The sequence below is a fragment of the Malurus melanocephalus genome, unplaced genomic scaffold (assembly GCF_030028575.1).
Source record: "Malurus melanocephalus ecotype Western Australia unplaced genomic scaffold, MMel_1.1 scaffold_1, whole genome shotgun sequence".
NCBI lineage: Eukaryota > Metazoa > Chordata > Aves > Passeriformes > Maluridae > Malurus > Malurus melanocephalus.
In genome coordinates this window covers 9,239,243-9,311,331 of record NW_026623233.1, presented here as the reverse complement: position 1 = coordinate 9,311,331, position 72,089 = coordinate 9,239,243, and positions in this window count along the sequence as shown.

The window sequence follows — 72,089 nt, the reverse complement described above, 5'->3', positions numbered from 1 at the left end:
GCTTCTTTTCCTTGTTTTGCAGCTAAGCTTAGTGCTGTAGCTTCATCAAAGCAGCTAACTCCTGYCTTCTTGACTTCCAGCATTACAGAAAGGGAAGTTTGTGTTTATTAGGTCAAGTACAATATGCCATGGTCTGGCTTGAAGTCCAGGCAGTGTTGTCTTGTGGGAGACAGGGTCTGCTTGTTACACCTGCAGTTTTCATTTTGGAGGGGCAGGGTCTTGCACCCTCACCAGGCTTTCATGACCATCCAACAAGAGGACAATTTCTGGTTATCAAATCTCTTAAGTCCTAGTCAAGCTTGCATGTTACAGAGGGATGCACATGTAAGGAAATGCCTGATGGAGAAAGATACATGGAAATTTTTAGGGAAATTGAATTTTTATTATTTTACCATAAATTGTCAGGCTTTTAAAAAGTTGCTTCCCTAGCCATTATTGAAGATATCATGTAGCAAATAAAAACACATTGCATTCTATCATTTTCTGGCTTCGATTGAATAGCAGTTTGGTGAGCATTGGCTGTTCYGTTGTCCATTTCTGTGAGGGTTGTTACCCATCTGAATTTGACAGACAGGAAAGTTACACGACCTGARAATCACATTTTGGCGGTTACACTTAACAACTGTAATTCTTTTCCTTTTGCTGGGGTTAATGGGTGATTCTGGGGCAGTGGGTCTGCTGGGACAGAGTGGGTCTGTGAAACTGTTTGCTTGGCCTTTTGACTGATGGCACAATTTTATCCTGGAAATCAATGCAATGTGCTTGATCCTTACAAGGTTCATTACAGTGAAAGAAAGTCTGAACTAATCTGCTTTTAAAAAAAGCAGCAGGGGAGAATAATCCTCCTTGGAGCTGCTGATACAGCTGATWGCTGAGCAGTCCTGGAGACAAGAGTGCAGAACCCCTCTCTCTATTAAACAATAGATGGTACAATCCAGGCTAGAATCAAGCTTTTTGAGGCTGATAGGGAAAAGCAGAATTACATCCCTTTCTCTCTTGTGTTGGTCTTTGACAGCTCAGCTGACTTGAAAAGAGTGGAAGTGATTTTTTGTTATATATATACATATTTCAGAAATTGTTGTAGATTTGCTGCCTGGGGCTTAAATGCAAATTACATTATTTTACTAATTATTACCTTTCATTTTAGATAATGCAGTATATAAAATAGGACATGCCATTATAGGCTCTTTGGAAGGAAACTGCTAATTGTGAAGTGTAATGGCAGACAGCCAAGGTCACTTCTATCAGACTTCAATCTTGCCCASATCCTTGGACCGATATGTTTGAATCACACCAGGGATCTGTTTCTGGGAGAGTTTTAATTAACCTTAGAAGGCAGAGCAGGGTCAGCCTCTGTTTTGTTATCATACCTGTATTTTGCTTCTGCACCTTATATTTTGGAGAAGTTTTCTTTGCAGAGATGCTATTTTCTAAAATGAACATGTTGTTTATCATGGGAATAACTCTGTGGGGTTTGTATTTATTGAGTCTTTGGTTTTTTTCCCATAGTTTGTTCCAGACTTACTCTGTACAGACTACTGAAAGCCAGTGTAAGAGGGGTTGAATGGGGGGTGAACCAGCGCTGGTGCCATTTCTAAAGTTATCCAAGACTGTTCTTCAGAAACACTCCTGATATACTGTAGATGTTTTGGGATGCGTGGTACATATCTTCAATATGAGAGATCTGGAAGTGGCATGTACCTACTAATGTATGCTTGAACAGTATTCGGGATTCTGTCAATTTGTAATGGTGTGTGACCTTTCATAAGGCAGTTAGTGACYGAATGCCTCTGTTTCAGCCTGTGAAAAACCAATAGTCTTGTCCTAAATGATATTGCATATTTTGAGATGTTCACATTAAAGCTGCTASGTAAATGCAGAGTATGGTATTAGAYATTATAAAAGKGTCCAACTGCTGAAAGAGCACACTGGAAGAATGAAGGAAAGGAAATCCAACAACTGTGTGCCCTCTCCAGGGAACAGACAGGAGGCTAAGAGTGGTTTATAATGGTAGGCGCATTATTCACAAGGTTATAATTTATTGGCTCCTCTGTTTCCATTACCAYTGTCGAATTGCTTGGGGAATTCAGATTCTGTCAAAGTAAATGGCTCCCTTAGATTGTTGAGGCATTATGGTAAATCTGCCTTCTTTACTAAGTATGCCTTCTTTACKTTAAGTATGGGATTTAGTTTTTTTTAACAATTATTGCCGTTTATCACTTAAATTTTTTTTCAGAATCTCTTAAGATCTAATAGCCAGCTAAGTACATGCAAGTCTTTAATAATTTCCTCCCAAAACAGGCATCTTCCACTCCAGGTGCGAGGCTTATTGCTTGCTTGCTCGTAATRCAAACTGAGAACAACATTTGCATGAAAAAGAAACAACCTAGAAAAACAAAACATGTCCCTCCTTTTTCCCAGAAGAGAGAACATGGCCAAAGTGATGGATAGGGATGTGTTGCGTTACCAGATGGGGTTGTAGGTAATGGTGGAGACTAAGATGTGCACATAAGGAAAATGATGTGTCAGCGTGCCTGAGTGAAGTGACGGATGGGCTGCACTCCCGTGTTGTACGGGGTGCATCTCACATGGATCAGCTTTGCAGAGCTATTTCACTGTTTCAGGAGGAAGGCTGCTGYTTGCTAGCCCTTGGCTTCATGCGAGTTTTGCAAGCAGAGGGAGCAACACTAATTTGCTGTATAATCTTTTCTCTTACTCCCTTTGTATAAATTCTCCAGAAGAGACATTCAGTTACATTTAAAGAGCTCTGCCTCATCCTACACTAGGTACAGTGGATTAAAAGAGTAGACCTCACAGCATTTCTCTGCTGCCCTGTTTCTTTCCTTTTTGGATACGCTGCCTATCAGGTGAAGATCCCACCCTGGGTTACACAAGAGGAAGTGGATAGAGTCTGGCATCTGTATGCATTTATATATGTTACAGCAGCAGAGCATTGTGTAGGGGACACACTCTGTCTTGGGCAGAGGATACTCTTCAACTTGCCTTTTTAATGGTCAGAYGTGCACAGACTGGAGTGCTGTTCAGCAGTGGGCCATGTACATAAGCCCGGGGACTTACCTTACTTTTGTTCATTCTCTTTGATTTATTTGCTTCTGATGCTGTAGTTTCRCTGATCAGCACTTGAACTTTGTCATAAAGCTATCCAGAAAGGAGTGATGTTCCATGTGTCAAAGGCTCTGATCTTGAGGATTTTCTTTTTTTCTGGCAGATGGCTAAAAATGTGTTTTGACACAGGAGATTAACTACCATACTAAAGGGTATTGTGAAAAATACAGCCAGGAGTATTTAAAACYTCAGCAATCGAAGCTGCCCTCACAGAAATGAGTGAACATCAGAGAGGGGATTGCTGAGGGGCTGTGTCAGAAAAATTCATCATTCACTGAGCTTTTATGCTTTCAGAAAATATGCCATTTCCAGGTGCTTTCTTCATGTCCATTATGTTTTTCAGAAATTGAGTATTTTTACTCATGATTTTTACTATGTGATGATGTTATTTGASTTGCATGCTAGAAAAATGTGTGATGGATCTGATGTGACCAGTGCTGACAGTGGGCTTTTTCTTCTGAATTGGGATGGCCAGCAGTARCTCAGTCACACCTAAGAAAGTCGTGGGACAGTGGAGAGGGCTTTTGTGCCTCCAGCCGCAAACTCTCCCTGTTAAGTTTGTGTCAGTATGACATGCCTCTGTAGGAGCCTGCTTGATGTCAAATGTGAATGCTAAGTTTAATCCTTAACGTCATCCTTCTGAATGATTCATGATGAATGCTGGTAACATTTAGCATATGACAGCGTTCCATGTTCAGTAGCTGGTAACTCAAAGACAGATGGATAGGCTTGCTCGACTCAGCCATTAACATCTTGTTGCAACCCTGGAAATTTTTGCCCAGCTGCCCTAAAGCTCTGCTGTGGTTTCAAGGCACATGCAGATCGTGGTCATCACTGATGTCTAGTGAGCTGCATGACCTTTGTGAGCTTTGCATTTCCCAGCTGAAAACCTGCCCCAGTGGCACTAGCCCACTCTCACGCACTTCTTAATCTTCCAAAGGAAGCTGCTCTACAAACACAGAGTTATCACTAGAGGGGCTGGGATTTGGGAATATTTTGGGAATGTTAGGAAGTCCTGGCTGCATACAGTGGAGCCACAACAGTTGTGTTCTACCGTTGGGGGGGGGGGCTGGCAGAGATGCTTTGTTTGTGGGGAGCGTCAGTGCTGGGATGCAGCGATGTGTGCTGCGTATGGGCTGAAACAGTACACTGTATTCCTTGTTCTAATCTTATCAATTCATGTTCAGGCAGACTCCTGGTTCTGGCTGGGTGCCCAACAGGTCAGACAGGCTGCAAGCACTGGCTGTTAATGCTGGGTGCCTGTACTTGCAGGTCAGAGGGAGGCTACACATGCCCTTCCTGGATGAAGCTGTGTCCATACGATCAATAAGCTGCCACATAAAGTGCTACAACAATATTTTATTTATGTCATGGAAGATTTCTGTCTCTGAGAAGGTATATTCTTACACTGCAGAGTTATTCATGTCTGCTGTCTCATAATTTTAGTTTAATAATCCCATTACAATTTCAATTTGAAAAGACTGTYTGGGTACTTCTTGAGTTTGTTTGCACTCTTGCATTTATATTGTCCCCTCTAATTTCACTATTCTGTTCAATATTTCATGCTGTTTCTGTTAAGAAACGATGCTTAAACTTCAGATAAAAAATAGTTTCCTCTTCAGTGACCCACCTGAAATATCTAACTGTGGGAYGCCACTTTCTTTTGAAGTTGTAGATCATTCTTTTATAGAAGCCWTTCCTTAAGCTTCAGAAGGCATTATAACTAATACTTCATTCTGATTCATGTCTTTAATCATTGCAACATTGTAATTGATGACCTCTAGAGCACTGGATTAGTTCGGTGTTCAGGGACTTTGTGACTTTTGCAGACCAAAACCGCTGAGATGCACGCGGTTCCAGCTTTCCAGCATTCACTCGTCACGTGTCAAGCTGAATTTTTGCAAACGTTTTCCATGCAGTCTTGTTAAAATCTGATATTTTACAACAGGTTTTCCCAGTCTGCCATAAGCTGTCGTGGGAAGAACCCTAGATTAGTTCTAATAGGACATGAGAGCCTGGACAAAGATAAACTAYGGTATTTGAGAAAGTTGCATGACCTTGGCATTGCCCAGCTCCTACAGCAGCTGTGCTTCTGCAGCTGGGGAGGGAGTGACAAGGAAATAGAGTGCCAGTTGAAAGCTACCTATTCATCCCTAGTCTTGCACAAAACCACACTGCTCCTAATGACAGAAGTCTCTTGCATGGAGCWGCCTGGTACTTAGGCTTGAAAGTTACTGGACTGGCCATTATGCAAAAGAAAAAAAAAATTAAAAAATGAGAAAAATTTCTTTCTAGTGCATCATACACATGAGCCTGAGAACAGGTTATCTCCATATACCAGCCCAATATCCTCTTTTTTTTTTTCTGRTTTTGATTCCTCTGACAGCTTGAGCCATGCTTTTTCCTGACTGTACAGGGTGGCTGGGGAATTGCTGATGTGCTAGTTTTACTCACTTGGCTCCATTACCATCTTCCTCAGCAGTAATGTTAAACTTGTTACCTCCTCTTTGTGGGAAGTTTTGCTTATGTTGCTAGAGGATTGCTGAAAAACCTTTAAAATTGTTTGAATAGCTTTAAAAAAAACAACCCAGAACATGTGCATAGTAATTTAATTTAATTGTCTTTGTATGTAATTTGAACATTTTTATTCAGCTAGAAAGAACAAACATCAATTTAATGATACATGTACATGAGATGGCTCTTAGGTCAGGGGAAGAACAGAAAGAGGGAATATTACTTTTGGTATTAAAAAGACATTTTGTTTTCAAAAGCAGAGAGAAAAATGTAAAACATCTGGAACCAAGAGTACTTTCTGCCCTGTCTTGAACATAATTGCCATTGGTTCCACAGAACTTGCTGCTCAGTGGTCGCTGTTAGCTGGGGTCACCTGTGAGCTTGGGTGATGGGCAACTGAATATCTGCCCGAAGGAGCTCATGGAGTTTTTCAGGAGGTCAGTGGAAGACTTGGCATCTGCCACTGGGCTCAGTCTTCCACATCTTCAGGCCAGCTGTTGAAGGGTTAAATAGTGAAAATCTTGCTTGGGTTTGTCTTATAACTGATTTCTGGCACTTTCCAAGCATGGTTTGGCCCCTGCTGAAGTTTGGCTTCTGGTCCTGTCGGAGTGGTTGGGATTTTTGTTGCGACTGGTCTGTTTGCATGTGGTTGACCGAGGGCAGAGGTTTCAGAGGGATGCACATCCTCGTGAACACTTTAAAGCTGTTTCTGCAGCAGGTCTCCATCTTGTCCCATTTTGGAAATGGGAAGGCTTCACTGTCTGGCTCACAGCACTGGGTGCCAGGAGAGGGAAGGCTGTGGGATTCGCTAATTAARAAAAGGGAGAGATGGAACTGTTTTCTTTCAGCATGGTGTTTGCATAATATAATTTGACTCAGGAATGCTGAGGAATTTTTGTCCGCTTGCAGTGCCAGTGGGACAAAGGTGCAAAACCCTTTCCTGCTTTGCGGCATTTAGCCTCTTTTTTTTTTTCTATTTTTTTTTTTTTTTTTTTTTTTTTTTTTTTTTTTTTTTTTTTTTTTTTGAGATACCGTAAAGATTTGTGGTAGGGAGGAATTTGTCCCTCGTGTTAGCTGTCAGCAGGAATATGATTTATCAGACAAGTGAAACTAATGCTGTATATGGTTAAGGAGTGCCTTTCTGTGCACAAAAATGGTATTTATGAGAGGAGGTTGCTTCTTAGTCAATGCTTGGAGTGTCTTTCCACTGCTACAGCAACAARCACAAGAGTCTGATTATTCAGGCAAGTTAGCATTAATTTTTTTTCCAAGTTTTTTAAAATCTGATCCAAACCAATATGAATTTGCCATTGCTAATTTTAGAGTAGTGTGCTTGTATAAGATAATAAATCCCAGTTTTACTTTAAAGAGAAATTTTAACAGAAGGCTGGCAAGATTGTTATCAAAATGCTAATGATCATTTCTCCTGCAGTCTCAGTTATTTTCAGAGGGAGGACTAGAATAGACACRTAATCTGAATAATATTGATTTTAATATGTATTACTGTCTCATTAAGCTGTTACAGTCTTTCCCCTTCTGGACAAAGGTTCATTAATTGCTGCAGTTGATGTCATTAAATGGGTTTAGGTGCAAGATGAGTAGAGGGAGAGAGAGAGATCTAAAATGTTGACTGTGTAGTAGTGGATGGACTGTGGGTTAAGATATTACAGTCGTAACCAAACGAAAGGGACGCTGCTGTGTTTGATGTGCTGCCTCCTGATTGCTTTCCCTGTGACAGCCAAGCAGTCAGCCAGACACAGGCACTATGGTATTTACATCATTTCAGTAAATATTATTAAGCATGTTTATTTGTGGATTATTTTTAGGCCAATTCCAATAAAAAAAACTCCTCTGTGGCTTATTATAAAAATTCATAAAATGATTTTATGAATTTACTTTTTAATTTCTAAATTAATTTTGAAACAGCATTTAGCAGTCTGCCTCTTTACTGGCTGCCTTAGTATGTGTTTTGAAATGCTTTTCTTTCAGCTTGTACCAGATTTACGGTATTGTCATCCTTCTAAGGAAGGATGACAATACCTTCTAAGCGAATCAATATGTTTTCATTTCCAATAACAACAATAATTTATGAATTTGTAATTATTGTATTGCAGTGAAGTAGAAGGAATTAGAAGGAGGTAGAAGGAAGATTTTGTTTTGATAGCATTTTGATTGACTTCAACTAACATTTAGTTATCTGTAAATAWGATACACACAAATATAGGCGTGTATGCAACATATATAGATATATCCCTGAATGTATATTTTTGTGTCAGAAGGGCCTGTTCCATTCATTCTCATGTCCATATCCCATCCAGTAAACTGGACATTATTGTCAGACATGAATGGATGTTGTGTCACGGTGCAGTGGCTGGTCCTGCCACACCCTGGATGTATGCCTGTGGGAAACCCCTGTTGCAGAGTGTGTGTCCTTGAGGGCTCATAGTACTGCACACACTCAGCCTCCTGTTGCACCCCAAAAATACAGATCTGTGCTTGTTGTGTGAGGTAGAAGGGATGTTCAGCACAGGGTTGGCTGGAGAGGAGGCAGGCGAATGGGTCCCAGCATGCTGCAAGGTGCCTGTTCCTCAAGGATGCTGGGWTGTGTTGTGATGGGCTCTTCTGATGCTYKTTGCTGAGCCTGCTTGTGATTTCAYGCTAAAATGTCACGAGATGAGACCCAGAAATAGCARGAGTTTCCTGGCAGAAGTGTGATCTGCAGCATGTTGAGTGGGCACAGTGTATCAGTACCGGGGCTGCTGCTCCTTGGGCAGCTCTATGTGGGGGGGTGCAGTGCYGTGGAAGAGGCAGATGAGGACATCTTTGTGTTCAGTCCAGAGCATCCTGCATTTCAGCCAAGAGTTTTTTTTGTGGAGAGCCTCATTCTTTCGCATACACYCTTTCCAAAACAAATCATACTCCCCCCCACGAGAATAGAGTCATACACACACATCATAAAATACAGTAAAATAATAGTTGACAACCATGAGATGAAATTTTTTTGCTTATTCTCTTCTGCTGTGTAGGTAATTATGGTGTTAGATCTTAGTGGAAAACATTTGATTATTTGTATKTTACAGTCATGAAGAAATGTAAAATCTGAACCAATTACATCTTTTTAACAATTACTAAAATTTTTTGTAGAAGGAAAGCATAGTACTACTGATCTATATTGCAGAAGGAATCATTTTCTCCTAATTATCTGTTTTATCTGTTCTTTTGATAAACACTGGACTTCCTTTTATGTGCCCTCCTTTTGTGGCTTTGTCTGAGTGTAAACTTCCATGGTGGTCACTACTGTTAAAAATAATYCAGTGCATTTTGAAGATGGGGRTGTGGAGGTTTCAGCATCTGTTACAATATTGTTCAGCCAGGGAGTCGTCATTTTTGCTTCTTAATAAACAAGGATTCGATGGCCAGGGTTGAATGGCCATTTCCCCCTCATTCCYGGTCTCTAAAACCAGGAAACAAGTAGCTAAAAGGAAAGTTGATTCCTCCCTTTGTCGTGTCTCTGTACAAGAAGTACAGAGGTTCTCAAAGCCACAAGGTGTTCAAGGACCACATTTGATGCTCATTTCGCACAAATTTTTTTCTGTTGAAATCTCCATTGCTAAGAATTGGTTTTGCCTGTTGTATTAAAAAAATAAACAAATCAGCAAAGTATAGCATTGAATTTTCTGTCTTGTGCAGTGTGTAGAGCTGAGAGACAAGCCATGTCTACCCCCATGAATAGGTAGGTGCCTTGAATAGAAGGAAGTAGGTTTTTTGCCTTGAATGACTGTGATTGTATGTCTGGGGGACTCGGGGGAGTTTGTCATGCTGTTTAGTGTATCTCCTCTCCCAACTGTTCCACCCACCTTAAAAAAGTTACAARAAATAGGAATACCAGAAGCAAACTGCTTTGTTGGTAGTGGTAACAGAAGATTCAGCAAAGGATCTGTATCATTGTGCCCTTCATGCAGCACTACATCACCATTTGAAGACATCCAGCAGTCAGGAGTGATCAGGAACAGCCTGTCCAAGGACTGGCCTCTTGTTCTCCTGTCCTTTTTCTCTCTCCACCTGAATCGTCATTTTTCAGTGGGCCAGGGCACCTGCCTGTGCCTTCACTCCTGCTTGTTGAATTGTTAMCCTCCCAAATTAACATATCCTCTCTAGCCTGTATTGCAGAACCAGCTTTCAGGATGAGCATTATCACTTTTTTTTTCTGTGTGATGAGCTCAGAGAAGGACCCAGAAGACGAGCGCCTTCCACGTGGATGATTAAATGCTTCGTGAGTCACTGGTGATTCTAGTGGTCAGGGACCCTGGGAGAGGAGGATGCTTGGTGGTAGCTAATGACAGGATGACTGTACCATGTAGAGTCATACTGAAAAACTGGGCAGAAAATGAGAGAGGATCATTTTGGATGTTTGGTTTCCTGTGGGAGTAGGGCTTGTGTGATGATAGTCTAATCTTAAAAATATGAGGGGAATTTTTAGGGAGAATTTGCCCTGACAGGATTGTAGATTGGTAATCAAGTGCAGTCAATAATAACACTAAGAAGATTTGGAGACCACATTGAACTTTCTATTTTTTAAGTCTTTGTTCCCATTCTCTGAGCYCAGAAACCTCTGCTGCACCAGGAACATGATCAGCTGTAGCTGATGAGCATCTGCCTCATTGCTACAGCAGGAAAGGAATTGGTGGGCTTGTGCCATGACATATTTGTCATCGAATTAAACTCCCTAGACTCAGCCTGCTTTGACCACCCTTCACAYAGGCCACCACCTCCTTAGAGGCAGGGGCAGCTGTCTCCAGCCAGCGAACACAGGACAAGAATTCAGGGTGCATAGAGGTGACAAGAAAAGGAACCCAGTACTAAGGAGGAGATGGGATGTTTCTGATGGCTGATGTTCTTTGCTTCTTTGTAGCTCTTTGTTTTTCATTAAACAAGGCTTAAGAATTGCAGGAGGTGTTCATTTGTTCCAGCCTCCTTCATGTGTTTTGACATTTTTTGAGTTAGATTTTATACAAAATAGAAGTTTAAATTCTGCCATTCTCAAGTGAAGGGATGAATGGAAATGACCTTAAGTTGCCCTAGGAGAGGTTCAGATCAGATATTAGAAAAAAAATCACTGGAAGGGTGATTAGACATTGGAGTAAATGTAGTCACTGTCTCTGAAAGTGTTCAAGAGGCATCTGAATGTGTCACCTGGGTATAAAGTTTAGGGGTGATTATGGTGGTGCTGGGTTGACAGTTGGAGTGGATAACCTTGAAGGTCTTGTCCAACCTTGATGATTTTGTGATTCCCTCAGCAATACCACTCATGTAGTGGGTAGTTTCTACCCACTAGAATGCTGCCCTGCCAGAGACAGCCTTTCCTATTTAAGTTGATCATTTGAGAATTAATTTATCTAGTTATGAATATTTTGGTGAAAGTGTGATGGGTTTTTTTAGGATCTTGGATGTAGGAGAASTGTRTTTCCTTTAATGCTCTCCACCGCTWTTGTTGGGGAGACTTTTTGTKGGTAYAGGGRCTGGGGTGAAAAGAGTCTGAGCTCAGTTAGAGACAGCAGGCAACAGGATAGAGTTGAGGTTCCTCAGCAGGTCTGATGCTTTTGTTGAACAAAGTTGGTCTGATGCTTCTTTGATTGAGTCAACTCATGAGTTAACCGTTTTGGATAGTGATACTGATTCCCTGAAGCACTGATTCCTTTTCAGTGCTGGTGAAATAAATAGAAATCAAACACTGGACAAAGACTGYGGTGAGTCTGAAGTTGTCTCATTGGTATGCAAACTCAGAGCAATTGCAGTGAGCAGATAAAGACGAGAATGAATCTCAGGTAAAATGGTTACTGCCGGGTTTTTTTTTTTTGGTGGTTTTTTTTTTTTTTTTTTTTTTTTTTTTTACTCCCCTGAAGAATTTGAAAGGGCATTGTAAGATGCCTCTATAACAGTATTTCATTTTTTGACATCATGTACCTGCAGTCTCAAGAAATTAATAGTATGAGCAGATCCTGATCCTTATAATAGTCTTAGCTGTTTAGTAGTTTTGAGTGAGCTTCAAATAAACACTCTTCTGGGTTTTGTGGCTTTTTTYGGTAATTAATGAAGGAATGTGAGTAATCTGCTACTTGGCAGATCTGCTCTTTAGGACTCTGACTCTGTTTGGTGGGAGGTGTGAGAAATCACTACCATAGTAAGTAGCAATATTGTAGCACCTCAGTAGAACGATTTTTGGGAGTATTGCTGGAAGGCAATAGCCTCCTTCCTAGGAAGAAAAGCTTGAGCAACATCATTCAAATAGCTTTGCTTCATTGACCTGGTGAAAATATTATTCAAGATAATGGTTTGCACAGATGGAGTTGCTGTATTACTTCACTGTAGGTCTGTGAGGTGTTACTATTTTCTGCTCTGCATGCCATGAATAGATTTGCTTTTTCCCTCTTATTTTRCGTATTCACTTTCTTTGCCCATGCAAGAAACAAAAGGAAACAATWTTGCTAGGAATAAAGGACTCACATGGAGGCTGTGTCCTCCTCACCATGTTCCCTATGGGTTCAGGCCGTGGAGGGGTTTGCTCCCTTTGGGATGTGGGAGGATGTGTTATGTTTTCACTCAGACTTGATGGGAGGTGCCCCTGTGGTGTCCCATGCTGCCATTGCCACTTACAGCTGCCAGGGCAGCAGCAGGTCTATGTCCCTCTTGCCATCTCCCCTTGACGTTGTCTCTGTCCCGTTGCAATCACTCCTTTGTCCCAGGATTCTCTGTGTGGAGCAGCAGACAGCCTGTGGAGCAGAGCTGTTTCTGAGCAACTCGTGACAGTCCCTATCCATTTTGCATGTGTGAAGCACTGCAAGCATTGCACTGAGTAGAGATGGACCAAATGACTGGCCAATGTCCAAGTGGAGTTTGGACACCATGTGGTGTTCCTTAGGGTTCTTTRCTGGGCCCAGTACTGTTCAGTATCTTTGTTAATAACATAAACAGTGGCACTGTGTGCACCCTCGGCAAAGTTGCTGATGATTGGTGCCAAGTGGTGCTGTTGATATGGTTGAGGGAAGGATGCCATCCAGAGGAACCATGACAGCTTTAAGGAGTGAATCTCGTGAAGTTCAGCTGGGCCAGCTGCAAGAGTCTGCATCTCTGGCGAACACAGACTGGGTTACAAATGGACTGAGAACCACTCTCCCAAGAAGGACTTTGGGATAYTGGTGCTTGGAAAGCTAGGCATGAGCTGACAACTTGTGCTTGCAGCCTGGAAATGCTGGCCTGCATCCAAAGCAGCATGGCCAGTAGGTTGAGGGAGGTCATTCTGGCCTTCTGCTTCTGGCCTTCTCCTKTGAGACCCCACCTTGAGTACTGTGTCYAGCTCTGGGGTGCCCAGTACAAGACAGATGTGGACCTGTTGGAGTGGATCCAAAGGAAGGCTGGAACACCTCTCCTGGGAAGACARGCTGAGAGACTTGGTATTGTTCACCAAGAAGCCTGGARAAGAGAAGGCTCTGAGGAGACCTTATTACAGCGCCTCAGTACCTAAAAGGGGCTTATAAGAAAGGTGTATAGAGATTTTTTTTTTCACCAGGGCCTGTAGTTACAGGGCAAGGGCTACCTGCTTTAAAGTGGAAGAGGGTGGATTTAGATTAGATACAAGAAACAAATTATCTACTGTGAGGGCTGACAAGGCACTGGAACAGGTTTCCCKGAGAAGYTGTGGATGCCCCMCCCCTGGAAGAGTTCAAAGCCAGGYTGGATGGGGCCTGAAGCAATCTGGTGAGTAGAAGGTGTCCCTGAYGATGGCAGGGGCATTGGGATGAGATGATCTTTAAGGTCCCTTCCATCCCAAACCATTCTGTGATTCTGTGACCAGAGAATAGACACAGAAAATGGGACGTGGCAGATGCAGCTACAGACAGTGAAAAATAAATACTTTAAAATGCATGTGTATGTGTTTCATGAGGTTACAGTAGTCACATCTCTACTGTTGATTCTTTAAACATCTTGATGCAGTATGAAGATGCTACAAGGAAAATTGTATTTTTGTGCTGAAAGGTTTCTTTGGGTATAATGCTTCCAAATTGAATATAGAATTGAATAAAAATKGAGTCATTCTGTTATCTTTATTCCATCACGGCTTTATTGGAGGAATTCTTTTGATTTGCAGAGAAGTTTATAGTAGAAAAACCATATAACATTCATAACAAATATAGTCTCATCTTTAATGGAATGTTTAAATTTTGCAACSGGTGTTCTGTTTCTGAACAATAGTAGTGAATTCTTGACCTTATGTTACAGTTTCCAGTCATTCAATAAAGGAATCTTTAGTTAATGTTTCTGAATTCCACAGAATCTGTCATAGAAAACAGTAAATATCAATGCTTCCTTTGTGGATGAGAAGGTGAAGCACGACCAGGGGGATCCACTACCAGCACAGCAGAACCAGGGAGTGATCACATGCCTCCAGACTTGAGCACTGTGCTGTTGTGGCACTTGATGCACTCAAGCTCTTGTCATCATCCTCATGTTTGGAAGGAGCGTGACAGACATTTCACACGAGTTCCACCTCCTTTGCTGTGTGCTACAGCTCCGTTTGGCTTATAGCCAAGTTTAGTTACTTTCGTTGCTGAAATTGTTTTCCTGTTCTATTTCCTAGTATTAAATTGCTGTAAAATTAACTGGAAAACTACTATTATGTACCCTGTTTCTTTCTTTTGTCTTCACATTCTGGGTCTTTTTTGTTTGCATGTGTTTATTTTTTCTTTGTTTTCTCTTCTATTGCGTCTGTGAAGCTTTCGTTCTCAATTTTCGTGTCATTACATATGAGAGAAGCCAAATGAAATATTTCACTTTTCTGTTTCAAGTTAAAAACCAGTTTTTATGCTGAACAATAACTATATTACAAGGAAGCCYGATGTGCCCTCCGTGCCATTACAATATGTTGAATAAAAGGTAATTTAATGGAAACAGCGGAGTATTTGAAAGTTCACTGCATGAAAATTGGATTTTTGCCTTTTATTATTTACATTGCACCTTATTCATATTTAAGGCCACAGGGATTATCGTCCTTCTTAATGGCTTTATTTAATAAAGACTTTGCATTTCACAGTATAGGATCTAGCAAAGGCTTCAATCTGTTATCAGGATTTCAATTAACTAGCTTTAGCTTCAGTTGACCTATAAATCCGATAAATATATCTAAATAATTAATTTGCTTTCACTGGCTGATAGTGGCTACTTTTAAGTACAGCTGCTATGTACTTAGCTGCTGAATGGTACAACCATCTCATAACTTGCTTTTATTCTTATTATTCTAAAGATTACATGTCTGTTAAAGTGACTGGCTAGGCCAGGACTCAATGTGRAAGACCTTGTAGAGGGGCTGTTGATATGACCAAGGACCACTGCAGCTGGGATGCAAGTGCAGCTTGAATTTTGGCTGGAGAGGTTAGGAACAGGTAGATGTTACAAATCAACACATCCCTTAACTGGACTGAATCATCCTTTTGGTTGTGGTTATGGCTATTGTAAACCAGAGGTTGGATGTAGTCAATTGCAGAGTGGAAAAGTGGTGATAAATGCAGGAGACTGAATGAAATTCCATTGCTTTTACATCTGGGTCTTCTCTTCACCGGTGCAGAATCACGCACCCATATATCTTTGCAATCAAGGTTGGGAGTTTTTTTGAGTGAMGTTTAAATGTTGCTAAGCACACAAAACAAGTAATGATGTTAAATTTTTGCTCTATCCTTTTTGGGTGTTGAGACTGAAATTTGATTTTAAGTGAACATTATAGACAGGCTTGAAAAGGTGTGCCTCAAATGTACAGAGATAGGGTCGAGCACTTCCAATATTTCCTTCCAATATGTAAATTCACTCTCTGCACACCAAAATACTGATACTGTGAAATAAGCAATCCATCTCATGCTAAGCTCTGGGGACGAAACACGTACCAAATAATTAGTTCTGTGGGACTCATTCAGCATGAACACAGAGCCAGCCTAGACACCCACTAAAGCTGCCACCCCTGCCCCAAAAGAAAAGAGCAGTCTGTACCCCCGAGTCATGGAGCAGCTGTGCTGGCTCCTTGGTGCTACACACTGGGGTGCTCAGCCATTCACCCAAGAGCAGCAGGATGACATCCAGACTGGCAGCTGTGCAAAAGCACTGTTGATCTGAGATTCCTGGTCTGTTCTTAGTTAGTCCTGCTGGCTCACGTCCTGAGGAGAGAAGATTTGAGACCTTCGGGGACCTGCAAAGACTGGGACACCAGTCAAATTTTAAATGCTTAAGTTACAATACCTAAAACTTTAAAGATGTTTTCTGCCTATCAATGCATGATTAACTGAGTGTATGTACTCAGAAGAGAAATGTAATATTTAYTAAACACAGTTAATTTAGACATTTTGGCATTTGGTATGCAAAGATTATGCATTTTTCCCAGGAGTTATGTTAATTATTTCAGCATGATAACTTTAATTTTAAAAGGGTTTTTCTTTGYTAAAGGGAGGGTTATATGTGCATGTGTACAAGGAGAACTTTAATTAAAAWTTCTGTTCTGCATTGTTTCAGGAGTTTAAAATGCACCTTCTCCTCTGTGAGTCAAAAAAGACTGCTTAAATTTACAGGGCTCACAGGGTTAATGTGTGARAATGAACACATTCAAGGTTATATTGCTGACAGCGCCATTGTGTTGGCAAAGGAAAAAGATGAAATACAGCCTCAATTTACTTCTCTTGTTAAACAATATTTTCTTCTGTATTGTTAGAAGAAATCATTCCATATCTGGAGAAGATGRAAAACATGGAAATCATGATGCTGCCTCTGCTGACCTTAATATAATTTTGTTTTTAACTATTTCTGTACCTGGCCTCTTGAAAGGCTTTAAATAGAAACAACTCTGTTTTTCCTAGGAAGGTCTGAGAATTTGAAATGTGATCCTCAKTTTTGGTGTGTACTGCAACTGATAAAATATGGGAAGTTCTCCTAATGTTTGTCTGTACATCTGGACACTGGGAAACTGATGCTCTTAGATACTTATGCCATGGGAAGATAGGATATGTTCAATAAGTTTTAAAAATATAAATAAYTTGGTGCCTTTAATTTAACCATGGTATAAGAGATTGTTGCCAATGTTAGAGAATTGATGAATAAACTGGGGCAGGGGTGGTGGCGGGGGAAGGCAAGGTAAGAGTTGGTGTCAAAGCTGTCTATTTCTTGTAGGTTCCTACAAGTTCTTCTGAAAACTATGAATTTGAATGGAAAATGATAAATCCTTAAAAAAAAAAACCTGCTTTATTCCTCTTAACAGATGTTGTTTATGGGACAGTTCTAGTAAAAATACAACTGCTGTAAGTCAGTACTTGTCCAGAGTAAATTCCAGCCATGGAGTACAACAGCCCTCCAGAGAACCCAGAAGGGACACCATGGTAGCTTCTCTCCTTGAAACCTATGATCAAGTTGCCCTAATCATTCACTGGGGGACATTCACTTGTGCCTGCACTGCCCTGTCCTGTTGAAATTCTCCCAGAAATGTCAGGAGGGAATAAATCCCTCAGCTGCTGCAGCTGTCTSAGGTTTCCTTGGGTGGTGCTCTTGATGGCATTGTCACCCGTCCCTCTGAAAGGGTCAGGATTTACCACTCAGATGTTGTTTGCTGAACCAGTAGCCCTTAAATATCATGTAYATCAGCAATACAGGTCAGAGTAGCACATCATCGAAAACTGCTCATCTTCTAACCGCCATCTGGAAAAGCAGCTCCTGTAACAGTGAGAAAAGCAAATGAAGAATATAAATGTTTTGATTCAGGAGCTGTATTTGSCCTTGAAGATTGATAGCAAGGGGTCAGGCTGTTAGGAAGGAAACTTTCATGTCACTTAACTCACTGCATCAGAGAACCTTAGCTTCCTTACTTTATTTCAATATAAATGTTGCTATTTTTGCCTTAAAAATAACAGACATTGCTRATAGAAAATAGTCTGCTAAGACAAACAGATTCCTCTGTAGGTAATAGTAGCACTCTATTGCTCCTTCTGTACTAGGCACACACATCTTTCTCTTGGGTGTTTGTGATCAATCTGTTTTCCTGCTATTTGCCAGTGGAAAGGCCCTGGCTCATTTCTTTCTAACATATTTTGATTGTCGCATTTCCTACTGAAGTGAGTAAAGTTGATTTGGCATACACAAACTGTAACTTCTGCACATACCTTTGCWAAGCTGCAATGCGTATTAGTAAAATTTCTAAAATTATCTTCTGCTATGAACTTAGTTAATGCACAAAAGCCTTCTAAATTAGTTCAGAATAAATTATAAGATTATTCARTACTTACCAGGTGCATTTGTATGAAGGATCAGAAGGAGGAGGCAACATGCCCTGGGTTTTTATCCCAGGTTTTGGGCTAGGGGACCAGGACTCCTGGGTGCATTGAGGAACATCTGGTAGGATGAAACAGCCCAAAGGGTCCTTAACAGGTACCTGTAAAGAAGTACTTAAACAGGCCTGACATGCCTCACAAGCTATGTAGAATAATCTGGATCTGAATATGAAGACTGTGTCCTTGCACATTGCTGATAGCTCACAGAGTTTTTGAGGTTGGCAGGGACCTCTGGAGGGCATCTAGTCCAGCCCCCCTGCTCCTGACCACTGGTGGGCAAGGAACATGAACAGAGGTACTGAACAGCACATGAATGCAACAGAGACTGTGCCAGTCATGGCAATGAAGATAGTGGATTCAGAAGTAAGCAGTCTTTTAAAAACGATAAGCCAGTTGTTCTTGCGTTGCTAGGATCCCTCTTTGTTAATCTTTAAAGGATGCTTTTGGCAAGTTTCTTGATTGGGTGTGTGTTCTAAAGTTCATATCTGTTCTATGAACAATTGGAAGCAGAGCTGGAAAGTGCAACTGCTTCAACCACTTAGCTGTAAGAGTCTTTCYTTCTTTCAGACTTTGGAAATTGTCACCTGTCCTGAAAATTTATAGCTTTTCTTTGCTTTGGGGCTACTGTGAGTTAGTCTGAAGTATTTATAGCTATTATAGTTGTTTGACAAACAGGTTCAGCCAAATAAGAGAGAAATCAGCAGAGCAGATTAATAGCAGGGAGTCCTTTGTTTAACTTGGCAAGGCTCATCACAAGCCATCAAAGCAAGCAGTCACTTTGTCAGTAGTATTGAATGGATGAATATTATAAACAAAGAGGTCACCAAATCTTACAGCCTAGTTTTCCTGAGAAACAGAAGGGCTTGCCAAACAACTTTAGGACTAGAATATAGGTGGTTTATGTATTCAAAGCATATGGGGTTCATAACTACTGTTCCCTTTGGAATTGGTGAGTTTTCTGAAAATACAGGAAGGAAACAGGTCTTGAAGGAGTCCAGACGTGACATGCAACCCATCTGTTTTTCTGAAACAYTCTCTAAATTAATTCCATTGCTTCTCAAGTAGAGTTGATAATAGGATGTTGAAAACAAGAGTATTTCAGAACTAATTTTGAAACGGATTCCCAGTGGCCCGTTAGAGATGCAGGTATTCTGATGATAATTCCCCATTCCCRAGTGAGGTATTCACTTAAGGCCCTAGTTCAACAAATGCTTTAAATGCATACTTGTGTTAAGCTCTGTTACAACAGTTTTGCCTGTGGTTAACTCTAGTAGTGTGTTCTCAATTAAACATGTTTCTGATGTGTCCTCTGCAGAAATAAAGGCCTGACTTGAGGTTAGAGATAATTTCCTCTGAGTAGCTACTGAACTGTGTTCAGCTGTACCTGTCTGCATCTATTCAGCATGAGGAAAGGCGGTGACTTATGTCCTCCTATCWGGAATTGTTTAAGATTACAGCTGAAGTCTTCCACTTGACTTCATAAGAGAGGAGCTGAAGGAGCTAGACAAAAAGCTGGACTATAAAATGTAGTTTTGAGGTTGCTACTCTTAGTCAGTGATTGCAGGGACCATAAGCATTGCAGGTGTCATAGGCATCTTTAATTATATATGGCCTACTTCCTGAAATATTCATAAGAAATGGAGATATGAAGTGACAGTGCTGTTTGGAAGATATAAAGGTTATTCTTAAATATCAACAAGGTGATTTCCCCTACCAGRTTCTCCATCTAGCAAAATAACTGGATTGCTGTGTTTACAGGAAAAAAAATGTCAAAGCTGTTCTTTCACCTATGCATCTTCTTTCACTCATGCCTTCCTTGCCATCCCATAGTAAGGATTGGTGTAGATGTGTCTTCAAGTCCTAAGCMCTGCAGGTGTGAAAAAATCCTGGCTCCTGATGAGGAGCCAGGGAGCGAAGACAGTGATTTATAGAACAACATAAGCATTGCAGAATTCAGAAGCAAGTGTAGTYTTCAGTTTTAGGTTTGATGAGTCCTGTGAGCCCTGCAGGACTGGTGAGCCCCATAAACCATATGGTTAGCAAGTTGTGCAAATTCCAGTCTGAAACAAATGTAAAAATAGAAAAACTGGTTTTAGCACTTTGTTTTTTACTGCTTGTACTTACATGAGGATTGTGTTAGAAATAGGAACACTAAACTTTTACAGCTGGCAACCGGTGAAGGAGGATGAACAGAAGGACTGTGTTCTGGATGTGCAAGATGCAGATTATGGGACTTGAAGGTGCGGCTGTTTTAACGACATAACTCATTTGAGTGTGGCCYAGCAGTAACCCCCTACAGGCAGTCATAAGTCATTTCTGCACACTCAAGACTGCCAGCAGCTCAGCGTACGTCCCACTTCCAGCCTCTCACCGTGCTGGTCACACAGGGGTGCTGGAAAGGGAGGAAGGGTAAACCAAACAACTGCAGTGYCATCTTAATGCCCCCGTCTCTGGGGAGTGCCTTTCACTGAATTGAGTTCYTCATCTTCTGTGCAAGCAGGGAACAACCTTTCTGCATTACCAGCTTGCCCTACACACTAGCTATTCAGACATGGCAGCATTTACTTGAGCCACTGCTGCCCTGTCCCCTGCCTTCCCTGCTGGTTGATAATGTGTGTTTCTGTCCCTGACACTGRCTCAGCTGTGTGTCACCCTGCAGTGCTTCCTTCCTCCCTGTCTGCTCAGTTACACTGTTCACTGCAGGTGCCGCTATGCACAGACACATTTATCTGCAGACACACCAAGCCTCTTCTGGCYATTTTCTATGGTATTTCAAGCCAATTCATGGTCACTTTTAGGAATGGATCCCAACTAAAGCCTTGGTTTAACCAGATGAATTACTTGGAAATTTACTTGCAGGACACCTGGTGTTTAATAATTCTGCCTAGTRGTTGCTGTTGTCTTGCCAGGAAGTACCTTGGTGCACGTGGTGCTTTGGATGGACTTACAGACCACTCCTTCCTCAGGGGGTGACACACCATGACCCAGAAGGACCCTGATTTTGGTGCTTCCTTCTAATTCAGATGACTCTCCTAAAAGTGGGGTAAGGCAGTAGAGCACTCTTGGCCTATGCTTGCCAACACTGTATATGTGAATGGAGCCACGTGGACATTACTTTCTATGTTCTCTTATGGGAGACAGCTGCAACAAAAAAAAATTCTGGAAAGATCCACAAACCACCTGCCTCCCRATGACCTGACTCAGCCGAGGCTACAAGTCACTTACCAGCATATTTTTATTAAAKGTAAGATCAAAATTCAAAGAAATCAGTAGAAGCAGGATGAGCCCTGGTAGTGTTTATACATCTCTAGGACTGCAAGGAAAAATCCGGTACAATATACCCAGATATCCAGGAAAATGTCTCTCCCAGCTGGGATTCCATGTGAYGTAAGCTCATGGGAACAGAGTATGTCAGCCCAACATGTGAGGGGGTTTTAGTGCCAGGGTGTGCTGAGCTGTGCCCTGCCTAGCACCATCACTCTGCCTGTGGGAATCTGGACRCTGCAAAACCCATATTTTAAAATTATTGCAAGCTGGCATTTTGTGAGGTGCCTCCTCCCATGACTTTGAAGAGCAGCTGATTCCCAGCAAACCTCAGCACGTCACTAGACAAATTGCTGCTTTCTTACCCATTTGCAGCCCTTGGAATTCTGCATGAGGTCAAATTGCTCAACCAGATGCTTCCTCCTGCACCTCCCCCCTGCTTCATTTTAGGTAGGCTTTTGCTGGCATGAAGAGTCCAAAGTCAGAAAAAGAATGATCCTGTGCATGGGTCCTGCCTGCTGCCTGGGATGTAAGCACTTGGTTGCAGCTCTTCRTTAAAGCCTAATGGTGATGGACCAGATCTCTAATTTGTCCTTCATCACAGCAGGCTCCAGGTGTCTGGTAATGGAGTAGTCAACATATTAGGTGTTGCCTGACCRGCAAAATGTGAAGGAATGCTGATGGTTTATCCCAAATATCATTGCCTGCTTTATGTGGTTTTAAGTATTTATATGCATATATAAGGACAGTACAGTTTAAAAATTTCTGAAAGGTATGAATTCTCTTACTATGGAATTTCACCCTGGAGTCTGGCTGTTTCATTTGTACAGATACTTTTAGGAGGAGGGAGGCTGATGTTATTTTCAGCTAAATGGGGGGGGTTTGTTGCTGTTGGTACCAGGTAGKTTGACAAGGGATAAAGGGCTTTTAATTTTGTGACCATAGCTGTGCTTCATAGAGCAGTTGGGATGAGTTGTGGAGCTAAAAAATTGTGATCCTTCTATGTGCTTGTTCAGTGATGAGTGTTTAACATTTATGCTGGTAAGTAAATCTCTCTTATGAAAAGCAAGCTTTAAAGGAAAAAGGAAGTCCATCTTTTTGCAGCCCCCRAGCTGATAGCACTTTGATTTTCATTATTATTTATCTGCAGGCAACATGCTCTGTAAGAGATCCCAGTTTCTCTCACACCTGGCGACACATAACTCTGTCAGGAGTCTGTGGGATACGTGTGTTTTAAAAAATTAAAGCATTGAAGTTTTATAGTAAAAGCATCACGTGTAATATTTTAGATGTGTCGACCAAGGGGAAAAGCACTAAAAAGAAGGAAGGAAGAAAAAATTACATCAGAGCTGAATAATTTTGATACTCGATTGTTTCACAGTAAAATGTAGTACAGCGAGTGCATAATTTACCTCTTCTTGTTGACTCCCTTTACAGAACTGTATCTGAATCATTTCCTGTTAGTGAATAAAATCAAGAGGTTTGCAGGGTTGTTTAGTCTGGGCAACTGGGAGTTGGTGTAGCTAATGTGTTCCAGGAGGTTAACCACTCTGAACTCTCTTGTCTGAGCCGTTTCCCTTTTTTGGGTGGTTTCCTACCCATACTGTTGCCTTTCAGGTAGCAAGTTATCAGCTGTCTCGCCTGTAATGTGAAAGAAATGAATCTGTGGCAACATAAAATCTCAAAAACATGTATTATCTGTCTTTGCTATAGCCAGGGATGGGGTAAAGGAGAGAGACTCTTCTACAGCAGTGATTTTTACTCCCATAATAAAGACATTCATGCTTTATGTGCAGTAATTTTTGAAAACCTCATTTTGTATTCACATAAAATCATGGTAACAGGCAGAGTATTTATCTGTGATTCACATCTTTAACTCATGGGAATGTATTGCTTCTGAGACATTTTAATGGAAATTTTTATTTGCAGATAGAATCCAAAAATAAGTAGGAATTTTAGGTGATGCTGACAATGGGGAGTAATTAATACAGGCTTCTCCTGACCTGTGGTGCTCTTGCAGTGGAGAACTGGGTGCAAGSAGTGTGGCTTTATGCTTGCAGAGCCATCTGGAACAGGTGATTGCACGGTTTGCATTTGGCTCCTGGTGTCAAGATCCTCAGGTCAGAGGGTTTCTTCAACAGAGCGGTTTCTGTGGCATCGAGTCACTAATCACGCACGGAGTGCCTGCAGGCGATTGCTGCTGGCAGTGCTTTCTTCTGCATTTAACCTGGGCGGTTTGGAACACCAGTGCTTCTTGTACTTTTTCTATTAGCTACATTTGGGAGCTTTTCATTGATTTCCAGACCCCCTCCTTCTTTTTTTTTTTTCCTTTTAACAGCAACTGATGTATTTGTAATTAATTATTTAGTGGGCATAGTATGACATAAAAGGGAATATTTTACAAATGATATATTTTTCTCCTTTTGTGGCTTTTCTCCCTGCTCTCTTGTGATCTCCCCACAGATGATCTCAAGGATGACAGTAACTGCTAATGGGCTTTCATTTGTCCGCAGTTGTAGGTGTGCTACATTTCATGCATTGAGAGTAAATTCTCAGATTCCTTAATGGATATTTGGAGAGTATTTTTCATAGAAACATGCTAATGGATAGCAAAAGCCAAGTCCTTTCTTGGGTTTCAAATTAATTTGTATAAAAGCTCTGTKTTTAATTCAGTTCAGAATGTACTCTTAAATCAGAAATAGAGGAAGAATGGTGAATATGGTGAATACTAGAAAGCTGATGCTCATTATATTAATGTTTAGGAAAGAAATACGTTCTTACTTGTTATACAGTTCACATTAATTCAATGGCGCAAACCATGGAACTCCATTGTAAATGGTACCTCGCGAACAATTTCTTTACAAATTTCTGTTTGACTTGAAACAGTAATCAACCCTTTTGAAGCATTTTAAAAATGCTAGGTAAACCTCTCCATTATTTTGTATTAGGCAGTTTTAATTAGGCTTATAGTGGACCCCATACCTGTAGAATTAAATGAAGGTGAAAGCCTCTTAACAAAATTTTTTATTTGTATGTTTTACTAATACTGTACCAGATCTTACTAGCCTAAGGGTCCAAAAGAAACACCAACTGAATCATTTTATTTCAAAAACATGTACCTTGACAATGGCAGTTTCTAATGGCAGAGTTTCATTCTGTATGCAGGCATAAGATAAGAATGTTTCAGTTAGCATAACAAAAGTGAAAGAAAATATGCTGACACTGATCTGTGTGGTGTTTACRGAAACTTTCAGTTAGCTTCTGTACTTAATTTCACCCTATAAAGTCAGTGTGGTCACTGGACTTGAATAATACATTGGGTTTTATTAACAGTTCATTTATGAAGTTACTCTCATGTTTCACATGWAGGTTTTATGTCCATCCAACAGGAAAAAGAAACCATAGGAAGTTGTGTGGCAAATGGCTGTCTCTCATCATTGCTTAGGGGTGGATGGTCTCRGTGGGTGGGTGAAAATGCGAGCTGGGACCATGCTGTTCAGCACAGGGGGCTGTAGCCATACCTGTTCCTGGGACCCCAGCCATTTCTGTTTGCTTCTCCCCACTTTAGGATATGAATTGAAAGTGAATGCCTACAGCTTCAGACAGAGGCAAAATTTAAAGCAGRAATTGAGCCTAGACAGAGGMAAAATTTAAAGCAGGAATTGAGCAGGTTGTCAGACAGGAAGAGTGAGAAGAGACCACAATGCTGCCTGGTACAACTACCTTCTGTTTATCTTCTAAAATTCTGATTAGGCTGAGAACAATAAGAGCTCCATAGTCTTACTTCAGCTTTGAGGACCCTACCTGAATGTTTATTACTTAGGGCTCCTCTAATACCTTCTATTTTCTCTGAGAATCTTTGAGGAGTAGTAAGGGGGATGCATCTTCACTCAGAAATTTGTTGTCTTCTGTGCTGTTTCTAAAAGTTGGCTTTAGCTGCCTCATTTGGGCTCTTGCAAAAAAAAAAAAAAACCCAAATGAAGAACACTTCAATTATGTGAAGTGTATTTCTGAGAAAAAGGTTAAAATTGGCCCATTTGAATGATTAAGAAATGCACCTAGTGATGGTGCTTCAGAGCCAGAATATGGTGCCTCCTTTGCTGGCTATGCTGAGGGCTCTGCTCAACAGCTTTCCAGTGTTTACAGCACACATTCCATTTTTTCATGCAACTTAGACCATAAACTCYTGAAAGCCAGGTTCCCGATTTTACCTGCAAAATCCCCTGTTAGAAGGCTGTTTGCAAAAGATTATTGCTAGTAACAATAAACAGCTGTCATGCAGTATCGAGGCTAAGCTGTTTTCCAGTTCTGCCAGCTCACTCGTGACCTCCCCTTACCTTACTTTCTCTGGCTGTGAAGTTAATGTTACTTCACTTTCTTATCAAGAGGAGGTTCTCCGAAGATTCCTTCATGTTTGCCACTTTCCATATCTTATGTCCCTATGGTCTRGCTACCTGTGGATTGGTCTTTTTGAGAAGTGAAGTACAGGGAAGATTGTAAAAAGAAGTGGGCATATAGTTCTAAATTAGATTTTCCTGCAATACTATTTGGGTTTTTTTGSTTTTTGTTTTGCTTTGGTTTTGTTTGTTTATTTGGGTTTTTTTAGTGGTGTGTTTTTTTTGGTTTTTTTTTTGCTTTAGGTAAATTTGTTGATCAGAAATTGGCTTAAAAAGCAGGAAAACAGCAGACATGGGGATGAGMGGTTTTTTCCTTTTATTTATGCAGCCACTGGTTTCCAGAAACCTGTCACAGGAAGTTTCTCAGAAGCGGTAAGGACTTCTGATCTTCACTCTTTTGCCATGTTTATTTTCTATAGGTTGCCTTGGATTCCCTGGGAATAGCTGCAAATTCTGGTGTGAAGCAGGCTATATTATTGAAAACAGGCAGACTGTGTTCACACAGTCTCCAGGGAGCAGGCCTGCCTGCTCTATTTGAGGTGCACAGTGCACTTCAGCAGTTTTGCAGCAAACTGATGACATTTTGGGTAAGGCTAATGGAATTGCTCTTGTACGAGCACCAGACATGCTTCAGGTGTGCCAGAGGTTATGGAATAAGGTGTCTTACAAGGATACATCAACAGGATTCCATAGAATAGAAAAATAYGATTTTTCAAATGCTAATTCTTACGTTTGTAAGATGAGATTTTATTCTTCCAGCCATGACATACTATTGAGTTCCTACAATCTTACAAAGGATATGACAAGTGGAAGTGTACTGAATACTGCCAAGTCCTACCAACTTGTTCTTTTCCAGCTTGTTGTTTAGCCCTCTTCATTTTCTCTGATACTTTAACACCGCTTTTAATTTCTGGTACCTATGAATCTGGGAAGCGGAGGAGCTTGAATTAGAGCTTTAAAGATGAGCAGCATTTGTTTAATGTCTACCATAAATGCTCAGCAATTTAATGATGAGGACACTACCCTTCATGGACTTACGGGTGTGCTGCATTATCTGGAGCTAAATCTTTCTGTAACCTAYGGAAAACACATAATATTGCTAACACTCAAGGAATGTCGTGCATTTAGCTGTACAGGGGAGCTTGGTGCTCAGCACRCTTGCAGGCTGTGGTCAGAAACAACAAGTTTCCATGTGTGTCACCACAGAAGGGTGTGCTGTTGTGTACTGGGGTGCCGCAGCCTTTGGGGGTGTSATCTGACTGCAGCTCACCTCTGCTTGGATCCATCATTCCCACAACCTTCTGTGGTGGGAGTGGGCATGCCATGATTAAAGACATGCAGGAATAGGTCTTCATGTCCCTAGGACCTGGCTCTTAGTTCTTTGGCACCAAATTCCCAGGTAGCCAAGAAGGCCAGTGGCATCCTGGCTTGTGTCAGATGTAGTGTGACCAGCAGGACAACAGAAGTGATTATTCCCTTGTACTCTGCTCTGGTGGGGCCACACCTCAAATACCTGGTTCAGTTCAGGGTCCTTCTTTACAAGAAAGGCATTGTCGTGCTGGAGCGTGTCCAGAGAAGGGCAATGGAGCTGCAGGAGGGTCTGGAGCACAAGTCTGATGAGGGGCAGCTGAGGGGGCTGGGATTGTCTAGCCTGGAGAAAAAGAGGTTTGGGGGAGACTTTATTGGTCTCTACAACTGCCTGAAAGGAGGCTGTAGGAAGGTGGAGGTTGGTCTCTTCTCTCAGATAACAAGTGATAGGATGAGAGGAAACAGCCTCAAGCTGTGCCAGGGAAGATTTGTATTAGATGTTAGGAAAAACTTCTTCACCGGAAGGTTGCCAGCCATTGTAACCAGGGAAGTGATGGAGTCACCCTTCCAGGAAGTGTTCCAAAAATGTGTGGCTATGGCACTTGAGGACACAGATTAATGGTGGTGGTGCTAGGCTAACAGTTGGACTGATGACCTTGAAGGTCTTTTCCAATCTTAATGATTCTATGATTCAATGATCTGTCCCTCCTGCCTGGGCAGTGACAACAGCACTTAAACCATGTACTAGAAACCATTACTTTGGATTGCGTTGCAGTGTTAGAAGACATGGGTTTTGTTTTCTGCTCTGCAGCAAACTGTGGTAAGGACCATGGTTTTTGTTTTGTGTCATGGTCTTTGTTAATCCTAAGGTGCAGTTTCAAGGAAAAAAACATGTATGAGATGTCAGGAGTTTCACTAGAAAAACATACAAGAAGTGTATCAGCAGAATGATCAGAGAATCTCAGAATGATTTGATGGGGACTTTGGGAGGGGCCTTAAAGATCATCTAATTCCATCTTCCCTGGTACCCATACCATTAGACCTTCCATTAAATCACATTTCTCAAAGACTCATTCAGCCTGACCTCGAACACTTCTCTGTGACCATTCATTACGCTGATCAAGGTCAATGCAGCCATGGTTTTAATTCCAAGTCAGAGGTGTAGGCGGGTTTTTTTCATGTTGTCATTGGGAATTGTAACCACTGTGCTGCCATATGGGAAAGTAACTCAGCTGTTACTTTTATTTTGTTGACCATCTGCTCAGCTGCTGCTGGGGACCTCAAGCCTTGCTAGGGTACATTGAGGTACCTTCCATTTCAAACCATATTGTTGAAACTTGAAGCAGTGAGATCCTTAATGACCAGAGCATTCAAACCACTTCAGCAATTACAGACTGCGAATAGAATGTCTAAGCGACTGCTCTGTTAGTAGGAGCAGACGTTTGCAAAGTGTTATTTTGGTCCGGGAAACTTGAATTGCTTTCTTAGAGAACAAACTGGCCAGGCTTTCGTGCACTGCAGGCTGGGATAAATTGTAGAAGTTTACTCAAAGGTTACTCATTACCTTGTAATATTACAYGATGGTGGAAAATATTTTAAGGGTTAGATAAAATTGTCCTGTGGTCTTGCAGGCTGCAAGAACTATGGAAGAAAGAAGCAAAGCAAAGGAAATTCGATATAATTTTTGTGTGTTTAGTGTAGAAGGCATTTTCAGTGTGAGGTAAATTGTTGTAGCATTCATCTTCTCAGAAGTAAAGATGGCACTCCTATAGAGAGGATAATGTTAGTGCCAACAACATGTACATTCACTAACACTTGTACTGTGATCCTTGTTAAATAAGCCTGAGGAACAGCGGGAATATTTCTGTTTAGAARTAGATGCATTTTTCCTCATCTGTTTTGTTTTCTCTGGAAGCCACAGTTGGGCTCTGTAGCATAATGTGGTTATCAGTATCACTGTGCTGCCAGGACTAGAAATTAGTCTTGTGGTGTGCTTTAAATAGGACTTAATTCAAGTTTGAGGCAAGCTGTTTGTATTTGCTTATGGTGAGAATGTTTTTGTTTTTAAATAAATCAAAGCAAACAAAAGAAAAAAGAAGTAAACCATTTATATCTTTGTGCTTGGACTTGGTTTTACAAAGACTACTGTGATTTTAGAACAAAGCTAAATAGAAAGCAAATGTTCATTCAACTTCAGTTAAACTTTTCTTTTCCAACTACAGTAGGCATTATAACAGGAGTACTTATCATGAAATTTATGATGCAGTCAAGCCTTATTGAAATGCTTTTTTGTCAGATAGATTTTTTTAAAAAAATCGCAGAAGCAGAATCTAAACATACCTCATCTGCCCAACATCTCTTGGAGGCAGCCTGTTAGAAGTARAGAGAATAGTTCTTGCAAACAGCTTGGTCTCCTTCAGGCTATTTGGAAAGCCTTTTCCTTCATAGTCTTTATGTTTCGATATCCCTTATAGGATAGGATGCTTTTCTTCTCTTCGCTGCCCTTGACTTGTGTGCCGGCGGTTTCTCTGCCCAGCACACACCGTGCCAGSACATTCACACCATTCTGGTAGGGATCTCCATTGACAACCTCCCGGCTATGTCATGCCGAAGCTGCCTCGACCAGACAGTTTATTTACCAGAAAGACGTGGGGAACAGCTTGAGGTCTGCAGTTGTGTCTGCACTGCTGTGAGTGAGCAGCCGTGGAAAGGGGCCCAGTGCCAACCTTGTCTCTCATCTGTGATACTGCTCCATGGGAGGGCACCGGTGGGAACATAGTGGTGGTGTGGGCATAGCGTGGGGCTCTTTGCTCCAGCTGTCTCCTTGTGTTTCATTTATCTTAAATGGGTACCACAAGACTGAGTTTTAGCAGACAGAACAGCATAGGATCCTCCCCAGAAGGATCTCTTTCTTAAAGCAAAGACAGATGGGATTTAYGATTATCTGGAGAACAAGCTAAATTGTGTTCAAACTGCCAGTGCAGAGAAACTTAAACCTGGAGCTCAGGTAAGTTGAGATGTTGCCATTGAGACTAATGAAACAACACRGCTCAGAGCTATATTAAACAAAACTGTCTTGAGTTACTCACCAAATCCACTGACATGGAAATATGTGTTAAGGGAGACGTGCCTCAGAGGCTTGCRTGCTGCAGAGGTGAGACTTGCAGTAAGCAGCTTTTGAGAAATAAGATTTCCAGCTCAGTTACTGTGGTTCTAACTGTCTTACCAGGATAGCAATATGCTATACTCACACCTCAGCATGGATGGGAACAGCAGCACTGCCACTGGAAATGAGGGGGAGTGAAAATGAAGTCCAAACACAGAAAACAAAAGCRTAACAGAAATTGTGTTATAAACTCCTGGAAATAACTGTGTAAAACCRTTGATATGACAGTGCATTATGTTATTTTGTCAGTAGAAGCTGGTGATACAGGATCATTTGTAAATTTTGAGTTGAGTCCCTGCTTAAATAGCAAGGAGTTGGAAACGTTTCCATGTGTACATGTATTCCTGCATGACAGTTGTAAAATGTTGAAGTCTCACTGCCATGGAACTCTGAAGAGCATCATCCCCTACAGGTGTATTTTGAAGGTCAGTGAACATGGCTTTCCAYCAGTTCTGCTGGCTTAAGTCATTGTGATTTGATAATATACTATTTTATGATTTCTCCCAATTTAGAGGAGCATTTTCTTGCAAAAAGGAGCATGAGCTCTGATCTTGTGGTGTKTTTGTGACAACAAAGACAAATCTTTCCGTTCCGGGAACTGCACCTCTGTTACAAGTAGTGCCAGGCTTCACCTTTCATGTATGCCACATGTGAGGTGGAAAAGGGCAAGCAAGTGTGATGTCTTCAACCATAAAGCTATTAAAAAACACCATTATGACAACAAACACAGCACTATGCAGTAAGGCAGGCATCGCACTGCTCTTTTGTCCATTTTACTTGTTTTGCAGCTTCTTCTGTCTGTTCCCATGTCACAGTGTGTGAGAGGTGTCACAGCATCAGTTTTAGACTCACCAGGTTAGAGCTCACCTTAGCTCCTTTGCTATGTTATATATCTCATTTCTGTGGGGATCAACTTTTTTTGTTCTATCTGCTGGCACTTTAGAACCCTTTGACAGGAATATTTGTGAGATAAATGTTCCTCCTGCAGATAAGGATAAATGTAGGTGTKTTACGGAAATAACTAATAGTGAACACTGTAAAACAGTGGGGAAGGAGTGAGGACAGATGGGTTTGTTTTTCCTCAGGGAATCTAAAATAAACTTGATTTGTCTTCTTTAAATCCTTACACTCAGTYGACAAAAATATAGGAAATTGTATTTATTCATATAATAGAAATATCTTAAAAAACASTTTACATCAGCTAAGGAAATTTGGCAGGTCAGAGATTTATTTATGTATGTATGTATGTAACTGGGTTTAAGGGAGGGCTCATGCTTCACTGTACTCTCTCTGATAGTAACATAATCTGTTTAATTTTCATAGATGAATCCAAAATCTGTATTTGGCATTCTGTGTTTTCTGCAAAGGATATTTCTCTCTCAATTTAGGTCAGAGATTTTCAAAGGCATGTACAGCAGCTAGGCATTTAATTTGCACTCATGTTAATACAATTTGACCAGCTTCTTCTTTCTTGCTTTTTGGCATTTTCATTTCACATTTTTTGTTTCAATTGCACCTACCTAGGTAGGAAAAGGAGGCACATGTCTGCCAGTTCTACTGCTTCTTGTCGTCTTGATAGACTATTACTTTACACATTGATTACTACTGTGCTTTTTATTTTGGTTTGTTTTGGTTTTTTGTTTGTTTTTTTTGCTTGGTTTTTGTTATTTGCCACATTGCTGGATGCTCAGCAAGTAGGGTGAGCAGTGGCCCCAATTGGAAAGCTGGAAATCCAACAGGCCAGAGCCAAGAGCTGCTGGCACTGGCTGCCAGTCTGAGAGGCTCCAGACACATCATGCTCCCTGCATCTGCAGGATGAATTGCTCCTGACCCACAGGATAAATCWGACATGTGCAGTGTGTGGCAAAACTGTTGTGCACGTGTGGATCAGGTACACAGAATACCAAGGACATTGCCATGATTTTGAATTTATGGTAGAACATAGACCAGCTATGTCCTTAATCTTCCTTGCTCTCTTTGGGATAGATTYTTCCTGTATGCATTTAAGGGTTCATATCTAAAATAGCCATGAAAGACTACATTGCAGTTAAGTTTCTTAATCAAACTTTTCCTTTAAGTGTGCTACTTGCAGAGATCACTCTGTTTTCCTCTTTTTTATTTTTTTTGGCTGTTTTAGTTTAAAAAATAATTTCTGTGGTTGTCCAGATTTTGCTTAGCCATGGTGCCTGTCAGCAGTCTGCTGTGGTGATCAGTGCTCTGCCTTGCCTGAGGGAGTGTTCGTTTGGATGTACAACTTTGTCTGTATGGAACACATTCTGGGCAGGATGCGAGCTCCTAGCCCCAGGGCCAYGGCAGATGTCTCAATTGCTTTGGACTGAAATTGGTTCATTATTGCCAGTGTCCTATTTAGAYCAGTTAGAAATAAGCAGTAAAAGAGTAAATTGCTTGAACTCCGTAGCAGCRAGGGTGAATTTTTACAAACATTGACGTTAGTAATGCATTGTTTAATAATTAATAATTTTGATGCTCMAATAGACATTGCATGGCTAGAACCGTTTAAATGCTTTTCACATGTGCTTACTTTGTCACAAAACACTTGATGAGTGCCCCAGTGATGTGACATTGTTACTAACATGCCGATCATATATTAGCATATGAGAAAACACAAAGTATTTTCAGTGAGAACCAGTGCTTCTCATCTAACCAGATACTGTGCCTGTGTATGTATGGTGCAATTTTTCAATCTTTATTCCATAAAGGACATGTCATAATCTCTCAGACTGAATTAGTAAATTAGTTCACTGTAAATATATCTGTGATGCCTTCAAAAWTAATAAAAAAGACAAGCCAAGAATTAATGGGCCCTGCTGTTTGCCCTCAAACACATTTAGGAAAAAAGAAAATAGATGCATTTGAAGGCATAGTATGTACAGATTTGCATAAGCATATCCAGATCCTTCCTGCAGTTAACACTGGCTCTTGCTAGAGCATGAGGAGCACAGTGCAGAGGAGCTGCATGGTTGCACTTGCTGACAGTGGCCAAGTCCACTCACTGCAGACCAGGTGTGCTGTGTGGTTGGTCTCTGGTGGCTTCTGACACACTGAGCACTGCTTGTACATCACAAAGGGTTTGAGAGGAAATTGCTGTTCCTGTCCATTGAATGAATCGAGCAATAGCCTTTCTGTGAAGTCAATACAGCGGTAACCTGGGTTGTTGTTCTCTTCTCTGTGAGGGACTGGGACAACTCACCTGATGCTGAACCTCCTGTCATCCCAGCATCCTTCCCAGAGTCCATCCCAGGGAGGAYAGCACTTGCTTTGACTTACATCCATGAAATGGTAGTGCCCAACCTGGAGCCAGTCTGTMGGCACGAGCTGCCCTGCCTGCTCTCCTTCCTCGGAAGCCTGCCTGCTCTCCTGCCTGCAGCCTTGGGGGTGCTTGGGCAGATCTCCTGGGGTGATCAGACTTCAGGAAAACCTTTTTGTTAGCTCATCACAGAATGCTGCTGGATCTCTTTTCCTGTGGGTGAGATGGAATTGATATAAAAATATCTCTGTCATATCATATTCCTGTATTTCTGCTTCAAATTGAACACAAAATAAAGGGTTAACAGTAAAGAAAGCTAAGATTGCTTTTGGAAATCCAGCTAACAAACAAAGCTGCAAAACTGCATTTGCTTACATTATTGTTTAATATACAAAGGTTCAATTCTCTGTGTCCTTAGCCTGAAACCCAATAATAGGGTAAATTTGATTTGAACTAAACTTGTTGTCTCCAGTTTATTTGTCCATTAAAGTTTACCAATAAATTGATCTTTCTGTAATGGTTTTAGTGTAAGAGATAGCCTATAAATCACTTCTTAAATGGAAACAAATACAATATTGATGCTAAGTTCTTACAAGCAAAACAATGGAACACAATTATCACAATTTATTAATAAACCAAAATAAACAAGGATCTTGTGTACTATCCAAGAAACCTGCTTTCTTTTGTTTAATCGGATGTAGTAAATATGTTTTCATCATTGTTTTATAATAAGGTTTTGTAGTTCTGAAATAGCTTTTCCTTCAATGTATTAATCAAACTAGCCGATATACAGATTGACTCCTACACTGCATTTTTCATTTTGGTTTTTGTGCCCAAGTATAGAAAATTGCATCACTTTTTTAAGACACATTTGTGTCAGAAGTAGCAAGGTGTCTGGCTTGGAGCAGACTGTACTGGCATGTGAGGAACCCTCCCTGCCCATCATCTCAGCAGGTTCCCCCTCAGTCCTGCCTTGGAGATAAGGGTGGCTCCCCAGCCAGAGTGAGCCCAGGGACATGAAAAGGAAGAGGACTATGTAAAAGAGTGATTCAGACTCCATAAGGCATTTTTTATCTTCTTGCCCTTCAGTGCTTTAACTGCATTTCTGATATGCATTTGAACTTCACATATTTATAATGTGTAGAATAACAAAGCCCTTATTATAAAGGACCACAAAAGTCAATGGGTTTTGTTTCTGTCATGTCAATGCTTGTATTTCAGATTCCAGCTCCACTATTCAGTTTTACAAATGCTTTATAGCTACCATCTTGTTCTCTGAAAGGATCAGGAATTTTCTCATGATTCTTCCTGTTACCCAAAGTGTACTAAAAAGGCTTGTCCTCTCTCAAAAACAGGCATAAGTGTGAAAATCACATCTGCCTGCCTATGCCTGAACACTTTGATGATAATTTTAATTTGCTGTTTTCTGAAATAGCCCCTTTATATTCTTGGTAAAAAAAAAAAGCTGATCATAGCTTTTTGAGAAAGCCTGCATAACAAAAGGAAAAGATATTTGATAATTTCCACCTTAACACAATAGCAGTTGAATAAAGTTATTTTCAACCTTTGAGGAAGTTACTCAGAATTTCTGTTTTCTAAAATGCAATTCAAAATTCCTATTTTTCTTGACTGCATAGTCACCAAGGTTGTACTTTGATCAGTACTGGCTGGTGTGCTGTAGTACACAAATGATTAAAAAATGGGGTTTATACCCACAGCCACACATGAACATGCACAAAAATCAGAGAAAAATGTCAGGCCTTATTTCTTCTGCATCAAACTACATTTGATGAAATTAAATGAAATTGCTGTTTTTGGTATTCTGTCATTGCATTTCTTGAAACACCTTTTCTGAGCTCATGCAGCTCTCACATTTTGCAGATGTAGTATGTCTGTGGAAAGAGGGAGATAGGAACTTACTCTGCTAAACATAAAAGAAGCTTGAAAGAAGAGAAGACTGGAAAGGAATGGGATCCTAAAGTTTCCACCACTGCCATAAATTAACTAAGAAGATGATGCTTAAAAGTCATGAAAGTAGATTACAAAATGTCCAAAGCAAGTGACCAGAGCAGTCAGTGTGGGTCTGGAGCTGATGGCCATTCCAGCTTCCACCAGCAGCTGTCTGCTGGGTGGTGGCACTTACAGGGACACTGGAGTTGGGGTGATGGCCAATACTGCATATGGGCATAGCCCTCTACCCCAGATACCCACCCATGCCCTGTCATTCCCAGTAGCTGGGTGAGTTGCAGGTTTAGGTTTCAAGGCTGCTAAAATGGCTACAAAAATTTGAAAAGCAGCCCCCCACCTCACCTTCTTATTTCTCCCCCCAGTTTTATGTGGTCTGGAATATCCCTCTGGTCAGTTGGGGTCAACTCTCCTGGCTCTCTCTACTCCTACCTCCTTGTGCACCCCCAGCCCTCTCACTGGTAGGGTGGGGTGAGAGGCAGGACAGGTCTTGACTGTTCTGATAGCTAAAACATCCCCGAGTTATCAACAGTCTTTCCAGCAGATATCAAAAGCTAACTCTATCCCCACCAAAAACCAGCACAGGTGGTTGTGAAGTTTAATGCTGTGGCACAAAACAAATAGTTTGTTTTCTTAAGGCACTATGGAAGTGAGTTTGAAGATTTGGATACTGGGAAAGGGCATTTCCTTGCTTTTTTTTGCCTCCAATTTTGGAATGAAGTACTTTAATTTTTTATTAGTGTAGGACTTCTCATTTCTAGACTCAACTCAAACAGTGTTTGGTTACCCTATGAGACCTACATTTCTGATTTACAGCTGTTTTTTCAGTGACACTAAAACATCAACAGGGTGTAGCAAAGCTATCTGCCAAGGGTGAGGCGCTATCTTTGTGCCTGCTGCTCTCGTATTGCGAACGGTTTATGATGTCTGTTGTAGGACTCTAGAAAACTAAAAGCTTTTCAGAAATGTTGAGATGTCTCTTCCTTTCTTTTGTGCCCTGCACACAAATCACCCACCATAAGATAAAACTGGAGTCTAAGGAAACATAATTTAATCTTCTCTTCAGCTGGTGATCTGCTTCAGCAAGTCCTTGGAATGTCTCTTGCAGGAGCCTGCTGACCTTCTCTGAATGACATATTAAAGAACAATAGAGCCAGCGACGATGCCTCTGGAGTTGCTGCAACTTTGAGGTCAATTAATTGTCACTTAAGATGATATATCTGAATTCACCATTAGTTTCTCAGCCTGCAAGGGACTGGGGGCAGGCATGCTTGCCTTGTACACGGCTTAAAGACCTTGATGTCCTTGATGCTGAAGCAAAGATGAAGGGTGGTATCACACAGTTGGTTTTATAAGCAGTGTCACATTGATTTCAAGGTACATTATGCTTCTTTTCTCATGGTGAGACACCTGGACATGGAGCTGCATGAGTAAGCAGCAGTCTAGTGTCCTCCCCATTTAACCAGGTGATGGGCTGCCAGGCATTCATTCAGGATCCCACTGAAGATGGGCATTTGCCCCTTCTTTCCTTAACAAGTGTTTAGAAACTCAGAAAGCAAATACACAACCCAGTCTGAATAAATGAGGTTATTCTCAGGGATTTCACAACACTGGTTAATGCCTAAAGAGTGTCAAAAATCTCTTGGTAGAGACACTGGTTCATATATAAATAAGCCCAGGGGGTTGGTTATTTTTTCCCCACAAGAAAAGCAGTTTATTAGGTCCATGCAGCAAATGGGTGAACCTGCACTGTCTCATAGCTTATCTCCCTAGATTGCTCCTGGATTCTATCTCCAGACAGATAGTGGCTGCTCCATAAGTGCTGTTCTTCTTCCAAGCTGCCTGCCTGACCCAGCTGGCTTCCTTTGAGAAAAGAGATAAGCATGGCCTGGGTACAGTCATCCCCCAAGGCCATTCCCTGCTGTCAGCTGTACACATGAGGTCTGCCTCCCTCCTGCCTGTGCCATCACCTTTCTCTGCAGCTCTTTAAGCTTGCCCCAAGCTCAGGTCCAGGCTGAGCCTTGCTGACTTTCCTGGTAATTGCAGCAGAGGAAAAGTAGACATTACTGTGATTTTGCAGTCTTCGTGCGGGAGTTGGATTCAGAAATATGAGAGGCAGCATCCAGGCAGCTGTGTCCCCCAAAGGTCTATCCATCTGACTACTTACTGTGCAGAAGGAGCCCAAAAGAAGTTTTTGTTTTAYTCACCTCTTTAATTTCTGGGCAATGCTGGGACATTGATGTTGGAGTAACAGCTCTGGCCTTGTTTCAGTTACTACTTAGAGCTTTTCTTCAGAGGGTATATTTAATTAGATCTGCTTTTTAAATGCTATATTTTCAATTCTTCTAATGTCCTAATATCATAGTATATATATTTTGAAGAAAAAAGCCTAAGTTTTATGGAGCRCTCAAAAATGGAGAAGGATCTAGGAGCCATCTGCTTGTTGGAAGTAAATCAGTTATTTTTAACATTATTTTGGAGTAGTTGAATAGGTAATACAGAAGGGGATTGCAATGGTGATTCACTGAAATATGTMAAGAGACATTGTAGAGGAATTCACAGCTCTTTGTCCACAGTGTCTCTGGGGTGGTGGGTACTGCAGCCTGTGGCAGCTCAGAGAGGCTGCTGGGCACCAGCAGCAGCAGATCAGCCACCCCTTGGGGTTTCCTCTCCTTGTTGCCTAAGCAGAGGCCAGCTGCTCAGCCAGCTTTCACTGACACAGAAATATTTCCAGGCTTCAAAATCACCACTAACAGTTCATTGTCACACATTTGTCTCATCTGCTGCTACGGCCTTCAGAGATGAGTTAGACTGGAGAGAGCCAGAAAACAAGACTTCTGCTTCACTAGCTAGTGAGTGAATGGCTCATGGTGGAGATCTGCCAGATATATCTATTTTTTTCTGCTCCCAGAAGTGCTGGGGCTACTCAATTGCACTCCATGTCAGGGAGAGAAAAACTGGCTTAAAGGCAACAGCCCTTATCCCTTGTCACCACAGGGAGGGCTGTGACACCAGGGATGCTGCCCATCTGGCAGGAGGTCATGCTTGTATCCCATAGCGAGCACCAGATAACTGTCTCTGACTGTGAGACTTTTCTGGTCGTCCAATGGAACAGGCAGTGGAGGGTGATGTTGTCAATATTGATGCAAAATGATATTTTGAGACATTTGGCAAGAGCTAAGTGCCACTTGTGAAGGGTGTATCAAAATGAAAGATGAGAAACCTTTGGGTTTTTATTTTCTAAAAAAGTGGTGAAACAGAGCAGTTGGAGTTCTCTAAAATATTTTTGCAATGTAACACATATCAAGTGTTTAACAGATTATTTTTTAAATTCAAGTGGAAGTTGTGAATCCTTCTAATGATTCTGAAACTGCATGTTTGACAAATAAACTCTTCATCCAAAAACTTCACTTGACCATCTTGTTAGCACTGTAGTATGTTTGCACTGCTAACAGAATCATCCCACTCACTAATCCTGAAGCTTGAACTCTGCCATTTCCTAAAGTGGCAGCTCAGTTTGAGAGGGGAGTAGAAGCGAAGATAGTCCAAGTTAAGTCTGCAGCAAGGACAGAGCTGCACAAACCCAAATCTAGGCTAGAGCTCTGCAAAAGTTTGCTGTCCTACAGGCTTGTTATTCTCCAGAAGCACAGTCTTAGGGTGTCTGAATCTGCTTGCTGAATCATTTTGGCTAAATATAAAACAAAAGTAATAATTTTGCATTGGTTGAAACATTTCCTTTTGGCATTTTGAAAACAAGATCGAGTTAAATTCTTATTTTGCAAATGCCATTCCAAACTTTCACTTGAATGAATACGAGTTTAAACTGAAGCAGAGTCAACCCCCAGACAAATTTCTGTAGCCCGAAGATACCCATCCTTGGTCCTTGGTGGGGGCCAGAAGGCTTATTATTGTCCCAGTGGGACATCTGATGGCAGCACGTCCCTCCCTGGTGTGGTGGTGCTGCTGCTGCCACAACTGCTCTTTATCGGTGGGGACACATGGGGCAGGTGTCACCCGTGGGCCCTGGGGAAGGGCCAAAGAAGCCCGAAGCCAATAGCTGGCCCAGAGCTCATGTTTTCAGCGAGCATGCTTACTCAAAGAGTGCTTCCAGTTCCACCAGGAAACTTTGAGAGAGCCCAGAAGACCTGGACAGGCCTCTGCAGGAGGTGGTGTTACCCAGGTGCTCAAGAGAAAATGGTTTGAGAGGTTTCACAACAAAAGGTGCCCTCAGGAGTTCTGATGTAGCAGTGCTCTTCTCTCCCTGGAGCCCGGCTGGGCAGCCAGGAGCTGCATCTGACCGTGCCATCCGGCATTTTGCAGCCTTTTCCCTGTATCTTATTTAGCCCTACTGCTGCTGCAGCATTCCAAGTTAGCCAGCAGCCTCCCAAGCCCTGTCCTTGGGTCTCCTGCCTTTCCCAGGGAGCGGGATCACTCTCTCTGGGTGTGATCATATCCATTAATCACATGTTTAAGAAGCCCATCATCTTTCCCTAATGTCATTCTTTCTGCAGATGCTTCTCCATGCTTTTCCACAGTGGTTTAAGCCAGGCCACTGCACAACAAGGAGTAAAAAAATGTAGCTGTTCTCACTCCAAAATTTCCGTTTTTGAGTAATTGGAGCCTTTAAACTTCATATGCAAGCGGACATGATATGGGAAAGCTTTTTTCATGCCACACCGCACTGAAATTTTTGTGGTGTTTGCCCAAACATCATCGTAATTCAAGGAAACAGATGGGACCTGTACTAAGTGCAAGAATCTTTCCAGCCCCTGCTGTCAGCCACCAGCCAGGGTCCCTTTGCCCTCAGTCTGCAAAACAGGTACAAGTTCTGTTGCAACTATCCCAGCAAGCCTTTGCATTGGAAATAAGGAAGTTTTCTAAGGAGCCTAACAAATTTTCCCTCAGTCTCTGTGTTAGCAATAATGGGAATACCATGGTAACAACTTTCCCTTGCAAGAAGGRAGTAATATTTTGATGGCGACTGCTATACGAGGTGGAAACAAAACTGATACAAATGCTATGATTTTGATATGAACTTACTAAATTATAGATAAATCTTCTCTGGAATGTATTATATAGCTATCTCTCCTCCGCATATTTTATCCTTCTATAGATTTTTATAAAAGGAATGAAAAAATCAGGATACGTGGGACAAATAAAACAGGAAAAATAGTAATAAAAAACCAGCTGATAATTTTCATCTACAGAAAGGCAAGATTTAAGGATTCWGCAAAAGACACTGAGAGATTGTTAAAAAGAAATAAAGAACAACCCAACTTTACTGTAATCCCTAGCTATTGCAAATTTCTTGCAGTTTGAGAAAATAGATGACAAAGTCTCTTCACAGATAAGAAAAGCTTATTTGAAAACAAAGAATACAAACAAATCATGGACATTAAAGGCTTTTAATTATTCTGGCACTAATTAAAGTAAATAACTGAAAAAAATTAAAGGAGGTTTATTTACTGTAGAAATAATGAAGAACTGTTTTCCTACATAATTTGAATAAAAATCCTGCAGAGGCTAGTGAAGACATCATTCAAGAAAGTTATAAAGCTGCAGTTATTAATGATTCCTCACTGTTCTGACAAAAATTTCTCATTCTCATTCAGGGCTACTGAGCTTTTACCAGCCATAATTCTTCCTGCACAGGTGTGGGYTTAGGACCATCCACTTTGGAAGGATACATGGGAGGACAGAGGAATGGAGACATGTTGTCAYTGGAKTACGTGGTGACAGTTCTAGGAATGYAWGAAGTCAGGCTCACAAARCCATGTCCAGTTTYGATATGAKTGCSAAATGCATTCTCATTGTAATGTATGGAAAAGAAAGGGATGCAGATATTTTCATCCTAAAAACCTTTGTGAGTAATGGAGTATATTAAGAGAATAGTTGTTTAGGCTTTTTTTCACTTTCATACCTAGTGAACTGAGGCACAGTCAGGCTTTCGCAAAACCTGAAAGTTGGCCTGCTGTGCTAAGCAGTGCATTCTCCGCAGAAAAAAAAAAAATTTTACAATTGCTTTGTAAGGGTTGGTATTGTTAAAAGTTCAATGTTAGCGACAAAGAAGTACTAGAAGAGGTCAGATAAGAAAGGCAATGCAGTCTGGAGTTGTTGTAGGACTCCTGATAAGCAGCAAGGAACAACGCTTTCCAAGAAGTACGAAAAAGGATGCTAGGAGTTACTAGCTGGACAATRTTCTTTGAAATACTAAAAGTCTGTCTCATTGGCAGACTGAATGAAGGAGTCTTTTATCTCACAGACCCAGTGGGCTAACATAGAAGAAAGCCAGGGACTAACCTTTAGCCCTGAGGCCAAGTCACARATGGGTTTGCACCYCCATTGCTTATGGTGAGCTCTATCCAGAGCAGACTCRATGCATCCAGCCYACATAGAACTTAACTGTGAATCTCYTCAGRGCCCCATGTGGTGTTCYAGTAGGCCTGAGCTATAAGYRTGGTGGGATTGATGTTTTTCTTTTCTACTTGGAGTTTTTTCTTTTCTGTTGGATGAACAGTTTTATTTCATGAAGCTGAAGATGCATGTTGCGTGACCTGGGGCATAGCATGAGGTTGTAAGACCCAAACTGAACATACAAAACCTGCTGGGATAACATTACAAAGCTGYGTGGAGCATAGACAGCCATTCCTGCTGTCTTCTCCATGCTTTGGGGCAGCACTCTCCAGAGTGAGTTATTCCCAGTGCTGAGGCACTGGCTCAGGAGGAGCTGATGGGAGCAAACAAAAGCAGAGCCAGAAAGAACAAAAAAATAAGCACTGGGGTCTTCTGTATTCACAGAAGGGATAAATAAWTGCTTCACATCAGAAGAATTTGGGGTAACACAGAGCCAGGCTGGTAGCGTCTTATATGAACTAGGGATGAGCAATGCCACACCAGCCCCAGCCTTGAGCCTCAGAGCCAAGCYCCAGCTAATTCTGCTGTGAGCACATGCACCTTGGACTGGCAGCACATGGGTGCAAGGAGGGGACCCTGGGGGTGCGAGTGGCTGGCAGACTCAGCCCAGTCCACCTTTAAGTGACACGTGCCTTCATCACCCACTGTCACCCTCAGCCTGCATTTACACCTGCTCTGGGAAAGGAAATGGCTAGAAATGGATGTCAGATATGAGTTATACCTGTGGGCTGCTTCCCTACATCATGGAAAACATCCCTTCGCTAGGTGGGCAAGTTCTCCTGGGGCCAACACAGCCTCTCTGCCTTCTYACAGTGCCCAAGTTAGGCTTTGAGKATTAAGATTGCAAGATACTAGAAATAAAATTTCTGATGGAATGCCAGTTATTTGTGTATTCTTATGCAGCTCTTAAATTAATACTTGCCCTGGTTTGGTGTAGTTGCAATGCAATGGGAAGGTACAATGTCCAGCAATTCTTTCTTAGTTGCTTYACATACAGTGCTGTGAGCAAAAACCAAAGGCCAGAAGGAAAGCAAATCCACTACCTTAAGAATTAAAAAAAAAGGGATTGATAAATGATAAACACCCTCAAAGCAGATTTCTAGTGGGCAGATGGTAAGAGACAGTTTTTGTCACTCAGAATGGTAGTGGTTAATTGAACACAAAAGATAAGGAAATAACAGATGCATTCATCAGTTAATTTGCTTTTCTATTCAAAGACAAGAAAAATTGTAGTGACTTTAAGTAGGAGTTGTGTTCCTGATACAATAGGAAAGAGCTTCTTCGAAAGGCAGTGAGAATAGAAGGAGGTATTAAAGATGTCTCTAARAGGATGACAGAAAGTAATAACTGGCTACATCTGCTGAAGTTTTCCATTTTTGTTGTTCTATCATGAAGAGTCAGATCCCTGTTGATGCAAGAGGATGAAATGTGTTTGTTAATTATGTTTGAATAAGATAACAAACTGTGATCTCAAAGCCATCTGTAAATGCAAAACCAGGTGGCTGAGCAGCAGAATGAAGCCTGCAAATAGAGGATCATAAAAATTTGGGGTATAAGAACCACTTGTGTGTCTCGTCTGTTTATGAAAAGATGCAGTAAACACTTTCTATATTTGTAGGCTTTACCTTGAGCACAGTATTGCTCAGGGTATATTCTCTTTTTATCTTTGGCCCTTCTTTTTATTGAGAAAATTAAGTTTTTTTTGCAGGCTGGGCTATGAGCAAATTCTCCCTAAGGTGACCATTCTTTAGTGTAGCCAGGTATTTTATTACCCCGATGTGATCTGCTGTGCTTTGCCAAAGATGCCACTTGAGCCCCTCTGTTGAACATTCCTGTCACTCCTCTCCACAATTAGTGTCACATTTGCACRAGTGTGCTAGGAGATGAGACCTTCACACAATCAGTTGTGAGGCTCATGGAAAGCYGTGCTTCGTATTTCTCTGGTTTCTTCCTCTGACCTAGATTTTAGGCTTTACTCCCCCTCCCGCTTTGGTTTGGGTTTGCTTTACTTATTCCTGGAAACCTGCTGCGATGATCTGAGTTACGGAGGAATGCTTGTCCTTCCAAAKCTGAAGTCAAAACTCATTTTCTGCATTGAGTGTGTTTTCTCAGTGTTTAACCTTCTCTTTTTTTAAAGACACCAAAATGCACTAATTGACATGCAACTTTACACACCGTAACCTTTCATAATTACAAAATTAATTGTTTTCTGAAACAARTAATCCAATCAGAATGGGAAGAAGTACTAAAAGAAGTTAAAAAAGCTGTTTTTCAGGAGCATTTGTGAAGTGTTTTAATATGAAGCACAGATTCACATTTTTTAAAAACCCATAAATCTTGCTCRCAGGTATTCTTAGTGAACAGAAGCCATTTACATACACTTGCTGAACTTGCATTCAATTGATATGTGAGTGTTTAAGGCATGAATATGTGAAGTGTAAGAGTGCAACCAAAATAAGTGTATACATGTTCTCCTTGTGAATATAATGTGCATATCTGTTAAAGATCTGTTATCTTTGTCATGTGGAGTATGTTACAGTAAACCTTCCCTCAGGGTTTACTTTAACTARCAAACAAATGGGTAAAAATAGGTAAAACTGGATTGCAGTTATAGCAGAATAAGGTAGAAGTCAGTGCCAATGAATTTAACTTCTTGGTTTTGTAAATCAAAAAGGGTTCCTTTGCAGCATTTCAACACATGCTTTGGAAAAGAATCTCTCTTCRTGAGTGCTGAGAGGCAGTGATATCCAGACATACTTGCAAGAATCTTTCTCTGTGTATTGCAGGCATCTGCAAAGCTTATATTATTGCAGCYCCTCCCTGAAATGAGGAGACATTTAATATTGCCATGGTTAATGTTAAATAAACAGTGCCAGAAAGCAGCTTTTAGAGCCAGCTCTGCTATCCAGTTTGATACGGAGAAATTGTAACTCTGTTGTAAACTTCAGGTTGTTYCTAAATAGCATTCACTATACCCTCAACCACAGCAGGAGCTTGTACTACTGGATTATGTATGTGGCTTTAGCTCCRTGTCAACAGCAACCAGAAAATTGGAACTGATTGCATCATCATTTGAAAGGGTTACAGGAAAAGCATGAAAGTTTGAGATGGAGTAAAACCTGAAACTTTGAAGGGATTTGATTTTTACCTCATTGTGAAAAGTCTAGCCTTTCCAACATTTATCATAGTTTCTTGGAGTTATATAAGTTATTTTCCCTTCTGAAATTCATGAATTAATTGATCAACCCAAATTTCAGTTTAATTAAGCTTTCACTTGTGACTTACTCTTTGATGTGTGTAAATATATTCTGTATAACATCAGCTTTTTTTCATGCTGATTTTGAAGTCCTTTAAAAGKGAGATTGGGATGCCTCTAATTGAAGCACTGGCTCTGTATCTCCAAAGTATGGTGCCTCCTAATTATTTATTACCTCCCTCTGGAGAACTATCAAAGTGATATTCTGAAAATCTGAAATCCTGAATTTTYGGAATACACGCTTTATAAAAAAAACATTGGAAAGCTATTTGCAAGATTTCTTAAGCAATSAAAGCCCTTTAGGATGATTTCTGAATTGGCCGTTACAGTACATGACATGCACAATGAAGTTAAATTGTCATTATTAAAAATTAGCAAGTAAAAATGAGGCAGAAGCATCTATGTGGAGTGTCTCATTGCTGCAGATTCAGAATCTGAAATGCCTGTCACATCTGCAGCTCATTATGACCCAAAATGGGAGAATGCCTGGTACATCTGCGGGAACAATGCCTGGTGACTGCTGGCGCGAGTGGACATTGCTGGTGCAGGGTGTGCAGGGTGCCAGCGAGTCTTTATCCTCGATGTCACGTCCCACATTGCCTCCTGACAGCTGGTACAGGAGGTCATCATCGCCTTTGCAGCACTCTGTCTTCATTTGTACAGAAAGCACTGAGAAGCCTCATTCATTTGGAGCAGGGCATTTCACGGGCGGGTGGTTGCTGCCCACGTGCTGCCTGTGGGACCAAGGGCTTGTTTGCTGTGATTGTGGCTGGCAGCTCCGTGACTGCAGCAGGGAGGCACAGCCAGGGGCCAGGGGACACCCAGCATTGAGAAGGGTTTGTGCAGTGGGTTGGTGTGYCCCTTTTCCCTGGGTTTTCATTCCAGTGTCACAGAGGTGGTGCAGGTGGTAGCTCCCACCAGTATGGGTGAGGGTCTTCATYGTATGTGAATGGTGGGGTTTGGAGAGATTTGAGTACTCAAACACAGTGGAAAACTCATAGGAACAGAAAGAGGTACATGCCCTCATGTACACATATGCCCCCTCCTCCTGTTTTCAACTCTGAAATAAAGAAAAATTATGAAGAACTTTGGTTTAGTACCACAAAAATTGTAGTTTTCCTAGACTTGTTTTCAGGAATAAAATAATTTTAATAAGCATGTCCAACAAAACTAAGGCAAAGTGCTCCCTTGGTGTGAACCAAACACCTGTCAGGGGCACTGAAATCCTGTCAGTTTAAGTTGACAAAGCCCTAAGCCACTGAGGGTGGGTGGAGGCAGCACCCGGCAGCTCTCCCCAGGAAGGATTTCTGCCAGACCCAGTCCAAAAACCTCCTGCAGCCGAGGTGATGCTTGCAAGACAAGCAGCACTGCTGTGAAAGTTTCCATTTACCTGGGTCACAAACCCCAGACCTTGCTTCTCTTCTCTGTAGTGTGCCACAGGTGAAAGGCTGCCTACAGGACAYAGCTATTTACTTTAACCTGTTGCTTGCCAGAGAAATTTAGGGCTCAGCAGCACAGGTGGAGTCAAACTGAGATCACCTCCGTTCATGCATGCACATGTAAACAGGAAAATAATGGCTAAATGGAACAAAAAAACCCCGGCTTGGCTTCGTTTGGCAGAGTTTGTGTGAGCATGTGTAGGGAAGCGGAGGTGGAGAGGATGGGGGGTTGTTTTGCAAGGATGGTGCTGGGCAGAAAGGAGGCAGCCGTGTTTGCAGCAGCTCACTGCTAGTGAKCACAATGCACACAATTACTGAAGGAAGAGATGTCAGTGAACAAATGCACTTGGCAAACTATTTGTGCTTAATGTATGCTGATTTGTGAAGTCTCCAGTGGTTTTCTTTGTCCCTTGGGAGAAAGGATGGGGGGGAGACAGAAAGTGTCCGGTTGCCATGACAACAGAACAGGGCTGAGGAGAGATGAGAYTTATCATATTTTCGTTTTTGGTGCTCTATAAAATTATGTAGGTAATTACACAGGTACTGATTTGCCATCCGGCAGAGCAACTTTTTTTCAGGACACTGTATGTCATGCAGCACTATGCCGAGCCCCTTTTAGAGCAGAGACACAAATGTATTGACATTTTGCTGGGAATATTACCGGAGAAATTACAGCAGCGGGAAGGAAAGAGGGCGTGACAGCAGCCCTGCTCTCCTTTAAGAAATAGAATAAGAATCAATTAACAAGTTGCCAGTGGAAACCTGGCTATAATTATAGCTCTATTATGCTGGCCGTGTTGTTTTCCCATAGAAAATACAGTTTTTAATTAACTTGTGGATTTGGCACTGACACCTACGCACTCCCTGGCAGGATCAAAGTCGGTGTTTCCCTGCTCAGGATTGGCACTTTATCATAACTAAAAGTGCCGGTAGCACCCACAGAGCWGCCCTTAAGCAGGATGATCTGGGCATGGTTCTTCCCAGTCTGGAGGGAAGCAGGTGTAGCTCTTCCCCCCACATTGTCTTTTGCAAATAAGAAAGCAAAAGGTGTTTTCCTCAGTGGGAATGTTATCCTTCCTGGAAGATACCTGAACTGACTGGTCAGCCAGCAGGGTGGAGRGAAGGAACAGCTGCTGTTTCCAGGGGAGCAATGGGGTGGAGGTGGATCTCTCAGTGCCCAAAGGCCATGTCCATGCAGTCCATGAGATGCTTGGTGCAGGAGCTGGGGGAGTACAAAGTCTGGCCAACATCCTGAACAGGACTGATTCTGCATTATCAGGAGAGGAAGGCTCTGCCACCTAGATCATACCAAGATATGTTAAGTCTGTTCAGGTTTTTTTTCTTCTGCTTCTTTGCCTGCCAGTTTTTCTCAAAGGCATTGCTGAATTACTTGAGGGAAGTAAGAGTATTTCAGCTGTGGCAAACATACTGCTTTTAAAATGCAAAGGAGTTAGGTACCAGGCACTGCTGCTGCTTTTCTTCTGGCACCATTGCCTTGAGAGCAGTTCAGTTTTTGAGTGTAATGCAAAACCAGGAGGGGTTTTCCTACAGAAACACATTTCACTGAGTAGCGTGTTTCTAACGGTGACCTGAGTGGGGTGCTCAGGCAATGAGTCTAAAATGGAGGATGTTTTTAGAGCAATCTTTCTCAGTGGTAAATTCTGCCTGCTGCTGGCAGCCAGCAACTTGGGAGTTTCCCCAAGCTGGGTGTCGTGTGTAGTTTGGAGGTCAGTAATGGATTTCTTTCTGAAACTCTCTCTTTTTTTTCCTTTCCAAATACGGGTTTGGCTATTACCATGTCCTATAGATTCAGATTCAGTTATAATTATGCTTTCAGTAAAAAGATAATACTGTGATTTATTTCAGGCCTGCTGACTGATAATTTTTCACTGACCAGTTTTTGTGCAGTAAGAAACTGTGAATACTCGTGCTGCCCTGGCTGAGTCTGTTCTGTGTCTTCTTGTGTGGAAGGCTCTCCAAGCCCCAGCCTGTCCTTATCCTTCTCAGCCCTTTTCTCATTCCACTGTGTCCTGTCATTGCTTGGAAGCTCAGTTAACTCTGAGTCACCACATAGGAATTAATGGAACCATGCAATTACTTTGAATTGTGTGATGCTTAAATTGCATTTTTAAGTCAAGTCAGAGGAAGCAGGTTTATCCATGTATACGCAGTTTGAAACAGCATGTTAAAAAGGATAATAAAATGTACTGTAAAAATAGTTTCTGAAACATTTCCTCAGTTTTCTTTGTGTGGCCAGTGAACTACAAAATCATGAGTCATAGCAAGCCAATAGGTATAAGAGGTGATATGGAMCTAGGTGATGTTCCAGGTCCCTTCCAATCCAAACCATTCTAGAATAAAAAAGCTGATGGTTAACTTTTAATGYATTGAATTTTTCTCCACCTGGAATTCATTGTGTCCTTAATTTAACATGTTTTCACCATGTGTCTTAGAGTTGTTGGTGTGACTGTATCAACTTTCTGTGAAAGAGATTACACCACTAGTAAACATTAACATTAATATTGAGCTGTGACCTCACAGAGGGGAAAGCCTTGAGTCCTGAATGAGCAACAAGGATGGTCTGAGCCTGGAAACAGGCAAAGACACTAGTCTAACCTCCTGGTCCTGGAGTGGGTGGGTAATCAGACCAGCCCAGGGATAAAATACAGTAGGATGAACTAATGCAAGTGTATTTTCCCTCCTTCAGAATATATCTGGAAGAGATCCTTGCTAAGGTGAACCTCAGCTGCACTAGGTCACTGTGTCTTTCATAGCAAGGCTTTGAGATTTGCTGTTTACAAACCTGTGTGTGCTCTGGCTGGCTCAGGAGCAGCCAGGGAAGGAGTGTTCTGTGGAGTACTTTTATRGGTCTCTGTGTGTGATCACAGAACATCACTGGGAGTCCCAAATAACAATTTCAAGTGTTACTTCTTCTGACTTCATGTTAATAGTTGAGGTTGCCTTGAGAGACGTCCCTCTGACACAGGAAAGTAGTCCTGGAAAAAAAAGCCTTGGGGGTTTTTATCTTCTTTTTTTTTCATTTTAGTACCTGGAAATGAAGAGGAAAACTCAGTTTACAAGCAGCTAGCAGCCTGTAGATTGCATTTTGGTAAATCACCTGGAATGCTGTATTTACGATAGTTTAACTGTGCTGATTTTTGCTCTCACAGAAGGCAGAGGTGCTGGCAGAGCCTTAGGGTGATTTGTGAGCAGCAGGGTTGGGGTGGCCTTAGCAGCTGCCCAGGTTTTTCTGAGCCTGGCAAGGCTCATGGGAGTGATGGCAGAATRCTGCTGAAGCTCTGTTTTCTTAAGGAATGCCATAACCCTGATGCTGTTTGGATGGGAATGGAGAATTTTGGTGAATGAAATGGCTGTGTGGCCGGGAGGAATGAGTCGGAGTTTTATTTACAGCAGTCAGAGAAACTTTAAAAAAAAAAATCCTGGTTCTATTCACCTTATTACGGTTAATGCAGGGAAACAGCAAAATACAGAGCTTTTTCAGAAACTGTTTTCCACCTGATGAAATCACTTCAATTRTAAGTCAAGGAAATCCTGTGTTTCCTCAGCAGCTGCTGCAGTAAAGATGACTGGTGACTTTGCATATGTATTTATATGGTTGGAGGTTCTTTTTCACTTTATTACTGAATTGCCCTTTACAAATAACAGATATKCAACTGGCTAAGTGCCTCAGCATTTGACATCATGTTTCCTGAAATCTTGCATGGAAAGAAATTTGCATCAGAGATTCATGTCTGTTATTACATGGGTAGGAAATTTATTAAAACAGCAGAAATGGTGAATAGATATGGCAGCATACGGCTGTAAGGAGACTGGGATTACAGCAAAGTKTGATATCAGGCACATTTTGGCATAAGACACAGAGGTACTCTGAAAGCAGACCTCACATCCTGATCCTGAAACAAGATGCTAAATAGTGTGATCACAAATATACCAGTAATGGAACAAAAGTATACAAAAAAAAAGAAGAATCATAATTTTGGTTGGGAAGTGGATATGGAAAAGTGGGATGGGGCTTAGAAAACATAGGTACAATTCATATGAGAGAAATAATATGAAAGAAAAGAGATGGAAAGATGAAAGAATTAGCCTTGTGATTTTGCATTTAAAAGCTGTAAAATTCTCCCTCTCTCCTGGGTCTCTGGAGGGTGCTTGCCAGCAGACCTGTGTTTGTCACATGGTGGGGACAACAACCTTTACACCAAGCATCAGTGAAGAAACTGGTGGTCTGTTCTGGCTGTAAGATGTTCTCTGTATTTTTAAAATCCTGTTGACTACAGGAAGAAGGGAAGAGTGGACTTTGTCTTTTGGGCAGTGTGTCTTTTAAACTGGAGTGGCACTGACARAGTTCATGTACCTTTTTGCCATTTAAACAGGGCCATTAATTTTGAGCTTCTGCTTCAGACCTTTTGTTAAAGTTGAGACACTCAGTTCTCCTGCCCTTGTGTGTTGTACARTTGTGAAGAAAGCCTGTGCTTTGCTTGGTCCTTCTCCTGAACTTTTAACTCTGGATAAGTGGATTTCAGGACACAGGCCTTAATGCTTATTATTGTACTTACCATGGGCCGGTGATACCTTTCGGGTTGGCATTGATTTTCACAGTTGTTTCTGTCCTCCTATTTGACCCATTTCAAGGGCTTTGGAGACTGATCAGTCTCCTGCCACCTTAGTCATTCCACTTCAGGAACAGAAAATGATCTACTAGTAAAGTACCTACTAATTATCTGAACAGCTGTGTAATTCATCTTGGCTGTCTTCATATGACAGAATTACCTTTTTGTGGGTTTTTTTTTAAGTGGATTTTTTTGGGTTTTTTTTAGCAGTGAATGACAAAAGGTCAAATTTTCTTGCGGTTCCTTGTGTGAGGTTTCTGGCTCTTGGTAGGCAGTGTCAGATGTTACTATGATAAGGCATAGGAAAGTTACTTAATTACTGTCATTTAATTTCAAATTGTCAGCTTTTTTTGCTATTCATTGCCTCTTTAGTTGGTGTATTTTAATGAACTCCAACGATAGGATTAATGCCTCTTGGGTCATCATGATACTAAGTGCATGAACCCTGGATACAGTAAGGTATGGTGTAATTATTTTTCATCCCTGTTTTTTGACAGATTTTATACCTTCAATTAGGATATAGAAGAAGTTGAATTACATCTATGAACAGATGGAATTAGAGCTCCTGAGGCTGCTGTGCTCTCTGGGAAGACACAGCAACAACATAGCAGAGAGAAGAGGTTTGGTGAAAAAGTGCCTTTCAGGAGACAGGAGAAATAAAYGCCAGGAAAGAGGGTAGCTAGCCTTTCTACTCTGGTGGATATTCCAAATGGATCTACTTTACAATGATCAGCCACTAATTTAGATATCAAGCTAAAATAAATTGGTTCAGTTCATTATTTACCAAAAGCTGCAGMTCAAGGTAAAACAGAGCTACTGAASTGGTTCAGTTTTTTTCAAAACTGTTTACATTGATACAAACGAAATGACACAAAAAGGTAAAAATATAAAAAGAAAGTAAATTAAATCTGTATTTTTATTAAAATGAAGAACTTGAATAGAATGGAAATTTTCATTTTTATTTTTTGTTTGTTTGTCTTTTGGGGACTTTGGAGTGTTTGTTTGTTTGTTTTAGTTTGGTTTGGCTTGCATGTTTGTTTGGGCAGGGGAGGTTCAAGAAAAGAAAAGAAGAAGAYGGTAAAGCTCTGTTTAGCTGGTTAGGTTTCTTTTTCCCTCAAGGTGTTTTTCCTTTCAGGAGAGGACTGGATAACATGTCTACCTAGAAACAGAAATGTACACGAATATACTACAAATACAGTATCTAAATCCATYGGTCTAATTCCACTCTTGCAGGTCSTTGTTGTTAAGGGAAGGGCTCATGATCTCATTCTTTCTCTTTTCTTATGCCTGTCTTCTGACTTTTCTTTCTCAGTTGAAATAGCATTTCTCAAATCATACTAATGTCCAAATTGAGATGTTCTGTTGCTTTGCATGTATAATACTGTCAACTGATCAACATGAAGTTTTCTTTTCTAAATCTACCTGTAAGTAAACGTATATGGATTCCTGGAAAAACGTATATGGATTCCACCACTGTAGTGGTGGAGTGCCGTAAAGCACCATAAAAATTCTTCAGGGCTGTGCAGACTAGTGGAGGGACATGGTGTTAGACTGAAGAAACAGCTGTCTGACCCGTATGTTTATCATAAAAAAAATTGTTAACAAATGGCTAACTCTGAGATACAGAGATATGGTAGTTTTCTCYGCAGAGAGGTACTTCACATGCATTTTTCTAAAAAATCTGGCTCAGCATCAAAATAACTTCCTGTGCTTTTGTAATAGAAGCTCAAACAGGTGTAGCAGAAGTCTGTGACAATCTCTCAGAGGCTTTACTCCTGGGAACTGTTTTGATYCCCAGAGGTTAACAGTTACACCAGGGGGACTTTGGAGGTCCTTGTAATCCCTTTCTGTGCTCAAGTGATGCGCACAGTCAGGACCCCAGTGATCTCCAATGCGATTCTGGTTCTGAACAACAACTGGTTATACTGCAAGTTTTAAACATTTCATGTAAGCAGGCAGCTGCTGAAAAACATGCTTCTATTTTCCATATCACAAAATGAAAGAGTAGTTGGCTTTCTGTCCTCGTTTTTGTTTTCCTTTCCACAGTTGTGGATTTGTGTTTTGTCCACAGGCCAAGTCTGTGTGGTTCTTGGCAGGCTGCTTGGACATTTTTCTACTGAGCTTTTATCAGAGCATCTTAGTCTGGGTTATACATGAAATAATGCAGAAAGGCTCAATAAAGAGAAACCTGTACTACAGCCTTTAATTAACGCTGCGTGCGTGTGTGTAAGTGATAGGCGATAGGCGAGCCGCAGACACAGTGTTTCATTTTGATGCTCTATTGCTTTTTTGCTCTGCAGTGACGTTAATAAATAGATGCAGGCGAGCATTTTAGATTTCATTACTGCCTGAAACGCCTTTACTTTTTGGCCTGCCCCAGTTCATTTATGAGGCATCATCATGCTCAAATTAGAAAGAGACTAAGCTGTATGTCACAGCTGAGAATTATTGGATTATTCAATTACTGTGAATGATGCTCAAAGAATAAAATATTCAAGAAATATTGAAGGAGAAATCCCTAGATAACCTAGCTASATAAAGGTTACATGTTCAAGCGTAGTCACAATCCAAATGTAAGACTGGAGGGGGAGTGGGTGGTTAGGGAAAGGGGCAGCTGCAGGGCTGTGCATTGTGGCTGGTGTTGTTTGGAGAGACGAACATTGCCATGGCCCTTTGCTGAACTGTTAGTGTGTTTTAATAGAGGAGGGGAAAGAGGTTTGTGAGGCATTCCAGGCTGAGATCTCCCCAGCAGCTTACAGGGCTGCTGCTGGGTGTAAGGTGGTGTTCCCAGTCTGCCAGGCTGGGGGACCAGGAAAAATCCCGTAAGACTACACTGATTTCTTTGTCTGGCAGTTCTGGGAAATGGAAAACAAAAGGCACATGACTGATTCTGATACCTTCAGTGTGCTTCTCTTTAGAAAATGAACATTTTTCTTTAGCTGAGTGACTTAAGGCAGTCACAGTTTCCATGCTGAACTTAGCTCTGGGTTACCTACAGCTGAATATCTACATTATTTATATGGCCAGGCCTGCACTGGCATCAAGAACAGGATTAGGCTGTTTTGTTTGTGTGTAGGCTAGAGTCACTGGTTTGAACCAAACATAACCTTATTAGGATTGTGTCTGTACTTGCACTTCAAACTTCGGCCATCTTTCTCCCAGGAAATCTGTGTTTGTTTTATTCTAACCACAGCTCCTTCATGGTAATAAACATTTATACTTAGTGAAGAATTTTAGATAACTGAGAATACTCTGGATGGTGAAAATTTGCCTTCTGTTGTCTAATAGGCCATAGAGAGGTAAGTAAGTCATTCAACACCAAAATAAGTATTACAGAAAACCAAAGCATGAATTCATTAATTTTAATGATAATGTTGCTGTTTTACACCAAGCTTAAGTGAATATAAATGTAACTTATCGAAGAGTCACTGGCAAAAACCATCTGTGCAGGTTTTTCTAATCACATCTGTGCTTAAACTAGCTCTGCATTCTAAGAAGAAGCAGCAGCAGCAGCAGCAGCAGCAGCAGCCGACCTTCAGCTGACTCCCAGCAGCGTTTCCCCTTCCAGCAGCAGCAAGGAGCGGCCAGCGGCTCTGCCGTGGTTGTTTGGGATGGTGGTTGTACATCAGACCTTTTATTTTTATCTCTAACACGGTCTTCCCATGTTTACTATCAGTGGGCAGCTTGGAAGGATAGTTCAGATTCGATGTTTTGAGCAGAGAAAAGGTGAAATGAGCTAATTCTTACTAAGGCTAGTTATCACTTCACTGTTATTTGCAGTACTGTGGTTAATAAGGCATCAGTACTCAGTCCAAGAAGTTGAAAGAATGAAACAAAAAGCCCATTGTCTCCGTAGTGATGAAGGTAATTAAAAGAGAACGGKACTGAGAGGTTCCATATGATGTAAATCATTATCTTCAGGCTTTTCTTACACTTCAGACCTTTTCCTCCAAATGAAGTCGACAAGTATTTCTGCTCTATAAATTTGGTTCACAACTCAGTGATGGCTTTTTTGCTCATCAAGGGTGCAGAAGGTTTTTGTTATGGTCACTGATTTTCCAAGAAATCTTAATAATTTGCAGACATCTGTGTTCGTTTAGGTGCACAGAAGGAAAAAGACAATTTCATCTTGCTACTTTATTTGTGATGGAGCAACAATTTTGTTTATTTTAAAAAAATGCATCCAGGGAACAGCTCCTTAGGGAAATCACCGGAAACAGTTCTGTGTTAAATTTATAGATCCATATATGTTACCCTTGGCCTTTCTTGAAATGCTCCAGCGGGATCCCTACATGAATATCTCCAAAGGTAATAATATTGATGAATTTAAAGTGATATGGAAAACCGGCTGGTGTAATTATTCATTAAAAATTTTAAAGCTGCTGTGAGCATTGAATCCCAAGTCATGCTGGCAGCTGCAAGACAAAGCGGGAGACATGCCAGTTTYKASAGGTACTGTCCAAACKGTATTTATTTGWCTGAGAATGGCAMAAGTCAAATTTGTTGTCGGCATCTTMTGAAGCATTTTGAAGTCAGACTACTTGTGTTTTTTGTTGCAATTATTACTAAACTTGACTCACACGACAGAGATCATTAAGCATGTTTTTAATGCTGCTGCCACCCCCACGCACTTCCAAGCCAAGGTTAGAGGCCAGGCAGATTCTGATTATTCCATCTCCCACCCTGCTGCACAGACAGTGTATTAGAGCGGCACTAATGTCTGTGCTAAGATTAGTAGCAAGCCACTTTTAATCTTAACTTGCAGTTGGACACGTCTGACCTATAAAGGGTAGGTGATGAGAAGTGATGTCAGATTTAGTGGCTTTCCTCTGCTAGAGTGGAGATTGTCAATTTTGTGGCATTTAAAACTGTTTCTTTTCTGCTGGGAGCGATGACTTAAGGCAGCAGCTAAAGTCTACGAAAATGCAAACTGACCTGCAAATACTCATCAGCAACCAGGCAGTTCCCAGCCTTAGAAGTGAGCGCATTAAAGGAGGAGGCAGTCCACTTTCTCCAAGGCAAGGAATTGACTCTCTYTGCTTGTGAGGATCAAGTTTATCAGGGTCGTTAAATTCTGATGTCAAATGTGACTTTTAAGACATGACTTACTGAATCAGCAGGTCAGTGGAAAAAACTTTAGAGAATAAATTTTTTTCTAGTTTCATACCACTTTCATAACACTATGTTCGGTTTTTTTTTCAACTGGTGACACAAAATTATGTGTTTGAGGCCAATGAGATATTTTGATGAGCACTTCCTTTCATATTCTGTATGTTCCTAAACTCCAGGCTGCAGCATCTCAGATTCAAGGAAAAATGCAGAAAGTGTGTTTTGACATGACTGACTCACCAAAGGCATGCCTTTCCAAAGTAATAGTTACATTAGATACAGTTTTCCATGTTCATTTTGCAAAACATTGCTGTATAATTCTATGACCTTGCTTCTTTTAAAAATACCACCATGAAACGCAGGATAAAATTCCATCCTGTTACTTGTTTAATGGTGTCGGTGGTGTATGGGAATGTTTCTCAGTGTGCAACTAGGACTAAATAGTTTGTAAATAAAATATCCACTCTTTATTTCAGTCTCTCAGTGATCTTAATTTTATTACATTGTGATGTTGGGGTAGCTTCAAGCTTCACAGCCCAGGCCTCTCTGTGGTGAGCTGTGTGTCAGTGCAGATACACCTTCCACGTGTACGCACAAGTCTGCACAGGTGTTATCAAACATTTTCCCCAGGAAGCCTGTTAAGTTGTCAGTGGCTCACATGGCATCATCTACTAAAAGACGGCCTCTTGTCAAATATCTATTTAATTTTTTTTAAAGCCTGAATATAGAGCTAGATTTCTAGCCTGTCTCCGATGTGATCCTGGTTCTCAAGTGAAGATGCTGGCTGCAGGTAATCCCCTTCTGAGTAAGGAATTCCAGAGCACGTGGTGCTGGAAAGGTCAAACTCATTTGCAGGGAGTTGTGTTTAACTGTGCGATGCAGAAGTGAGCTTCATTACTTGTAATTAATCCTCGCGGTTCCTGAATGTCAGTTTACAGACACAGCCRTGAAGGTAGTCCATGGAAGATAATTAATATTTGTTATTCCTGACTTTGAAAATACTCTGGATAGCAGTGTTTGTAAGTCCTTCCTACTGGGAGAGCCTATGAGGAAATKCCCTGATTAAATCATCAGTGCTGTTGTCTCTGCCTTAAAGTGTTGTTTCACAGTAATTACTGCCCTTTCATAACAGAAGGCCATGGGGTGATATGGTGGAAGACACACGTTGGCAGATTTTCACAGTTTCAGAGAAAATGTCCTTCGGGGAAAGGTTAATGCAGTTATTGGGCAGGTTAATGCTGTGGTGTTCCCTGAGGGCTGTTCATTGATATGGGTACAGGGGGGTTCCTCTATAGTATTTTTATCTCAAAACTATTAAGCTGCTCAAAGAGAGTGAATGAAATCTAAAAATACATGTTTTATTAACAGCAGAAATTTTTCTTAGAAAATATAGGTCACATTCTTCACAGTCGTCAGTGTGAAGTTAGAACAGCTATTTGTAGCTGAAAGTAGAAAATATTCTCAATGCTGTGAGCTTCACCTTGGGTTCAGATGAGATTTGGGCTCCCTATTTGCATAGCAACCTCTGCATACAATCTTACCATTCTTTGTATTATATTGTACACTGAAGTGAAAGATTTTAAAAAAAAGATTTTCTTGCTTTGTAGGTCCATTCTCAAACTGAAAACATAATCTTATTTTATGCTTTGATGTTCACGTGAAGCATTTATCATTTTTATGTAAACTCCTCAGCTTAAAAATGCTCACCAAGACTGATTTTTGTGCAATTTTATGCACAGGTCTTCAAACTGAGAGATTATTTAGTACCTCATACAAAATTTGACCCTGCAGATTCCAACTCTTTCATTTCTTCCTTTCTGCTGTTCCTGTAGGAGAAACAAATACACAAAAGGCTTCTCTGTGTGCCAGAGTTATTAGAAAATATTTCTGAATTAATGTAGGTACTCACTGGTTTCTGGACAGTTCTTAAGATGAAGAATTTTCTGGTTTGAATCACAACTTTCTCTCATTAGAGTGACTCTAAATAACTGTGGAAAGAGGGAAAAGCAGTTAGTAAGTTTTGGGGAAATACTTCTGTTGTTGAAAGGGCTTTTTGAATATGAAATAGCCTATTTGATTTAACACTGGTATTTTATATTGCATTGGTTTATGAACTAGGGTCAAACTTCATGGCTATGAATTAGAAAACTTAACTGCCTGGATTTTAGTGCCATCTTTCTGGCAAGCATTCAGTGATCCAGTGAAAAAAWTTAATCTTTTTTCTGCTTCACTGATTTGGCCATCGTAAGCAATGTTGTTAATTATGGACTCTGAAATAGCAGCTTTCTGACTTTTGTGACCTAGTACTCACATTGTCAGAAGTGCTGCATTTGCCACCTTCATGGTACTAATTAGTATGTTTATAAATGAGCCTCCACTCCAATATTGTAATCCCCATCAGTCTACACACCTGACAGCAACTTGCATATCTCAATGGCAGACACAAAGTCAGGGAGCTGGATTCTCTGCCAAATGGAAGTTGGCTGTGAAAATCCACTTCTCTTTATTTCTATCCAAATGTGACTGTGTTTTATCACTACCCTTTCTCTATGGATAATGGGTTACAAATATTAAAGAGTTTTTATAAAGAGCTTTTAAGAAGCAAGGAATAATAGATTTGAGGAAGAAAAGAAAGAAACTGATAGATGGGATAAGAGTCCTAAAAGCTAGTGACTGGAAGGATTTGGTTTTCAAGATTTGCTGTAAAGTTTGCTCTCAGAGTAATATGRCAGCCTTAAATGGCACAGGGTGCTTAGTTGTAATTTCTGCAGGGAAGTCATGTTTGTCAGGAGTGCTTGTTTGCCAAAATGTCAATATACTTGGACACCTAAAAGCTGACAAACTAAAATATCAGGTTGTCACACAAGGGATATGGCTGGAAAAAGTGTGTGGTRGAAAGTGACTGAAAAGCAAAAGAGAGAAGAAAAAACTTTGCCTGCAGTATACCAGGATACTTCTATCCAGAGGCAGCATGACAGTTCTGACAGTCCTTGCTACAGGATGGAGTGTCTTGCAATGAATGCAGCATCCCCCAAGCAAAGTGGAGCAGGTGTGGGCTGAGCATTTGGGATCAAACAACAGTTGAACTCCTGGGGTCCCCTGAGTGTTGACACATGCCACTGGCTCTCCCAGGTGCTGTGGTGGTGTGGTGCTGTGTCCTCTGCTCCATTCTTCTGCAGGAATTACTTGGATCCATAGAGATGGCTGGTGTAGTCCCGCTCACCCCCAGCATCCCTTCTTCTGACACCTCTCAGAAATACGCTTCCATAATTTGGGGCAGTGATGTAAAATATAAACTTCCCATCTGTTTTATTTCTGTCTAAGGGTTTAGAGGCATAGACCTGAAGCTTGTTTTGCCTCTGGCTTAAGCATTTTTATGCTTGTCCTGCCAGACTGCTGCTAGCAGGGGGAGCAGATCACCTTACCCCACGTATTGTTCTCGGTGCTTTTTCTCCCTCTCCTTTCCTTCTCCTGCCGCTGCTGAGGTGTGCCCAGCAGCATGAGGGAGCAAAACCAAAAGGAAATTAATTATGCTTCATCTTGGGTTAATTTTCAGATGGGTTAGCTGATCCAGCTCACTGCACAACATCCAAATATTCATGCTGGCAGGAGCAGATGGGAAAGGAAAGAGAAGCAGCAGGTGGTAAAGAAGGCCAGAGCATCCTCTCCAGCAACCACACTGGTTTACACTGGGGCTCTGAGCTCCTCCTCACAGCTTGTTAGACAGAACTACCTCAGGAGGGGCTTTTGTCACCAGGATGTTGCACCAAGGACTGGGGTGGCCAAGGCACAGAGGTTGCAACCACCCACAGAAGGCTGGCATTCTCCTAGCCCACCTCACCAAGCAGTGCCATGATCACCTTCCCCATTTTCACTAATTTTTGGGTTTTTTTGAGTCATGAAAGATCTAGAGAAATTCTTATTCTCAAGGCTTTTTAAAAGGAGTTGCACTTGGGAGAAACTTCTCTGAATAAAGTCCTGTCACTTTTCAAATTSTTTTAGCATTTTCCAAATCCCTAATAAAAAGAAAATCTGTGATTTTCCCTAATAATAACTTCTATATGTACTTAATACTAGGTTATTATCCATGGTTTTATGTTCTTATACCGTGTGAATTACACTTTACTGTGCATCACTTTTTATAAAAAATTCAACTTTTTCCTTACATTTTTTGTGAAATAAGGCACCGTAGTTCTTGAGTTTTATAATTACCAGGGGACTCTTTGAGTATTTAAAAGATGAGCTTGCTGTCAGCCTTCATACCTCTGCCTTTTTATTTGAAGAAACTATYGGCATCTTAATGTCTAAGCTCAGATAGAGGAATGTGTTCAGAGAAATTTCATMCAAAGCTTATATTAATCTATATTGGATGTGTAATAGTAATAAGATTTTGCTATGTAAATAATGCATTTATCACTTGCAAAGCACAGACTCTGGGGGAGTTTCTTGATGAACAGCTATAACATTGAGTTCTTGGGATTAACTTGCTATATTTATTCCTGTCAAAGGTGCAGAGTGTTTTGTTTCAGCAGCAGGGATGTGATGTGCACAGGTTCTGTGCCTGGCATGTGTGGGGGACCCAGCACTCTGTGTTACGGGGTCTGCCCCAGAGCCCTCTTCAGTTTTGACTGGTTGCCAGCATTGGCACTGGTGAATGAACACCCTGGGGCAATGGGGGACAGCAGAGGACTCTCTGAGATCCCAGTGCCCACTGAACTGGGATGGGTTTACGTGGTTGCTGGTGGGGCAGGGAGCTGGAATGAGCTTGTGTAGCAGCTTGGTGGGCAGGACTGGAATGGAAGGGAACCCCCAGGAGAAGGGACAATGGTGGTCACCTCCCATTGCTTCTAATGGGCGTCGTCTCTTTGCACCTCCTGCAATCTGTGTGTGTGGTATCTCCTTGCACTTTTGTGTCCATACATCTCTTAAGGCCAGGCTGGCTTCACAGGAACTCTCTAATTTATTATTTCCTTGGCCAGCAGTTTGTTAATGCGAAGTGCATGCATGGGAATGCAGGGGGCTCCTGACCTGCCCGGTGCCYGGCAGCGAAGCTAAGTGAGCATGAAATCATTAACACAAGCCTGCATTTGTTTKGAATTGCAGCAGAACAGAGCACTCTTGCAGTGACCATCACGTTAATGGACRTGAAGAGGTTCTAAGTGCTCAGTGGAGTGGCATTTTTGGGTAGATGCTGTTCCCCGTGCAGGYGAGGCTGGTCCCTCAGACCAGGGCAGTTGGTGTCAGGTGACTTTCTTGAAGAATCTCCTTTCCACACACATCGACCCTGGCAGTTTTTCACTATGTCTGGCAGCTCTTTGCTGCTTTTATTCACAGATGATTTTGAAACTGGCTTTTTGCTGAAAATCCACTTTTTTATGCAATTAAAAATAATGTCATTAAAATAAAAAGCCTTCATCGTGTTTTCTGTTGGCACTTGCTCTRGGAGAAGCCTTGTTTAAAGCAAATCCTGCAGAGGTTTTTGCAAAGGCCTGAAGAATGAAAAGTACTTAGTGAATGTTTTCCTCATTTAAAAAAATTCTGTTGGCTTGGTACAACTCTGTGACTTGGCCTGAAAACTCTGAATTTATTTGGCTCTGTTGGTCTTGGCTGTGGCATGCATCTTCTGCTAATCTTGGAGAGTTAATGAATTAAGTGCAGGAACTTATTAAAGCAGCTGCACAGTGCAGACATTGCAGGGAGCCTTGCARCCCTGTGCTGGCTTCAGGATGCAGTGGGGCTGGGAGAGCTGATGCTGGGGTTGCWGGGACCAGTGTGGGGCAAGAGGAAGCTGTACCAAGGCCAGTGAGGACCATTCCCCAACATCCATCTCTTTTTCACWACCACCACCCCCACCACCTTCTTTTTCATCATTGTTCCTCTGGTTTTCATCCTGCTCTRCTCCACAGTTTACCTTACACCTGTAAAAGGGGGTTGTGTGTGCCCAAAAGCGTGCGTGCTTTTTTCCCAAAGGTGCTAGTAAAAATGACTGCATCTTTCTACCAATCCTGCCTATCCAGTATCCTTAGTGAGGATRTTACAACACTCAAAAAAATAATAAGCATTTAATCTACCTGAAAAGTCCTGTGTTGCAGCTGATGAGGTTTTGTAGGAGCAGCAGCCGAGGGCTGCTGTCCCACTGCATGYCTTGTTTGTCTCTGCTGTACCCCCTCAAGGCCTCTTTGTATGATGCTTGCTTTTTCTTAGGAAATTCATCTTTCAGCAGGATGGTTCAGCATCGTCTTTTTTGTGAARCCTCAAAGAACTTTGTGTGCCTATAGAAAGGGGTTTGTTTTATTTTTTAATTTTAATGTCATTTGTTTTCACATCTAATGGATACGTGCACCCTGCATTGGTGCAGTCCTTGCTTTTTGTTGAAAACAGCAAAGCAAACGAGAAATTCTTTTACTTAGGAAAAGGTCTTGATATGTTAAATACAGCCTTTTAGTGTGAATCTAGTCTTGACATTAGATATTTCTATGCCTTTTCCCCCTAGGTTAAAGCACTCTTTATGACTGGAAACCTCTTTCCTCTGTAACAACCTAAATGTTGTTAACAAGTCACCTCTGAGCTCTCTTGGTCAAATAAGAAAGTCTTTTGGTATTGTTTCATTTCCTCAATCTCAGATACATTTTGTGTCATTTTCCTGAATCCAGTTCTGCTTCTGTGTCAGTGTTTTCCCCTGATGGATGGGCAGCTGTTGGGACAGGGCACAGCCCTCACCCAAGGATCTACTGCTGCCTTAGATCCTCGTCCTTTATTCCCTAGTCTTTGCCAGGACACCTGTGATTTTTCATGGGGCTGCAGGGGTTTACTGTAGTTCAGAAGAACCCCCTTGTCAGGCAACTCAAGATAACTTAAATAATTGGCACATCCTCGATTGTGTTTATCCYACTCTCTCTAATTTTGAGTCTTCTCCAGCTGTTACCAAAAATTGATTGGTAATTTCTTTCAGATCATTCAYGAAGACACGAAGCAGTTTTGTAACCAGATCCCTGTAGGCCCCATTAAAAATCTTCTCTCAGATGATGAAGCCCATTTATGATGATAGGGGTTTCATTCATCTGTGTGAACTCATTGTCAGCTGCTTTTTAATCGATTTGGCATCAGCTGCATTGATTTTGTGTAAGTGCTTTTAAAAACAGTCAGGGTTGCTAGTTGTGCATGTGTCTTCATGCTGTAGAGGTCTGTCCTGGGACCGTWGATCGCTTCTGCTCATTGTTTTGTCAGAAAACAGCAGCAAGTTTGCTTGACCAGACCTGTTTCCTGTAAAACCATGTTGATTAGAGTTAATTTATCATGCTATCATGTTTTCATGAAGTGTATAGCTTGGACTGCTGTGTTTAGGAATTAATGTTTCATTTGTTTTACGGAATACTTAGGATCCTGAGTCCAGTCTGCAGTTTATTATACAGAGGAAATACGATTTATTTGTTTCTCACAGGCTTTCATCCATAAATTCAAGGGTGTGTGTAATGATGAGCTGTGATTTACCAGCCAGGCCATTCCTGAATGTCTGCCTTTTCTCTATTTCTTGATTCATGTCCTCAAAAAAAAAAAAAAAAAAAGTCATGACACATTACGGGTTTTAAAAGGGTGTTTGTGTGTGTTCGTTCCCCTTAGTTCTCTCTTCTGTCATCTCTCTACTTGAGAGCTTGACAGACTGTTTTAGCATTACTGATTGCAATAACACACCAACCAAAATCCATCCACGAAACATAACTATAGTGCTGATTTCAAAAGCTTTAACAAAAGGCGTCCCATCTGGATCATTTAAAGCTCTCGTATGGTTTGTTTTAGAGTGTGAAAATTGAAAGCTCCATTCTGAGAACGCAGAAGTGAAATTGGGTTTGATCTATAGCGAACTCAACAGTTGTTTTCCAACACACTTGTTTTTTCTGTTCTCTTTTTTGGTTAGTGTTATAATTCATAAACATTTGAGAATGCCATTCCATTCCCTACAGTTTTTATTTTTGTTACTATGTATTAAACYCTGAACGACACAAAAAATTATGTGGTGATGATAACTCTGGATTTGACACTGCTCCAGATTATTTTATTTTATTGATTGAGGCATTTAYTATTTCCATTTATTTGCTAGTTTTATGATTACCAAAGGTATTTTCTGTTTAAAAGGCTAACAAAGTGCATTGCTGTGGCACTTTGCATCCATTGCTCTGGAAGTACTTTTCTGACATTCCCCACGGATGGAGGAGGCATTGTTTTCCTGATCGTAGTGAGAGTGAAAATCAGCTACAGAGAGRATAGACATGGGGCTCAGCAGCAGAGGAGAGTGCTTCATTATGCTTGCTTTTACCTCACTGTCCCAAGTCTGTGACCTAGCACAGGGGAGCTGGAGATTACAGACCTCTCCTGTGTCATTAGACAGCTTGCATCACACTCATGTCAGATAATTTTTAATAATGTTTTTTTCATCGCAAATATTAAAAATTTATTCAGTCCAATGGCATGTATTTCAACCTGAGGGAGTAACTCCCTGGACCAAAATGAATCAAGGACGTTGCTGCAGCCTGAAAGGGTGTTTTGGTCACTGAGTGTTGTGCTTCGTGACTTAGATTGACAGTAAAATACAGCAAAAAGAACAATTTTATATTTGAAGTGTTCCGAGCTCATGTTCCCAGCATCTGAAGTTTACATGGATTGTTTTGGGAAATGSGCTATGCAGACACTGAGAGTGTCAGTCAATGATGTTTAGCAGTCTCAGATGGCTCAAGTTCCGGTGACAGTAAAGAGCCTGAATATTGAAGCAATTAAGTAATTGTACATTTTTGTTAAACTTACAGTAGCAAAACACTCCACCAGTCTGGAACATGAACACTGTGATTTAGTTTTCTGAGAGAAGGGGAATGGGAAGGTCACTTGGCAGTGCAAAACCACCTTAAAGCTAACTTTTTTGGTACTATATGCTCATAATGAGTGAGTTTCCTTTGAAACTTCTGATAAAGGCAGGGGGTAGGGGAAGATGTATTTGGCCAGCAGGGCTTGTGCCAGAACTGATGAAGGTAAGCAACAGCAAGGCACCAGCATTTTCCTACAGCCAGTCCTGCTGTAGGAAGCCTCTGTGCAAATTTGTGCTTTCTCAGTTCTTAATGCTACCCTGAACCAGAGGGAAGAGACCTGTGATGTGACAAATGTAGCTCTGGTATGAGTGGGAGCAGCACTCATTTCAGCAGTACAGAAGTATTTCTGCCAACTCCACATCTTTCCCTGCTGAGCTTTTCAGTTTTGTTTTGCCATGCACGTGGCTTTGTGCCCTGTTGAAAAGCCTTTCTCCCTGCAGAAGCATCCTCCCTGCTGATGCTTGCTGGAAGCATTTTGTGGTACCTTAGGGAAAGCCTTGGTTTTCAGTATGGTGGTAATACACCGATAGCACAGGAAGGTGGGAGAGTTTATCTGGGCATGCAGTGCTGTCTAGTTCACTTGTCCAGTTTCTTCTTTGCTACTGCAAAAGAGGGATGGTGAGACTAATTTCTAAATTTTTTGCTCTCATTCTAAAACTAGAAGAACACTAGGTAGATTTGTGCCAATATAAGATCCTTCTAAGCATATCTTCTTTTAAAAATGTTAAAAGCACAGAAAAAATAAGGCAGAATTTTAAAGTATTTTGTCTTGGACAATACTGACGGAGCTGTGCCCAAAGAAGAGATGATTTGCAGTGTCATTCGCACTGCTGTCTGTCTTAGTGGACATCCTGAACAGAAGATCTTTTTTTCGTTAAGGATATTTGGTCCCACATAGTAACATGGTATGTTCAGTGTTTTTCATGTTTTCTGCAAATACAGCAATGTTGTTAATACCATTCTTGATGAAGGAAGAAGCTGCTATTACTCATTTATGCAGGAATGACTTTTCTCTCCTTACCTCCCCTTCACCAGAAATAGAAGTTTATAAAGTACCACCTGGGTATTTTTTTTAAATACAAACTTTCATATAGTTTTAAAAGGTGGGATATTTCAAACTGATACGTTTTCGTCTGTGGATATCAGTGAATGGATAGCACTGTGTTTTTTTCCCCAGCAGCTGGCAGAGAAAAAAAAAAAAATGAGGGGAAGAAAGGTCAGCGATTAGAGAGGAATGCCTTGACCTCTATTCCAGACTTAAGTGAAAAAATATGAGAAATACCCCCTAAACTGCCAAAACCACCTGTGGATAAGTGGTGGCTGTGGTAGTTAAGCTGTCATTCATGAAAACTGAAGAAAGGCAGAGAGATGGCTGTTTACTTTAAACATCTTAGGGAAGAGAGGATTTCCATGACAACACGGAGTTAAATGCTAGCACTGTATAATAACAAAAAAAAAAGTCTCTTTCAAGAGATCTTGCTGAGTCTCCTGATGGAGTTCCTCTGTCACCTAAACGGTTTAAGTTTAGGATGTTGAACAGGGCATGTATGAAAGGAGTTAGCAGAAAATCTTTGAACCTGTGGAAATGTGCTACAGCAACAGTAACTTGTGTTTATGGTAAACTGGTGCTACAGAAAGATCAAGAATTTTTGCCAGTGATTTACTGTCTGATGTGGGCACATCTGTTACAAAATTTACCCCTCTGCAGAAGGCATTAAATGCTTCCTTTACAGAGATGTTGTGCAAGGGGTAATCAGGCACTGGAACAGGTTGCCCAGGGCAAGTGGAATCACTGTCCCTGGAAGTGTTCAAAAAGTATGTAGATGGCACTGGTGGCACTAGGGACATGGCTTACTGCTGGACTTGGCAGTGTTAGCTTAATGGCTGGACTTTATCGCTCTTAGAGGTCTTTTCCAAGCTTAATGATTGAATCATTCTCTGATTTGTGTCTCACACAAATCATAAACACTCTGTGAAATGACCGCTGTTTTAAAAAAGTAGGAAATTCCCAGACACGTTTCTATATTGCTTTTGAAGACATCAAAGCCCTGTGTTTTGGGAAATAATGCTGAAGGAGGCAAGGGAGCTAAAATCCATACAGTGCAAAGTGGTCTGGTACATGCTGGTCATCCTGTGCCATTCCAGCCATCAGCTGTATGGGAACAGTTCTTTTATAGGAAGAGTGACAATAGCCTGACTTGTGGCATATGGTTTCATTTTCCTATGACAAATTTAATTAACAAGATGGGAAGTTTGCTGCATTAATGTGTTTTGGAATAGTGGTGAGAATAAGCCAATATATCTCTATTACTGATCAGGGCAGAAGTGTTTTCCTGCCAATGTTTTTGCATGCTGTTGTTGTCAGCCCCCAGAGTAAAGGAGTTGGGGGGAAAATCTATATCACACCTTGATGAACATCCTTCACTCACATATTAATTGTGGGAGAGGTAGTGACACCTGAAGATTTTGGACTAATATGTGTGTGGTCAAATTTCATCCGTGTGCAGGGTACCTTGCTCCTTCCCAGCTGTCTCAGGCTCTATCTGTAGAAATCTTTTCCCTGAAGTTGCTCTCCCAATATAACACTGTTTCACCTTCACATCAGTGAGGATGGAGACTGATAATCTGGGTCAAATACACCAGAGAGCATCTCATTTGTGACGCCTTTAACCACCACCATACCATTACAACTGGATRGTAAAAATGTTGTCAATTGCCAGGTTTTTTTTTTATCTGCCAGTTGTTTAGCTCCCTTTTTCACAGGGAAAGAGTTTCTGGAGAGTGAAGGGTGATTTTACTTTTGCAGGTGGTTGCRGGGCTGTGCAGCCACTTTCCTCACTTCATGCCTGTCAGGTGGCTGCTGCATCTGACCCCGTCCTCTGCTCTCTTCCTCCCTTTTTTTTTTTGTCTCTTCTTTCCTATTTGCTACTTTATTTTAATAGTCTGGTGTAACTTGCCAAGACCAGCAACGTGACTGGAATACAAAGACAAATTACAAGCAGTGCTTTCAATTTTCTGCTCATGAAGTTTGACAGCTCTTGCTGAGACAGATAAGGCCATATTAASTGTCTTTAATGACATTTGCTAAATACTAATTTGCAAGAGAGAAAGGTACTYAAGGAAGAGCAGGTATTCCTTTGTGTAGGGATTCTTTTCACTTTGCACTTTAACTTAAAGGATTTTCAAAAACAACTTAAGGTCAACTACAACTCTTTATYTGTTCCACAAAATAAGTGAAAAATCCTTAAACACCCCTTGAGCTGTGGTCTATGGATATACAGCTTTATGGATATATGATTTCTCCTTTAAAAACACTGTCATTACAATGAAGATATTTAGMATTTTTTAACTTGTGCTTTTAATAGAACCTAATTATTTTATGTGTCATTAACATTTATTTGTTAATGTACTAAAAGCCTTGTGTGCGTGCATTGCTTGTTTATTAGTAAAAAAAGGAGAGCTTGATATAAAATCCCAAACTGCGATTAATAGCGCATTTATTCATTCTTTAGTTCTCTGACAAAGAGCAATCAGTTGTGAAAAAAATGGTTTAAATCAAGACAAAGCAATTCTTTCTTGCCCCAAAAGAAAGAAAAAACCCCATGCATCTTGTTCCAGTGTTTTCTCTTTCTCTGTGTCACATTTCATCTTCAAGCTCTGAAATAAAAGCAAATGAGATAAAAGCCTGGGTTAGAAAACCAAAGAGGAAGGGTGAACCCATTGCCTTTTTACTCAGTTGAAGATAATTATACCACTAACCCGAGACGTGAGAGGCTCAATTCCCTTTACTGCCTGGGGGAACTTGAACCCATTTCCAGGAACAGTTCCTATAAACGTGAATGGGAGTGGCTGATCCCAGAGTACCCTTTTTGCTTTGCCAATGGTTTTCCCACTTCGCACAGCTTACTTAAATATTCATTAAATGAGGAAAAGAGCGAGTTCTCTGCACTGGAGGCGGATGTAGAGAGGTGTTCAGGGAGCCTGTGGCCCTTGTCTCACCAGCTGCTGCCAAATAGTCCCTACTATTGCATGGGGGCTGCAGCATCACCCAGATCCCAAAACTGTCCCACCCTGGGGACGGGAGGTAATGCACTTCCCCGTGCCCACAGACTTCTCTATTTCCTCCAAGAGAGTCTGGGGACTAACCACATTATTGCAGTGAAAGGATGCTGCAAGAGTGGTGGTGGTGGTGTAGTCACCATTCCTGTCGTGAGGGTCAGCTGTGCTTCGGTGACATGCAGCAGGCTGAGCAGATGGAGGAGGCTGAGGTCAGCTCCCTGCCCAGGCTGGTGCTGCCTGGCCACAGGGTCTTCAGCTGGGGGATGGAAGGTCCTGACCAAGTCCWGCTCAAGGGCACAAAATCAGCCATTGCTGCTGAGAAACCCAGCTTTTGTCAAAAAGTGTGTTTCCTCCTCTGGCCTTTTCCCATAGAATTTCAGGAATCTATGTATTTGCTGTCTTTTTTTATTATTATTAAATGTAACAGAACATCAAAGCATTCTGGAAACAGTGCTGTGAAAGCTTGGGTGGGTGTTTTTGTCATTTTACATAAGGTACCTTCAAAGAATCTTCATTTCTCATGACTGGCTCCGTGTCCCAGCCCTAATTAACTGGTTAGTGTTKCAACTGTGGTCAAGGACTTAAAACACTCTGGGTAGGAAACATCTCTCTCAGCTTTATCAGCCTTTATATCATCCAAGTGTAACGTTATCTTTTCACTGCTGTTAATAATTGTTTGTCTGCTTTTCTCATAAATACCCAACCATTTCCACCTATGTAGTCCCTTTAGTTGGGGAAAAAAGCCCTGAGAAAGATGCCATTGTGTTACTTCATAACTCCTTTAGGAGAGTGGGACCTGAACATCATTACTGCTGACTTCTCTTTCTGGACAGGTGGTCACTTTTGGCAYCAAGGACTGCAATTCTATGTGGGTACCTTGTCTCACCACGTCATTATCCTCCTCTCTGTCCTGCTTTCCTTGACGTGTTTTAATCTTGCTTCTTGMTCTAATTCTGTAGCTAAGAGGAACTCACTGCCTCCTTTGGCGTTCCAGATGTTACACCAGTAAAAATGTTTTCTATTTTGAGTCTTTAACACAGAGAATTATTTCTTAGCTTTCTGTTTACACATAATCTGTAATCCCTCTGGAAATAACAGTGGCTGTTAATCTCATTTGTAGATAAAGTGGAAGTATATACAAAGTTCATAAGCAGTTTAGCTAGTATMAATAATGTAAATTCATTATTTACATGTAAATATTATGGGGATGTTTCTGTTTCTTATAATACTATCAGTATTATGTATACCTCCAGATGTTCTGTCCTCTGATTTATCWTTGCTGTCTTGGTGATGTTAAAAAAATAACTAGTGCAAAGTATTGGGTGGGGGGGAGGGGGGGAGCTATTGTTTACACACAGCACTTCTTTTTCTGTTTGAAACCCATAGAATCAAAGACTTAGTACAAAAGCAAAAATCTAGTTTACTGCAATCCAGACTTATTTTAAAGGCATCCATACAACGATGCCTTTAAAATAAGTTGGAGAGTGGAATCAAGTCAGATGAATGTAAACTAAATGCACCACTCATAAAAGGAGTAATTAGCAGTTCTGTTCTGTGAAGAAAAACATTTATGTTTAATAGAGTCACTCTGCTCTCAGTCAACTCTATTTCAAATAAAATATATCAAAATCAGACTTAGGATCTTCAGAAACTGAATTCAATTTATTCAAGCCAATGGAGCCACCTACAGATTTGACCCTGAATATCTGATAAGATATACAGCCCAAATTTTCATAAGCATATATATTAAATGTGTGTGCRGTGCAAGTCATGTTTTGTAATTAAATCTGTTTACTGGTAGGGTGGATTTTTAGAAATKCAACTTTTCAAAGAGGTAATACCTACTCCTATGCTTTGTCACCTCCATGCTGCTCATTTCTCAAAGCCTGTCTGTGTAAGAAACAGGCTTTGAGAAGAGAAAGACCTTTGTGCTCAGTACTTGGTTTGACAGTGAAGGGTGGCACTGAGACGAACCTGGATCTGTCACATCTGAAGGATTCTCACTCACTAAGAATTGAGATAAGCCCTATTGCCATTCCCAATATTTGGCTGCAGGTANCCCTAAAAGCTAATGTTCTAACAGCTTTGTGGCATGTGGAGATTGCCATGGTAATTCACTCTGGAGGTTAAAAAGCTGGGGATAGCCATCAGGTAGGTGTAGATTAAAAAAGCCTTAGCTCCTTTTTGCAATTGCAGATGTGAACAAATACCCTCTGAATGGCTGCTGCTCATTTTCATGAGGAGTCTGGGGATCTGTGCAGACTCMTGGTTATCAGCAGATGAAATCAGAGCTAAACCTACCCACCGGCCAACCCAGACTGATCTCCTGCCCTTCATCTCTTCYGACTGGCTCCTCTATCCTGAGCCAGAGGCAGTTTGAGCACTTGGGAGCTTTGATGAATCCTAAATACATAGTCAATACACTAACTGTGCTCAGCAACCAGCACTGCGTTTTCATTAGAAGGAGCTTTCATAGCCAAAAGTGTGATGCTTTGACAGCGCATCACCTAATCGATTTCTCATTTTTCAAAGTAAAGCATGCAGGCTATGTTCTTAGCTGCTTCCCACTCTGTATAAATACTAACAGTTGTCAAAAAAAAAACAAAAACCAAAAAAAAACAAAAAAAAAAAGGAAGCTATAAAATGCTAACGCCTTGATTGGCATTTTTCACTGACCTGTCTCTAGCGAGCAGCAGAGGAGCTGAGGGGTGGAGATGAGGGCTCAATGTGCCCAGCTCCTGGAGCACCTCCTCTCCATTGTGCTTGAATTCCTTCCACTGAGCCCAAACAGGGTTTTGCTCTTTAGTACAGTTTAGGCTTCTGTCCAATCGGTCCAGATTGGCAGATTTCAGTCCAGATGGCTATGATAGATATGGTACCCTCTCTTTTAATCTCAACTAAAGAAGTTTTGACAAAGGCCTGTGAATTAAGTGGGCTATGAGTAGCAATGACTGCGTGAATT